Source organism: Populus trichocarpa, chromosome 14 (assembly GCF_000002775.5).
Source record: "Populus trichocarpa isolate Nisqually-1 chromosome 14, P.trichocarpa_v4.1, whole genome shotgun sequence".
NCBI classification, from domain to species: Eukaryota; Viridiplantae; Streptophyta; class Magnoliopsida; order Malpighiales; family Salicaceae; genus Populus; species Populus trichocarpa.
This window is the reverse complement of record NC_037298.2, coordinates 10427563-10485741: the sequence shown is the minus strand read 5'-3', so window position 1 is coordinate 10485741 and position 58179 is coordinate 10427563. Positions and strand designations below refer to the sequence as shown.

At 31.3% G+C, this 58179-nt stretch overlaps 3 protein-coding genes across 5 annotated transcripts; all 3 read left to right on the top strand.

Annotated features, from left to right (window-relative positions):
• The first annotated feature begins 12663 nt into the window (after nucleotides 1-12663).
• Nucleotides 12664-15545, top strand: LOC7462045 (vesicle transport protein GOT1). Its single transcript, XM_002321082.4, has 7 exons — nucleotides 12664-12824; nucleotides 12941-12995; nucleotides 13087-13178; nucleotides 13278-13358; nucleotides 14233-14330; nucleotides 14419-14494; nucleotides 15141-15545. Exons 2-7 carry the CDS (start codon nucleotides 12968-12970, stop codon nucleotides 15171-15173), a joined length of 408 nt encoding a protein of 135 aa, XP_002321118.1. The 5' UTR covers nucleotides 12664-12824; nucleotides 12941-12967; the 3' UTR covers nucleotides 15174-15545.
• Nucleotides 15546-23817: 8272 nt separating this feature from the next.
• On the top strand, nucleotides 23818-25675 carry LOC7462044 (protein CURLY FLAG LEAF 1). Of its 2 annotated transcripts, XR_002977750.2 has the most exons (3): nucleotides 23818-24348; nucleotides 24551-25031; nucleotides 25118-25675. XR_002977750.2 is itself a non-coding variant. In XM_002321081.4 (2 exons), exons 1-2 carry the CDS (start codon nucleotides 24127-24129, stop codon nucleotides 24899-24901), a joined length of 573 nt encoding a protein of 190 aa, XP_002321117.2. In that variant the 5' UTR covers nucleotides 23818-24126; the 3' UTR covers nucleotides 24902-25071. The 2 variants fall into 2 exon arrangements, 1 of the variants encoding a protein (XP_002321117.2); XM_002321081.4 differs by lacking the exon at nucleotides 25118-25675 and having other exon boundaries at nucleotides 24551-25071.
• Nucleotides 25676-34006: 8331 nt separating this feature from the next.
• On the top strand, nucleotides 34007-49043 carry LOC7462041 (uncharacterized). 2 transcript variants are annotated; one of them, XM_052447008.1, is made up of 14 exons: nucleotides 34007-34600; nucleotides 35715-35853; nucleotides 36898-37111; nucleotides 37198-37298; nucleotides 39648-39769; nucleotides 39884-39975; nucleotides 40759-40864; nucleotides 44275-44429; nucleotides 45539-45666; nucleotides 46942-47066; nucleotides 47477-47574; nucleotides 47674-47915; nucleotides 48015-48414; nucleotides 48500-49043. In XM_052447008.1, the coding sequence occupies exons 1-14, from the start codon at nucleotides 34310-34312 to the stop codon at nucleotides 48573-48575; spliced, it is 2289 nt and encodes a 762-aa protein (XP_052302968.1). In that variant the 5' UTR covers nucleotides 34007-34309; the 3' UTR covers nucleotides 48576-49043. The 2 variants fall into 2 exon arrangements, with proteins under 2 accessions (XP_052302968.1, XP_024439984.1); XM_024584216.2 differs by having other exon boundaries at nucleotides 34009-34600; nucleotides 36892-37111.
• Nucleotides 49044-58179: the final 9136 nt, after the last annotated feature.

Here is a 58179-nt window from a genome sequence, read left to right as displayed (position 1 = left end):
CAATTTCAAACACACTTGCAAATTGAGGTTCAATCTCGTATGCGTGAATTGCAAGCAACAAATTCTAAAGTGAATTTGGTTACTGAAACTGGTTTAACAATGACTCAAAACAATCTGAAAGTGCAAAAGAAAGGAAACAAATTCAAGAAGAAACAAAATACTAATAAAAAGCATATATTTTGTTTCTATAGTGGAAATAAAGGACACTACATAAAAGAGTGCAGATTCAAGAATTTTAACAAGAAAGGTGGGTTCTTTCAAAGTGAATATGGTTGAAAAAGACAAAGTCAGGGAGTTGGTTGCCATGGTTTCAAACTTTCAAATTGGAATGATTACCGAATTAAATATGACAACTAATGTTGTGAAGACTTCGGATTGGTGGTTGGATTCTGGTGCAACAGTTCATGTTTGCAACAAAAAAGCATGGTTCAAGACTTATAAAGAATTGAAGAAACCTGAAGAGGTCTTGATGGGCAACCATAATTCTACCAAAGTTTTGAGAAAAGAACTATTGAGTTGAACTTTACTTCTGGATAAAAATTGTTTTTAATCAATATGTTTCATGTTCCTGAGATTAGGAAAAACCTTGTATTTGCTAGTCTCTTGAGCAAGAAAAGGTTCAAGATTGTTTTGGAGTCTGATAAGGTTTTTGTAACTAAGAGTGGGATGTTTGTGGAAAAAGGGTTATTCTTGTGATGACATGTTTAAGTTTAGTATTAATAAAATCAATGTTATTTCTGCTTATATGGTTGATTCTACTTCTCTTCTTTGGCATGCTAGATTAAGACATCTAAATTATAAATATTTAAAATACATGTGTAAGCATGGTTATATTTCATATCAGCATGATAATAATAACAAATGTGAAGTATGTATTGAATCAAAAATGACAAAGAAGCCTTTTTCTAGAGTAGAAAGGAATTCTCAATTACTTGAGTTGGTCCATTTTGATATATGTGAAATAAATGGTATGTTAACAAGGGGTAGGAAAAGATATTTCATAACTTTCATTAATGATTATTCTCGTTTTACATATGTTTACTTGTTAAGAACTAAAGATGAAGCCTTTGGAAAATTCAAAGAATTCAAGAAAATAGTAGAAAATCAAAAGGAAAGGCAAATTAAAATTCTCAGAAGTGGTAGAGGTGGAAAATACTTTTCTAAGGAGTTTTCTATATTTTATAAGGAAAATGGAATAATTCATCAAATGACAATACCCTATACACCACAACATAATGGATTTGCTGAAAGGAAAAATATGACCTTGGTGGATATGGTCAATGCCATGCTTTTGAATGCTAATTTACCAAATAATTTATGGGGTGAAGCCTTACGTACTGCATGTCACAGTCTTATATAGAATACTATCTAAAAAATTAAATGTTTCTCCCTATGAAGCATGGAACGATAGAAAGCCAAATATGAATTATTTTAAAGTATGGGGGTGTGTAACTTTTTATAAAGTTTCTGATCCTCAAAGAACAAAATTAGGACCTAGAGGTCTTAAGAGTGTCTTCGTTGGCTATACATAAAATTCAATGGCTTATAGACTTTTGGATTTAGAAACTAATGTGATTATTGAATTTATACATGTTGAATTTATCAAAAATAAATTCATAAGTGATTCAAATGTGCAAGAACCAAATCTAAAAGTAATGACTCCTAGCTCAACGTTAAGTGAAAAACATAAAAAACTAGAAGTAATAGGTTCAAGTGAACCTAGAAGAAGTCAAAGAGTTAGAAAGGAAAAACATATAGACACAAATTTTATTTTTACTGATTCAATTGTATTTTTAGTGGAATGTGATAGAAATACAGTATTGAAAAGGACACCTATGATCCTAAATATGGAAGATGATCCAAAGACATTTAGTCAAGCTATGTCTTCTCGGGATGTTGCTTTTTGGAAATAAGTGGTAAATGATGAAATGGATTCAATATTATCTAACAATACTTGGGTTCTAGTAGATTTACCTCCAGGTTCTAAGCTAATAGGATGTAAGTGGGTATTTAGAAGAAAATACAATACCATGGATTCCTTACTCAAATACCTATCAACCTACAAATTTCAATAGACAAGAGCTCATATAAGAGAGACATGATGTTCTTAAGACAACCCATAAATTCTGTCAGCAGACAGGTTTTGTGAAGAAACAAGTTCAATTTATTTCTAAAGCATCCAAACCGACATGTAAATTGTTTATTTGTATGGAAAAAGTCTTTAATTGGACAAGTTAACTTCTCTAAGTCCAAAGTCAAAGCTTAAAGATTTTATGCAAGACTGTTTTTTTCTTTTTTTTAGAAAAACAGTTATTGTACTACTTAAATGTAGATTATTTACTTTGAAAAGCACTATTTTTTTTTAAGGATACAAACGGATTGGAGGGATGTGGGGATTAAGGTTTCCCATCAAATAAAAAGAAAGAAAAGGTGGCGACTAGAAAGAAAAAGAAAACTCCACCCTTTTCTCCTTGACCTGAAATTATATTCTCATTTGTTCTCTTCATTAGTTTTTCAATAGACATGCAAAGCTAAGTTATTTTTCTTGGTTGAAAGATACAAAAACTTTTAAATTTTAAAAATTGTGAAATCTATTCTATCTTTTCCTTTCAGTTTATATGTTGAATATGAATGTTTTCCTATGCTTATTTTCTATGATTGTTAGAGTAGACTCTAAATTATTTTTCTAAACCAATCTACTGCTAAGTTTGCTATCAAAACCAGAGTTGTGATATTTTAACTTGTGAAACGACTATGTTTAATAATTATAGCATATCTATGTTGTTAATCTTAGGGAAAATATTCAATTAAATCAAGTATAGACTGCAGACAATTTGTTATCTTGATTTATCAACTTATCTAGTTCTTAAGGCTACCATTGAATTAAATTACTAGTATGGACATTGTGGTTGTTTAATGGTTAGGGTTAGTTACACTGCGGATTGGTTAACTGACTAATGTTAAGAAAAAATAGATGTTCAGAATATAAATTAACGTATTGTTTCAATGATCAATTTTGATTTTCATAGGTTGTTTACTTGAGACCAATGTTTTTATATTGATAAGGTTCAAATTTATTTAATTTAGCTTGATTGTTTTATTCTGTTTACCATAGCATAGCCTAAATAACTTCAAAACCCTCCAACATTGAATTATCTAGCATAAAGACCTGAACTAGATCTTCCTCGTAGGATCGACTCCTTGCTTGCTCTATACTATCTTGTTTGTCTAAGCTAGGATAATTAATTTGTATGATCGTGACATCATAACATAATCTCTGTTCAGGCGACCATCCCATGGTTCGTAATCGGGTAACTTGCCAAACTCATGTTGACTTGGGCTCAGCGCATGGCTAAACCTAAGTATATTGGGTCTAGCAAGTAGTCAGACCCATGTTGGCTTAGGTTCATCACATGGTGAATCTAAATATAATGGGTTTGACAGCTTGTCAGACCTACGGCACCTTGAGCTCAGGATATAGCCTAACTCAAGTATATTGCATCTAGTGATTCCCAGATCTATGTTAACTTTGGATCAACATATAGATGAGTCCAAATATATTAAGTTTTAGATTCTTTCAAAGCATCAAAATATTGATTCGAAAAGACTGACTCATCAATTACTTCTTAAAACTTTATGCATTTGATGCTAAAAGACATGAAAAGCTTCTTGGGAGATAAACAATCAGATTTGTCTTGTCTCTTTAAGTAAGACAGGTGTCTCCCCACATTGATTTTAAATATTGTCTTGGGTAGGCAAAACAATAATATTTTTTAGAAGACCATTTAGTTATGTATAATCAATACAATAAGCGTTTAACCTTTTAGGGTTATAATATGATGCCACATGTCCTTCATGGGAACAAGAGGCAATGACCTATATAAACCTTCATATTTTTCAATCCCATATTTTACTTTTGCCAAAATTTCTTTTTGTACTCCCTACAATCAAAGCCTTAAATGAGAAGAATTCTTTTCTCTATTTTTGCAAAAGAGTCGTTTTCTAGGTGAACACATAACACACTCCATCATTTCTTTGTTTTTTGTTTTAAACCTTCTAGAAAATGGATTCTAGAAAAAGCAAGAAAATCATTTCTTGTAAAGAGTATTTCGATTTTAGGCTTGAAATTGGAGTTACTCGTAAGGGATCTACAGCCATTAGAATAGATCATAGATTTGACGGTGGCTATTCAACCCTCTTTTACAGGAAGAGGGAGTGAGACATGTTAAAACCCAATTTTTTGCCCCTATTTTTGTATATAATTAGAAAACAAATCCAAAAAATGTCTTTTAGTAATTTTGATTAATCTTAATCATTTTGTTATTTTCTTCGTTCTTTAATTTTTGTGTCTCAAAACAAAATCTTAAAAATCTTAAAAAAATACAAAAACAAATATATAAAAAAATAAAAAACTAAAAATACAAAAATAAAAAATAGTTGGGGTCGAAATTGGGCCAATAATTGAGTATCATGAGAAAAAATGAAGCTTGGAGATTTTTGGGCCATAATTGAAGGCTTAATGGAAGAAGAATTTGAAGAAAATGGCTTAAATTGATTTAATTTGGCTTAAATTGAAATAAATTAAAGTTCAAGTATGAGTTTGGAGCAAATAGCCAAGTAGAAAAATCAATTAAGGGTCTAATTGAAAAATAAAAATTGAAATTAGGCACTAAATTAACTTAAAAATGGAAAATTGAAAGATTGAGGGCCAAAATGAAGACAATAGAGAAATTAGATGGGTTTTCTTTATTTTGTCAAAGGATAATTAAAACGTTTGTTTGACGGTTCCAAACTTTCTTGTGTTTGTTTGTCATTAGAAAAGTTGGTCAACAAAAAACACTTTCTAGTCAAAGGAAAATTTAGCTTGGTTTTCAGGAAAATGTTTTTCTTTTATTTGGGCGGAAAATATTTTCTGGAAGTTGTGAAAAATTTAGAAATGTCATATTATTTGTTGATTTTATCAAATTTGGTCCTTAAACTTTTGATTGCTATATATATATATATATTTTATTTTGAATATTTGTTTTTCAATTTCATCCCTTACAATTTGATTTTTATGTTAACTTTAGTTCTTATTTTTATGATTGTTATTTACTTTTCTCTTATCATTTTTTTAATTAAAATTTTTTATCTATCAAATTTTCTCATTGTTTTAATTGTTACTTATTTTATTTGAAATAATTTATGAAATTGTAATTATTATTATTTTAATTTCTTCATCTTTCATTTTTTTCATCTGTTAGATTTGAACTCTATTATTTTGATTATTATTTATTTTATTTGAGATAATTTATGAAATTATATTTTTTTCAATTTCATTCTCATTTAATTTTTTAATTTGTAAAATTTGTTCCTCATTATTTTAATAAACTTGAAAAAATAAAACATTAATAAGTTATTTTCTAGCTCATTTTCCATGACATAACCAAACACTGGAAGATGTTTTCCAACTTACACTACCAAACATCGGAAAATAATTCACTTTCCCAGAATTCACTGCTTTCCAGCAAACAAATGGGGCCAAGAAAAAGAGGTGAAATTGACCGAATTACGAAAGTTCAAATAACAAGGACTGAAATGCAAAAGGTACTGAAATGAGAGGATGAATTTGAAGTTTGGCATAATTCTAGTTGAAAACGACCTAAAATAAAACAAAGTCGTTTCATGTTAAGTGAAATTGTGTGTTTTTTTAGAAAGAGAAGAAGCTTTAAGCATTCAAAGAAAAACGACGACTATTTGTCCTTAAAAATGCAAAAGTTCTAGGTTCCTAAATGTGCATTAAAAGCTGACCTTTTGCCCCAAATCTAGCCTTTAATTAATTCTCTTGGCCGGTAAAAAACACATGCTAATGATCTATAACACGTGGTCTTTCATCTTGAGGCAAAAAAACTAGATTTCTTGCCATGATCCTCTCCTAACAGTCTAAGTGAAGAAGGGTAGGTGGCTAGTACTTGAACAAACTTCATGTCCAGGTTGAATTAGTTACATGATGGGTTGTTTTTATATGGGTTGTATTCTTGGTAGTTGGGTTGTGTTTACATGTGGTTAGTATTTTTAGGCTTCAATATACATTAGGTTGGTCTTAGATCTTCCTTGATAAAAACTAATGGGTTTTGGGCTATGTCTTTGTTCACTTGGGTTGAATTAGTTGGGTTTATATTCATGGATTTAATGGGTTTGAGTTAAGCATACTCATATTCCTAAAAACTAATAAATTAAAAATAAAAAAAATGACAAATTTATGCGAATGATATTTTGTGTGCATTACAACCAAGTCTTTCTAAAAAAATCATTTCTGCATATTCTATCATTGTACAAAAAAAAATACATTTGTCTTTCTAGTTTGCTTTTTTATTACAAAAAAAGAAAAGGAAAAGCCAAAAGTATTTTTCAAGTTTTAGCATTTGACAAAAATATTTGTTTTAGCATTTTTTTAAAAAAAAACAAAAAACAAAAAAAATGTTTGTGCATACAAATTCAGACTTAATAACAAATCTATTAAGTCCATTAAGACTTGGCCCATTGGCCCTACATACCAAAAAAAATTAAAAACCCATGTTTCTTTTTTAAAAAAACAGTGATAAAAATTCTCAATTTACAAGATTTGTTTTAACAAGATAGCCAAAACTCATTTATGTTACTCTTGTGAATTCAACATTCAATTCTTATTATCCACATAGGTCAAACACTTATTCTTTTATCAACCTAAAGAAAACCTTCATTTTTAAGGATAGATGAAATTTTTTATACGTCACCTTTTTAAAAAAAATCGTTGTCTAGATTTTAAAATCAAATACATGTTACGTTTATTTTTAGCAATTTTGATGAACATTCTCTTTTTTAAGACTTAACATCAATATCTTTGATGATTTTTCTATTTTTAGGGACTTATGTCATTTTCTGACGTGTCTAAAGACTGACGTCACACTTTTCACGTAATAATTAGAAAATAAAAAAAAATTAAAAACAATGAGGATATTTGATGGTAATCAAAAAGATAATTTTAAAAGAAAACATATAGTAAATGTAATAATTAAAAAAAAATGCTTTAAAGGTGACGTCGTTCGTCCCTTAAGCATAATTAAGCTCTTACTTGAGTGTCTGGAATCAATGCTTATCTTTAAGATCACTAATTTCCTCTAATTACTAGGTGGATACTTTGATTTTCCACGATATATATTTGGCCCTCGTCGCGACGTCTATCGAGATGCGACAAGATTGTTCCTTAAGAGGCTTTAAATCTCAGGGGACAACTAAGGTTGCTCAGGACATCTCAGGAAGAGGCATAATGTATGGTGTCATATGAGCAAGTGACCTTAGTGAATTTAAAACAACCAAAGACTTTATGGTCTTATTGCCTAAGGCTGGTGATCAAGTTATTCATGTCACTAGCAAACCTGTTATTGACAATTTTATCATAATTCCCCTTATATTCATATATGAGTTTGGGTACTCGTTTCCCTTGCCGGGGTTTGTAAGGGGTGTATTTTGTTATTTCAATATAAGTTTGGCTTAACTCCACCCCAACGGGTGGACTACCCTGTCAGCCTTTGACAAGCTAATGAAGATTCTTTAGGAGAAACCCACAATTAGGGTGTTTAGACATTATTATTCTTTAATTAGCAGTGCCAATGCGCCCAGGGGGGGCTTCCATACTTTGGTTCTTTACCATTTCAACTAGTCTTGAGGGCCTATGAAATGTACCTTTTAAGTTAAATCTACTTGGTTTAAGAAGTGGAGGGAAAGATGGGCGATAGTGAGATTTGAAGGTATGGCTAGACCTTAGGGGGGATAATACTATTTAGGGTTGCTCTCACTTTTAGAAGCACCTTTTATTGGTGTGAACTATAAGTTTTTTCTCAATGAGAAGGATAAGTGGGTATGTAGTAGGTTATGTGTACTTTAGACCGAGTAAGAAATAAACCGCATAGCACAAGGGTTCTATGGTGCTTCTGGTAGTTTTAGCTTAGTATGTTATTTTAGCTTCATGTGTTATTCATCATTTAACTTTTCCCTTGTGTAGGATCCTTACCAAGAGTAGCTTAATCAGACTTCAGTGGATCTACACATCAAATAGTTGATGTCTTATCCCAAGTGTAGGAGTGTCGAAGTAATAAATAACCTGGCAAGACTGGGGTTGATCCACAAGGAGGTTAACTATATAAAATCACAAATAATAAAAGAAAAGGGAGTTGAAGATAAATTTGAGATGTGATAATGATGTAAGGATTTAAACAAAGATAAAACAGTTGCCAAGGTTAAAGGGTCCACTACTAGTATTTCAAATAGGTATAGTATAAACTCTTTTTATTACTCAACTGGAAACCACACACAAATGAGGTTTCAATCGGATGATTTATTATTAATGACTTACTATAAATTATTGACATAATCATATTAATTATTATTTGAGTAAAGCCAATACTTGTAAATGTTGTCAGGTATTCATGGTGCTAACTTATGCCAACAACAAATCAAGTTCTTTTCATAGCACAAGTGTCGGTTATCAATACAGTAGGCTATGAAAGGATCAGGTATTTGTTGTACTAAGGGTTGTACAATACAAATCTAGATTAACCATTTAACAGGCAAGATATTCGGAATGAGTAAGATAATAATTATAAAACATGTTAATAACAAACTTGAGTTTATACTAATTTTAACACCATTAGTGTAACCTTTTCACATTGACTAAAAAAAACGTAACTAAACATAATAAAGAGGGAAGACATAAATAAATAAGATAAGAACATAATTATAATATAAGTTAACTAAGTATAGTAAAGGAAATGAAAGGTACAAACAAGAGATTAATGAAAATATAACATGAAATAAAACTTGAACATTACAAAAATACAAAGAAAGAAAGCAAGAACATGATCTTGATCTGAAAACCAAGATGCCTAAATTTATGGCAAATGCATCCTTTTATAGGCTAAAATTCAAAACTATTGATTTGATAGTTAATTATTGAGTTGGTGGCCAACTCTTGACTTGGTGGCTAGCTATTGACTTCTTAGCTGGACAAAACATTATTGCTAACATTAGAATTTGAACAGATAGTCTTCATGAAAGTTGTGGGTATTTGTCTCAGCTTTCTAAGAAAAAGGAATGAGCTCATTTGGACTTCTAAAACTCAAGATATGGGTTGAACACCAAATCATGTTTGGGCTACAGAACAGATTCAAACTTCTTTTTTGTTGCTAAGATTTCAACTTGAAAAAGGTAACTTTGAATCTTGGAATTTTCATAAATGTTTTAAGCGTATGTCTCAGCTTTCCATCAAGATAAACTAGACCTAAATCCAAGGTCTGCAGCTCCAATTATGATCTCATAACCGAATGGTGTTTCAGTTTGAAGTGAACCAACATCTCTTCTCTAAGCTTAGCCCTATCTTTATCTTTTCAACTTCAATAGTTAAACACATCAATCAATCATTTAAATTATGAGATATGCCTGCATTTAAAATGAGCATTCACCATAAATTAAAGATATCTTATATTATCAGACTTGTTGTTATAAAACATTCTTAAGTTAGGGAATTTAATGATACTTTAAGTGCACTATGATGATGTAAAATCTTAATGAAAATGCACTTTTAAGTACTGATCAGATAGTATTTCTTGGATGAGCAAGTACTAGGCGGCAATCTTGTGAGTGAGAGTATTGAATGAATTCCTTACCTTGGATGACTATGAAGACTTTAGTGAGGGTAGCGTTTAATAGAGTGATACGTATTTTAGGGTGGATGAGGTTTTCTCTAATCGATCTCTTCTGACTTTTCCTTGGGTTTTATCCCTCCTAGAAAAGCTATCCCGATTGAGAGACCTCTTGGGAAAGTTTTCTTTAAAGAAACGAGGAGGACCATGACGCAGCAGACTGGCCTCCTCTACTTGATTACAGTTATTCATGGCTTGTTTCACTTTCAACAAGCTTTTTCTTAGTTGGGCATACAACTATTTCCATAGAGTTCTTCCCTTTAGTCCACTTGTGAGGGCTTTAGAAGCCACATGCTCTATTAATTATTCAACCTTAAGCATTTTCTTATTAAACCTTTTTAAATATACTCTCATTGACTTGTCATCCACTTGAGTCCTAGAAATTTTTGTGGAACTCTTTTTTACTAGGATGCTTGGACTGAATCTTGGCACTAGCTAGGTATAAAGGTCATCAAAGCTTATGATAGAGCTTGACTCCAAATTGTTGCACCACGCACGCACCGACCCCCTGAAGGTTATGGGGAGGATATTGTACATGACATAGTTATCCTAGATGACAAGTTCCATATTGTTATGGATATTCTGCACATGTTCCCTCGGGTCTGCAAGACCATCATAGTTATTCAAGGTCGTTTTAATTGAAATGTATTCCTTAGGGATACGAGTATGCAACACTTGTTTGGACAAAAGAGAATCTCAAATCTAATGAGAAGGGTGTAAACATCCTCATTCATATATTCCCCTATAAGTTGCTTTTCAGTCCTATGTCTGTAAGGTTCTAGAGAGCTCAAGGTTTCTACCATAAAACAACAAGATCAGTGGATAACCTCTTTCTCATAATGACCAGATGAACTCAAGTATGTTGGGTTTGCCAGCTTGCTAGGCCTATGTTAACTTGGGCTAAGTACATGGTTGAACTCAAGTATGTCGGGTTTGGTAGCTTACTAGTCCCTTGTTGACTTGGGCTCAGCACATGACTGAACCCAAGTATGTTAGGTCTTGCAGCTTGCCAGACCCGTGTTGACTTGGGCTCAACACATGGCTAAACCCAAGTGTGTTGAGCCTGGCAACTTGCCACACCCGGATTGATTTGGGCTCAGCATATGGTCGATCCCAAGTATATTAGGCCTGATAACTTATCACACCTATGTTGATTTGAGCTCAGCATGTAGTTGAACCCACATTTATTGAGTCCGGCAAGGTTCCAGACCCACGGTGCCTTGACCTCAGCTCTTGGTTGAGCTCAAGTATATTAGGTCTAGCAACTTGCTAGACCCACGACACATTGGGCTAAGCATATGGTTGAACCCAAGTATATTGGGTCCGGCAGCTTGCTGAAACCATGATGTTTTGGGCTCAGCGTTTGGCTGAACCCATGTATATTGGGTCTGATAACTTATCAAATTCATATTGTCTTGGGCTCAACACATGGTTGAACGTAAGTATAATAAATCTAGCAATTTGGTAGACCTATTACACCCTAGGCTCGCATCGGGTTAAGCCCAAATATATTGGATCTGACTTGGGCTCACCACATGGACGAACCTAAACATATTGGGTTTTAAACTCTTTCAGAGCATCAAAATATGGAGTCAAAAACACTGACTCATCAATTTGTAAGGATAATTGTCAGAAATACAAAAGTACATGTTATAAACAAGATAGTGTTATTAAACCTCACAATGAGGGGGAAAAAAAGGGGTTATCCATGATCAATCGATAAAAAAAATTAACAAATTAACCTAGTTAGCTAAAGCACTAACAGAGGATAAATGCTTAACCTTATAATTTCTAAACATTTTCATGTTTATTTACCATTAAAAAAAATTAATCAATTGAAAACATTTTCCAATCATAGGAAAATTTAGCTTGATTTTCAAAAAAATATTTTCCTTTTATTTTGGGTGGAATGCACTTTCTAGAAGTTGTAAAAAATAAAAATATATTGTTATTTATTGATTATATCAAATTTATTTCTCTATCTTTTAATTGCTATATATTTTGTATTGAATCTTTTTTTATTTATTTCTTTTCAATTTTATCCCTTATAATTTGATTTTTAAATTAACTTTGATCTTTATTTTTTATTGTTATTTTTTTTTCGCTCATTTTTTTAATTGAAATTTTTTTTACCTATCATATTTGGTCTTCATTCTTTTGATTGATATTTTGTTTTGAAATAGTTTATGAAATTGGATTTTTTTTTTTCAATTTCATCATCTTTCAATTTTTTTTTATGTGTTAGATTTGATCCCAATTCTTTTAATAAACTTGAGAAAAAAATTAAAAAGTTATTTTTCAACTTATTTTTCATGGAATAGTCAAATATTGAAAATTATTTTTTAATTTATTTTCCTTAACACTGTTAAACATCAACAATAATCTATCTTCTAAAATTTACTTTCCATTGAAACTATTTTCCAAAAAGAAATTACTTTTTAGAAAACAAGTGAAGCCTAAAAGTCTTATGCTCAGATAGTTTGTGAGATTTTGTTTTTAATTTTTGAAGTTCATATATGAAAATTTATTTTTGTTAAAGAAATTGTTAAAGTAAAAGACTGATTGTGATGACTCAACCCATAAATACTCTAATACTTACTAGGTCATAAAAAAAAAATGTTAGGTCATATTCATTGAGCCCAAATCATATAGTCAATGGTTGAATCATATTTAATTGGTATTTAGCATTGTAGTCCAACTGTATTTAAAAAAAATTGAATTTTTTTTAGTTTTAATTTTTTTTTGTGTGTTTTTAAATTGTTTCGAAGTGTTGATATTATAAATAAATTTTAAAAAATAAAAAAAATATTATTTTATTATATTTTAAAAAAACTTTAAAATATAATGTCTTCATGCTAAATATAAACTATTAAAAAAAAAACACCACACTCATCACACATGAAAAAAAAAATCTCCAACGAAAATCTAATTAGTGGGCTTTGGTGTTTAAATATTTTGGGCTCAGGGCTGACCTCTTTTCTTTTTCCGCAAATATTCCCCTCGGCTCTGGGAATTGAGTCGGGCTGACGGTACTCGAATACATAGACGGTCGTCTCCGGCTAAAAGAGATAACGAATTGAAAGTGGTGAATTGCTAACCGGAGAGGTAAGTCCTCTCTGGATTTGATTTATTTGATTTTATTTTCAATTCCCAAATGACCGAAAACCTTCTTCTTGTTTTGTTTATTTTCAAAAAATTGCTTTGATTTATCTGCTGTGAAGACTCAAGAGAGTGGGATTGAGGTCAAGATGGCCTATGAAATAAATGAGCTAAAGAGTGAGTACTCCTTTTCTACTTAATAAGAATTTTCTCTCGCAGTTCACAAAGTTTTGTTCTCGAGAAATAAAATTCAGCTACTGTTTTGCAGAAATTGGATTGGGTCTCATTGGCTTTGGCATCTTTTTTACCTTTCTTGGTGCGCTTCTCTTCTTTGATAGAGGTTTGCTTGCCCTTGGGAATGTAAGGCTGTTTTTTTTCTCTTCTTTTTTAAAGATTTTACTTGTGACAGAGATTTTCTAAATTTCTTGCTTTATTTCTTTTCTGTCTGTCTGTCATCAGATATTTTGGTTATCTGGGGTAGCCATTTTGCTTGGTTGGCGTTCTACCTGGAAGCTCTTTACTAACAGAGAAAATTATAAGGTATCGATCAAATAGGAACATCTTTTTTATTGTTTTTCTTGCTTACTGCAAACATATGATATCTTATAACTTTATGTTTTACGGACTCCCCTTTCTGAAAGTATGTGGAAAACTTTATGCGTCTTTGCAATCTGGCAAATATCTAAAATGCTTGCTTGATTCTCATGGCTAAGGAAAATCCTTAAAGCTGCATTACGACCCGCTGTTAATTAACATGCTCTACAGGATTGATGCGAGTTAACCTTTTGTTTTGTCTATCTTGCATTCACTTTCATGGCCAAGGAACATTCTTAAAGCTGCGTTGCTGCCCACGTTTAATGTCCTCTACTAGATTAATGCGAAAAGGCCTTTTGTTTTCTCTATCTTGCATTCATGGGCAAGAGATTGATGTTTTCCTTTCAAGTGCTATGAAACCTAGCATCCCTCTTCTGTATGTACTCTCTCTCTATATATATATATATAGTTTACTCTAGGGGGTTTTAACATTCATTGAGAAAGGGAATGTTGGAGTTTGAAGTGATTCATCCTGAAAACTGAAACTTTACTGTTTGATATCTAAAAGATTTTCATCATCTTTACTTGGTGTAGTACTCTGTTGAAATTCATTTCCTTTTTTTTTTTATTCATCTGCCAATCATGTTTCTGCCAAAATGTTATCAAGTGCTCCTGAGTCTCGATTACCCCCCATTCTTCCAATAACGACATGGAAATTTGCATCATATAAAACTTGGTAGTGAATTCTAGATTGGTACTGATTATTCTAAATTTGAGAAGAGATATATCCGTGCGTGAGAAATCAGAATTATACCATGTAAGGATAGACGGAATTTGAAATGCATATAGATGTTATTTTAAAGTGTTCTTTCTTCTGCAGGGTTCTGTTTGTTTTCTCCTGGGGCTCTTTTTCATATTTGTTCGGTGGCCAGTAGTTGGAATTATCTTTGAAATATATAGTTGCATTGCTCTATTTGGGTTAGTTTCTTATCTTTATCATAAGCTATGAACTTAACTATTTCTGTTTTCTGTGGCTGAACTATTGCATTGCTGTTTTTTCTTCCAGTGGCTTTTGGCCTTCTGTCAAGGTGTTCCTCTATCAGATTCCTGTTGTTGGATGGATTATACAGTATCCTATAACGGTGAGTTCTTTTGATGCCTTTTCAACCTTCAGGTTGCCTTTGCAGCCTTTTACTTTTGCAATGGATGACTTTTCCCAGTGCGATTTTTGCTTGCATGAAATGCGTGCTTCTTGTTACCTGATCAAATTTATTTTTGGATGTATGTGACATCAACTATAGGTTATTTTACCAGTCCTTTTTCTTGGAGGTTTAAATTACACAGTTTACTGAAGTTTTATACATAATGCGATTCCTGCTTTTGTATTATAGAGCTCTTATTTTCCTGAAGTATTTGGCAATGTATATACACCTCGTCAATAGTTTGTTATGTGACTACGGTGACTTCTATTGCTTATTGATGGCAACCTAGTACATTCTTAGCTGTGAAAAGATGTTCCATGATCTTCTTTTCAGAGGGTTGAGAGTGCTGACTGAAAACCATTTCAGAGTTAAGTTTCCCAAGTATTTGCACTCTAGTCCTTATGTTTTGGGAGAAAATATGAAAATAATCTTTTCAATCAAACTTTTTGCCTTGTGGTATTTGAACTTCGTTTCACCCTGATATATCTTTATTAGACTTGAAAGAAAATTACTTATCATCCTTTATCATGAGACCAGGGCATTCTTCTACAACTGACCAATATATACATTAATGCAATTGCTGCAGCTTCTTGATTACTTGAGAAGGGGCTCTGCTTGAAACGCTTGTTGAGATCTGACTCTGTTATCCAAGCATGCAGCGACTATGTTTCCCTTTCGTTGTTATTTCAAGAGGTAACTAGAGAGAGTAGTTTCAAAAGTTTAGCAAATAGCAATTCATCACTGCATGAAAGAGAGAACCATTTGGACAGGTGCCATAAGTAAGTTTTCCAAAGACTTAATTTGTCATACGGGTTTGGTTTCTGGTTAGTTGACCCTTTGTTTCGGGACGGTGTAGTGGTGTTCTGCAAATAAAATGATTTTCTAACAAGTATAGTTGTACAGTTGCCGTCAAGTAATACAACACACCAAAAACAACAAATATCATTGTTATTTTCTTATTTTGTATTGGATGCATTTTGGTTTGGTGATGTACATTTGCTTAATGTCTTTAAGCCACGGCTAGTCTCCGATATTCTATGTGCCTTTGAAGATAACCCCAGCTGTGGTTTTGCACGCTATTGAAGCGGGGAGAGGAAGTGACAGCTCCCTTCCATGGCTGCATGCCAATATGCCCTTAATTTACCCAACTTTTCACAGCCGACTTCTTTCTGGCAACACCACTATGGCCAGGCAGCTGGTATTGGAGTCAAACATAAAAACTTGAGAATCAAACTCATTCATAACTTCCCACACTCAACTTCATTGTGCTTAGATTTAACTAGCAAAGTCTCTAGCAGGTCATGCACGAAAAGAGTGGGACTTGAAAGTTTTTGTTTGTTTCTTTTTTTAATTTTCATCCTCATTTTTTTTTATGTTCAAATTAATGATTAGTTTATTAAAAGTTAGTTTATTAAAAGTTGTTGAGAAAAGAACAAAAAATCAAGAACAGGGGATCAAAGAGTAAAACAAGAAGAAATTTCATGGTCAATTTCAAATTCACTAGAAAAAATTATGTTTAATCAACCTTTTTTACTCTGTAGTTCCTTTAGTTTTTGTAATTTTAATTTTGATCTAAAAGTTTATTTTTTAAATATTTTAGTTGATGAGTTTGAGAAATGAGAGAGAAGAAAATCGCTTAAAAACAATGAAGAAGAAAGAAAGTTGATAAATTATCATTTTTCAGCAACAAAACTCATCGTTCTTGGTATTAATGAGTTTCTTAAGAGTTTGATGGTGATGGTTTGGGACTTGAAAATTTTTGTTGTTTTTTTTTTTTTAATTTTCATCTTTATTTTTTTATGTTCAAATTAATGATTAGTTTATTAAAAGTTGTCGAGAAATGAAAAACAAATTCAAGAACAGGGGATCAAAGAGTAAAATAAGAAGAAATTTCATGGTCAATTTCAAATTCACAAGAAAAAATTATGTTTAATCAACCTTTTTTACTCTGTAATTCCTTTAGTTTTTGTAATTTTAATTTTAATCTAAAAATTTATTTTCTAAATATTTCAGTTGATGAGTTTGAGAAATGAGAGAGAAGAAAATCGCTTAAAAACAATGAAGAAAAAAAGAAGTTGATAAATGATTATTTTTCAGCAACAAAACTCATCGTTCTTGGTATTAATGAGTTTCTTAAGAGTTGGATGGTGATAGTTTTTTTTTTTTTCAATAAACATGCTTTAAAAAATAGGTCTAGTTCCATTTATATTTCTTTTGAATGACTTTGAGGTGTTTTGAGGTTAGTAAATGATTTTTGAATTTTTAAGATGTTTTTATGTGAAAATAAGTTGAAAAATATTTTTTTTTAATAAAAAAACCTCTTCTTATTTTCTTGCTACCACAATGGTGGTAGAATTCTAGGCAGTAGCCTAGAACGTGACAAGTTACGTGTGTTATTGTAAGAGATCTATTATTGACTAAATAATAATAAATAAATAAAATAAAAGTGAATGATACATTATCTGCTCTTGAGGAAAAAAAGTAAACATGAGGTGGGGTTTTTTTTTTATGAAAGCCATTTTGTTCCATTAATTGTATTGCTTGCCATTCAAAGAGAGTTGACAAAATAATAATAAAAAAAAAGAAAAAAATAAACATGAGGTGGGGTTTTTTTTTATGAAAGCCATTTTGTTCCATTAATTGTTTTTATCAAATTAGTTTTTATTCTTTAAATAGTGATTGTTTATTTTTTATATTTCTTTAGTTTGATGATTTTTCCAAGAGATTAGTTTGATTTGTCTTATAAAATAATTTAAAATAAAAATAATAGCAAGTGTAAAACATTTGCATGTACTTCTATTTTTTATTTCTAGTATAAAGATTATTTCTCATTTTAATATTTAATTAATGTTAACGACTCCTTTTGATTTATCAGTTCATGTATTTATTAATTTATTTTATAAAACATAAATATCATTTTTTTTCATTTCTCAATTAAAAATATTAAGAATTGAGTTTCATAATTTATTTTAATTTTTTTATAAGCTTATCGTGATCTCAAATAAATATCTTGATAAATAGGCTATTAATTAATTCGTTTTCGTTTCACAAAACAAATGGACTAATTTATGTTTTACTCTTATGTTGTTTATCTCACTGGTGTCATATGATCCTGATGCTAATCTTAGGATGGTGTTTAGGAGTGTGGAAGAGATTGCTTTTCAAAGTGTTTTTTGCTTGAAAATATATTAAAATAATATTTTTTTTATTGAAAAAAATTATTTTTGACATCAACATATCAAAACAATCTGAAAATATCAAAAAATATTAATTTAAATTAAATAATTTAAAAAAAAAAACATTTCTAAAACATAAAAATAAATAGGATCTAAATTTCCAATGAGGTTTATAATTAGGTTTGATGTAGCCTATTCGAGAACTCTGCTCCTATTTTCGAGGTAAAAACTATTTTGTGTACCAGACAAAATATTAGAGTGAAATTGAGATTTCCTGATCGAAATCAAATTAAGATTATTAAGATATTTCTTTCGAGTTCGGGGGATGAAATGGCTCACAACTATGCGTCTGCGTGATAAGTTAATGAATTTGAGGCATTAATGAGAGGTTAGTTGAGTTATAATTAAGCAAGCTAAACCATAACACATCATATTGTTTTTAATTTTTATCCTTATTTTTTTATGTTCAAATTAATTATCACTTTATTAAAACTTGTTGAGAAAAGAAAAATAAATTCAAGAATAAGGAATCAAAGTGTAAAACAAGAAGAAATTTCATGGTCAATTTCAATTTCACTAGAAAAAATTATGTTTAATCAACTTATTTTTCTTTTTTTACTTTGCAATTCCTTTAGTTCTTGTAATTTTAATTTTGATCTAGAAATTCATTTTCTAAACATTTCAGTTTATGAGTTTAAGATAGAAGAGAGAAAATCATTTAAAAACAACGAAGAAAAGAGAAAGTTGATAAATGATTACTTTTCAGCAACAAAACTCATTGTTTTTTGTGTCAACAAGTTTCATTGGAGTTTGATGGTAATTGTTTTTTTTTCCCCTATAAACATGCTTGAATAAATAGGTCGGGTTCCATCTATATTTTTTTATTTGGTTGATTTTTGTTTTCTTGAATGATTTTGTGTTTTAGGGTTGGGAGGTGGTTTATGGTTGGTAGATAGTTTATGAAGATTTTTAGGTGTTTTTTTGATGAAAAATAAATTGAAAAATAGAATTTTAGCAAAAACAATTCTTTTTATTTTTTTTCCATCACAATAGTGGTTAGGTTCTAGACAGCAACCTAGTATGCGACAAGTCACTTGCCATTGTAGGAGATCTATTATTGAATAAATAATAAAAATAAAAAATAGAAGCGGATGACATATTATCCACTCATGAGAAAAAAACAGATGTAAGTTTGAGCTTATTTATTAAAGCTTTTTTGTTTTTTTATTCATTTCCATTAATTGTTTTTATCAAATTAGTTTTGATTTTTTAAATAGTGATTGTTTTTTTATATTTCTTTAGTTAGATGATTTTTTAAAGAGATTAGTTTGATTTGTCCTATAAAATAATTTAAAATAAAAATAATAGCAAGTGTAAAACATTTGCATGTACTTTCTATCTCTTATTTCTAGTATAAAGATTATCTCTCCATTTTAATATTTAATTAGTGTTAACAACTCCTTTTGATTTTGTGTTTATTAATTTATTTTATAAAATATAAATAGTATTTTTTTCATTTCTCAATTAAAAAATATTAAGAATTGAGTTTCATAATTTATTTTAATTTTTTTATAAGTTTATTGTGATCTCAAACAAATAGACTATTAATTAATTCGTTTCACAAAATAGATGGACTAATTTATTTTACTCTTATTTTGTTGATCTCACTAGTGTCATATGATTATCATGCTAAGGAGGTGTTTGGAAGTGTAGTAGATGTTTTTTAAAGTATTTTTTATTCAAAAATACATTAAAATAATATATTTTTTATTTTTTAAAAATTATTTTTGACACCACCACATCAAAATAATATGAAAACACCAAAAAATATTAACTTAAAATAAACAAAAAAATTTTAAAAAAAATTTAAAACCATTTTTGAAACATAAAAACAAATGGAATTTAAATCTCCAATGAGATTTATAGCCTATCCGAGAACTCTGCTCCTAATTTCAAGGTAAAAGCTATTTTGCATAGTAGACAAAATATTAGAGTGAAAAATGAGATTTCCTAATCGAAATCAAATTAATTCATATATTTCTTTCAAGTTCAGGGGATGAAATGGCTCACAAGTATGCAGTTAATGGATTTGAGGCATTAATGAGAGGTTGGCTGAGTTATAATTAAGCAGGCTAAACCATAACACACCGTTTAGGTAGGTTGTTGAACATTAATATGGATTACTCCTAAGTATACCTTATTAAATATGAAGTTAGTCTTAATTAGAGCCAACCATATTTTAGTTAGCTGATGAGATCAAACTTCTGCGTTCATTACTTGAATGCGTATCTCTGCTGCCCAATAAAAATACTTTAGAAAGCTAGAGTTTATCTTCATGCGAGAGCAATCAATTCTCAATTCCCACGTACGTGCTATGTTCACAGGATCAGTGTGTGTGTGTATATATATATATATATATATATATATAGGAGGGCAAGTGTTTTTTTTTTTTTTTTCAATTTAATTTCGGATACTCGGAGAAATTTTGCAGAATTAGTTAAAAAGTCCAATCAAAAGAAAAAGGTTAGCTAAATAAGAAGAACGAAAAAAAAATTGTTTGCTTCCTTCTCTTTTTTATATAAAGTTTTAACAAAATTTGTAAGCATAGATTCAGCTTCTTTTTTTATTTTCTTTTTTTAATGTTTTTGCTTGCCGGGATATTCTCCATGATGGAGATTTTGCGTATATCATGGCTGAATTATCAAGTTAAAAAAAGGTTATTTTTCGAAGGGAAAAAAAAGTTATTTGTTTTGATTTTCTTAAAAGTAGAAAAAGTAATCTATTTTTTATGTAATTGGAAAAAAAGAACAGATAAATTTAATTTTTAAGAACAGTAATTAGAAATTAAAAATTGAATCAAAGGACGAACCCCACGTTTTGGTTCTCTGTAGAAGAAGTTTCTAAATCATAATTTTTGATGCACTAGAAAACTAAAAAGAGTGGTAGCATTCAGATGCATTTAATCACAAATATATTGCATCACACGGCGGTAGGTGGAGAAGGCATTACATGCTTATGGGTACGTTAGATAGACATGTGTAGCTGGAGAAATTAAATTCTGTATTTGGTTTTGCATTTTAAAAGTGTTTTTTTTAATAAATAAAAAAATTATATTTTTTTATTTTAAATTAATTTTTTATATGTTTTTATATCATTTTCACGTACCAATATCAAAAATAATTTTTTTAAAATAAAATAATATATTATTTTAATAAAAAAACATTCAAAATAACCCAGCTGCAATGAATCCATTGCTGCTGCTGGCGTATTCAATTCAATACTTTGAAGGGGAAAGGTTGTCGGTACAGATCAGTAAGGAAACATTTAAAACACCATTAAATAGGGTTCACGCCCCCCAACAACCAAGGGAGAGGGGCTCTTTTATTTATTATTGTTCGTTGGAACAGCTCAAGATCGCTCAAAACATCACGCTTGTTAATTCCCAGCTCTTAATCACTCCACTAATTATCATCACTCCTAGCTAATAGTGTGGTGATTATTCGTATTATTAGGGTTAGGGCAAAAGGTAATGCCATGAGAAGAAAAGTAAGATTACGCTGCAATAATTTTTGGGAAATTAGTGATGGATCGATGTAAAGTATAAATTAACCATTAATTCTAAGTTTATGTGAATGCGAGGTCGTTTCGACCACGTGAATGCATGGATGGGAGGTATATATTCCTTTAAAATAAAGGATAAACATATATGTAAATTATCAAGTGATTTGCGATTTTGGTTAAGAAGTACATGTTTCTTTCTTTTTCAGTAAATCTTGTATCTTTTGTCATCTACAAGTTTAGTAGTTATTAGGGTATTTAGATAATTTTAATTTAAAAGATTTGTAGCTAGAAATAAATATATCTCAAGTTCAAGCCCTGTGGTTGTTAATATAATGGTCACTAGAGACTTACATGGTCGTTAACTTCAGGACTAGCTCGTAGGATTAGTCAAGGTGCACGTAAGCTGATCCGAACACCCACGTTAATAATAATAAAAAAAATATAACGGACATTATACATAATATTTACATCAAGAAAAAACTCCATGCGTGCACATGTATTTTTATTTTGTATGTATTTTGCAAAAAAATGTTGGATCTGCCATGGACTTGTATATATAGTGATAAATTCTCCAGGAATATTTTAGGTGTGTTTAAAAGTATATATATGATAACTTTTGTTTTTTGATGTTTTTTAAAAATATATTTTATTTGAAAAAAATATCAAATTTTTATTTTTATTTTATTTTTTTTTATGATTTTGATTGGCTAATATCAAAAAAACTTTTTAATATATTTTTAAATAAAAAATATTTTTAAAAAACATCATATTATACACTATAATACTGTAACATAGAATTATGTACATTCAAATTATTCTATATAGAAACAAACCTCGTGGTTGAGGCTCAGCAATGTCTTCCAAAATAATTTTTCCTTTTCCGAAATGATTTTCATTTTCTCGATATAGATGTTATATTTTCTGTTTAATCGAGAAGTAAAAATATATATTAAGAGGAAGTGATTAAATTAAAACTTATTAAACTATATATGATAGAGTCATCGGCACAGTTGATGTGAACAATAATATTTTTCGATTTCACATCAAATATATGGCATTTGTCAAGAGATTTTGGATTTAAATTTATGCACCTTAATTGGTAATGGGACTAGCTAGTTAAAGTCTGGTAGCTTGCAACCTTGCGTCCTTAAATAGATATTCAATATATTAATTACTTGTTAATGTGATGAAAAATGTTTTTTAAAAATATTTTTTAATTAAAAATATATTAAAATAATATTTCTTATTTCGAAAATAATATATCAAAATTATTTAAAAAATACCTAAAAATATTAATTTAATTCTTTTTCAGTCGAAAAGCATTCTGCAAGCATTTTAAAAACGTTGTGTAAAACAAACACTAACCATACACTAAAAAAGCTAAACAATCTCCTATTTATTCTATTGTGCATCCACTCACAATTGAATTGTGGATTTACAGTCAATTAGTTTTTTTTTTTCAATTATTTTTTTATATTGATTTTATTTGAGATTGGTCTCTTGATAGTTTGTTTCAATAAGCTGGATGCAGGTTTTCATGGAGTTAAAAAAAATCCTATCATTGAGTTGGCACTCGATTCTATAAAAAAAATTGCTCAGATTTTTGTGTTTTCAAAAGACTAAAAATAAGGGATTAAAATTAAAAATTATATATATAAAAAAATGAAGCCCTTTTTTTTTCCCTTAAGGGAAGAAGAGAAAAACTTAGACATGAAAATTGAGGAAAGAAGAGAGAAAAATGTGTAGCTAGAGTTACATCACCACCACGTAGCGCTTTAAAAGAAAGCTCTAGTAGAGATAATTTAACAGCACTAAAAAAGGTCATCATTGATTCACGTCAGGAATTTGACCCGGATCAATCCAATATGTTGTCATTTCAATATTAAAAAAAAAATTCTCAAAATATTTTTTAGTTAAACCATATTTTTATTGATCGTTGAGGTTATTTTTGGACCTGTCAAAGTTAACTTGGTTATGTTATAGCAACTTTCACATAATTTAATTTGAAGCTTGAGTTAAATAATAAGTTGGATTAAGAATTTTCAAGATTGACTATTTTAACTAGGTTTAATAACATTATCAAAGAATTCTACTTGCATCGAACATTTTCTTTTTATGTTAAAAAAACATGGTTTAAGTTTTTTAAAAAATATCAGTTTCCACCTATCCACTCGGTATATTATGAATTTATATTTGTTGTTTAAAAAACCAAAAAGTATGCTCACAAAAACATTACTGGCATCTCAAATCCTACCATAACTACTTTTAAACTACACAATATACAAGCCTAACTCTCCTCCATCTCTCGAACTTTGAACCTGTTAATTAAGTTGTCGATATGAAATTTAACGTAGGACTTTGAATACAATGGTTAGTTGTGGACTTAAAATTGAGAAATTAACTCGGCCATGAAATTGGATTTCAGGTATCGATCATGTGTAGGTTCGTTTTAAATGTTTAGAAAGGGAGAGTTGGATTTTGGGGCATTAAAGTTGGCATCTACTAGCCACCTTTAATGCTTCGCCTGCCCTCCTCTTAATAATGGGTATGACGGAAGCAATTTAAGGACCCTCTTTAGTAGACACGCCTCTCCTGCATGAATCCTGTTCTTGCAAACCCATAGGAGAGAAGAGTACTGGGGATGTTCTCTGCCTGCACTATCTGTTTCTTTGCAAAGTTTCCTCAATCGGCTCTTGTCTTACCTCTCATCTCACTCTTTATCTCTTCCCTCGACTTCGAGAATTGATTTAAAGGATGCAGAGACAAGTTACAGGGCAGAAATAGAAGGAAAGTACTGAAAAGGGAGCAAAAAGTTTCGGTGGATATATACATAAAATGGAACTCACAGAGCTGTCGTTAGCTCCAGCACAGTTTGTTCTTGAAAAAAGTAGGAATAGCTCATCATCATCAGAATCTGAAAACACCCCTTCCAGGAAGAGGAAGTTCTTCTCTGATCAGTATCAGCTGCTCAAAAATGGACCACCAATCCAAGCAAGTGTCGACCTTCATGTTAAAGACCCGCTACCATTGGATTGGGAGCAATGCCTTGATCTTGAAGTATTTATCTTTCTTTCTTTCTGTATATTGTTTGCTTGACACGCACACAGATCACTCTCTAAATTCTGCTTTAGTGTACAATTTTCTAGCTATAAAAATGCTGATATGTCATAATTTAATGCCTGCACACTTCGATAATGAAGTGCATATGCTTTCTTGTCAATTCAAAGTCTGATATTTCCTAAAATTGTGGTTTTTGCAGTCAGGGAGAATGTATTATCTGAACAGAAAAACATTGAGAAAGAGTTGGAACTGGCCCAAGAAGCAAAAGCTAGACCTTGAGCTCAATATGTCATCAACAATTCCAAACTGTCCTGATGAATGCAGCAGCTCCAATAGCTCACTTGAAGATTCTAATAACAAGAACCATGCCTCAAGCAACAGCAACATGGTAGCTTTGGCATGTTTGAATTGCCATCTTCTTGTCATATTCTCCAAATCCTCTCCTTATTGCCCCAACTGCAAGTATGTCCACTCTTTTCCAACCCTTCAATCCCCACAGCGAAAAGTCTCTCCCACCAGGTCCTTGAGTACTTTAAGCCTCTTGAATTAATGGGCCTCAACACGAGATCGATACAAATTATGTAGTACTAGTGGCAGAAGTCATAAAATGACTCTGTGATCGATGAAGCTATATATGTTTTCAGATGTTGTACGTTTTCATGAAAGAAAAGAAAAATTAGGTAAATAGAATCTAGCTATGAAAGCGTGATTTTCCTGTAACTCTTTCCTGCATAGTATCCTTTTAACTCTTCTCCGCACTTGCCAGGACATTTTGCTACTTCGGCCCTTGCCATGTCCATCAGGCATCAACAGCACAGTTGTTAACTAATTATGACAAATTAAGATCATATCTACAAATTCTGGATTTGGGGTCACCTTTCCAAGGAAAAATCAATATTGAGAATCTGACAGTTTCCAAGGAAAAATCAGTAGAGCTCATTCAGTTTTCAAAGCTCATTTCTTGCTAGTTGTAGGGTGTTATTGACATTTAAAGGAAGCCAGGTTAATCTCCTGAAGTGTCTCCTGCTGAAAATATCTAGGGATTTGCGTGGCTTCTGGGCTCTGTGCATGCTGCTATTTAATCCTGTGCTGCCAACTAGTATTGGATTTTAATGGTTCTTGATGTCACATTTTAATTACTTCAACGGTTTGATTTATCGGAAGAGAAACAAAAAAATTCAATGCTTAGATAACGTGTTCGTATGCATGGTATGCAATTCATGCACTTAAGAAATGTTTTTTTTTTCTTTTTTTTATTCTACAATAAGAGCATCTGAACTAATTTGTGTAACAAAAATTAATAAATTTTCTTGAATGTTTTTTTATATATTTGAATTCAAAAAATTTATAAAAAAAACTTTCTTAATGACAGGAGCCCTCGATCTGGCACCAACCATTTATGTTGTGTACAATATATATATATATATATATATATATATATATATATATATATATAAAATGAATTATTCTAATTTTATAGCTTATTATTTCCTCTCTATTATTTTCTATAATAATTAATATGACCATATTTAACACATGCCTTAATTTACATTCTAAAATAACTCCTTTTCATGTTCGCTTAAAAATAATGATGAGAAAATTTAAAAAATTCTATAAAAAAGACAATATAACATTTAAAATATTTTTATTTTATCTACCATTTGAATTTTGTACTTTAATATACACACACACTAAAGTAAAGGATCTATCTTTCTAACAAGAGATTGACTACACCATTAGCCGCGCTAAGCTATATATCGGATTAAAATTTTTTGAATAAAAAAAATTAATATTTAGACAACATTGCTAATATTTGTTTTCTAGTAGTAAAAACAATATGGTTATAAACTCAAAATCTAATGCATGCATTTAATAAAATAGATTCAAGATTATATATACCAATAAATACTAAAAGGATATTTTAACACTAATCAAATATTAAATCATGAAATTAAATTAAAAAAATAAGAACTAATAAAGAACCTGTTAATTTTTCTCACTTAATTATATTGCTCTAAATTTGTTTATAAGAATATTAATAATTTAAACTTAACCATTTTTGTAAGTTGCTAGTAAAAGTCTTCTGTTTTTTATTAATATCTTTGATTTCAACCTGAAAAAATCTAAAATTTTGCCCCATGTTATTTATTTAATAAAAATAAAAGAACAAAAAATTCTTGATAAAAAAATATCATTCTAGCTAAACCTTCTTATCTCATTAACGTGCTATTTTTTTGGAAATGTTTTATGAGAATATTTGTTTCTTAGAAAACATTTTATCATTATTCTAAACGCAAGTCTCATTTTTTTTTAAAAAAAATAATATTATAATAATTTTAATACGAGCGTATTAAAAAACATAAAAATAATAAAATGATTGCATGTTGTCGTGGAGAACTCTTTAGCAGTGTCAACAGCTCTATATATCTTGAAACCTCATAAACCAACTCTTTGTCTTGCCTGAGTTTTAAATTAAATCAAGCAGAGGTTGATCTTATGTAACCCGGTCAACTATACAAATCCAAAGGCAACCTGGACAATTAGTAAAAACATATATTGACAAAAAGTAATTCAAGATGATATTTTTAAAAAAATATTGAGATAGCGACATATTAAATCAACTCGGATAAACCCGAGTTAACTCACTAAACCCATGATCTGGGTCATGGATCTAACTAGGTTTGATAACTTTATTTTCTTAAAACTATTTTTTATCTAGTTATATAATAATAAAAATAGAAACTTGCAGTAAAGCAAACAAATAAAATTAAAAAAAAATTATTAATGATGGGTTGTACAAAACAAATACTTGCTAATAATATAATTTTATTTCTATAATTTTATTTGAAAACAAAGTAAAATTGAATGGTATTAAATAATATAATATCTAAATATATTCTTAATTAATTTAAGAATTTAATAAAATAATATACCTACTATATTTAGAATTAATTAATTTTTAAAATTACATCTAAAATGTTGTAAGAATATTAAAAAAGGTCAACCGTGCTGGTCTGGGAAACCCAACATACCCAAACCTTTAAACATTTAGTCCAAGCCCACGCTCCTCAATCTTTTTTTATTTTATTTTTTCTGATTTGGACAAATAATATGTCATCCATTTATATATATAAAAAAGAAGCAAACGATACATCTTTTACATGCCTATTGTCCATTCACCAGAGTGTCGATCACTAGAGAGGTGACTGGAAAATTAGGCTAGGGATTTTTGGACATAAAATATAATTTCTAGCCTATTTTCACATATAAACACCTAGAAAACACTCTTATAGCCTCAATAAACTAATTTTCAACTAAAAAAAACTCCAAATCAATTCAAAAACACAAAATCAAATAGAAACAAATCTCTCAGCCATAATATATTTTTGTATGTCAACATGAGAGCCCGAAAACACCTCAATGATATTCTCTTGTCAAAAAGGAACACCTAGACATCAAATTTAACCTTTTTTATCACCAAAATCCGACCAACTAATTCCTTTCTCTCTTCTCCATCATTTCTTGATGACTCTTTTTTCTCTTTCAAACTTAAGGATTGAAATTTGAAAGAGAAACATGTAATTACAAACTAAAATGATGAAAAATAAAAATTGAAAAAAAATCTGTAGCAAAATTTATCAAAAAAACACAAACACCACAGTTTTTTGAAAAAACAAGGCTACCATTTTTCTTCACCTTCAATTCATTTTCAATCTAATAAAATCAATTTGATTTTACAAAATCAAGCACTAACTCAATGTCTGAATGTTTTTTTTATACCACGATAACCTATAGACAACAAATCAAAACAAATTATAAAACTCAATTCTCAATCTACCTAATATTAAATAATGGAATAAAAAAAATACAATGATAAAAACTAAAGAATAAAAAAAATACAAAACATTGTTCTAATAAATAGTGTCATATAAGGTTGTGAACAATGAATTCACCACCTCTTTTAATTATTATTACTAGTCATGGTGCTCGGGCTCTATTGTCGACCGAATTAAAAGTTATTTTTAATTTTAAAAAAAGTATAATATATGAACATTGTTGAGGTTTTTTTTTTTTAACTAACAAAAATTTTAAATAAAAATTGAAAATTTGACTTAATAAAGTTAATCGATAATCTTAGGTGCCAAATAAAAAAAAGATCAACTTTTCACTATACACTAAGACACATATTACTGTAGAGTGGAACAGTGAAATGACCATTTTTCTCTTCCCAAACAAAATTATTTAACTAGCATTTGGGGACACAATGATTTTTTTATAGAGTTTATTTATCATTATCATATTGATCGGGGATAAATAAATCTTTTTGTATTTTAGATGCGTAGTAAAATGACTTAAATACCTTTAAAAGTAAAAAAAATAAAATTAGAGTCTAGGGGATTTTCAGTCGTTTAACACTTTATTTGGACAATAAATTGACTATATTTCCCTTAAAAATAAAAAAATAATATTGACGTCCATGAGTTTTTTTGTATTTTCATCATAACATTTTAGTTTTTATCGATTTGAATGACGAGCAATTTAGTCTTTAAAAAATATAAATAAAATTAAATAAATAAAAGTTACAAGCATATGTTACACACACACCAATGAGTAGGAGGTGTATGCATTCTTTAGGTACGGTGTATAATGTCTCCTAGTGGTCAAACACTGCCTTCGACAATGGTGTTGGAAGTGTCACGCCATCCTTTTCCCGGTGGTCAAACGTGTCTGCGTGATGGAGCAGCAGCTGAGCTCCGATGAACTTGTTTTTCTTTTTGTCCCTCTTTCCTCTCTCCTTACCTTGGATTTCGCCTCAGACCTTTCAAAAATCAAGTGTGTCTTGTCAGTCTATATTTGTATCTATTTTGGTCCTCATTCTTTTTATTACTATTTATTTTGTCTTTAATGCTCTTTGAAGTTTTTTTTTAATTTTATCTCTCTATATTTTATTTTATTTTATTTTATAATTCAATTTGGTTCTTATTCTTTTGATTTTTTATTTTTAAATCCTTCCTTGATTTAATTTTATTTTCTAATGTAGTCTCTCATTATTATTTTTTCATTTAATTTTTATATCATATTTGGTTCTCATTGTTTTGATTTTTGAATTTGTATTATTAGAAATTTTGCTTTGTGATTTTATCATGTTTTCCTTATATAAGGTAATTTTGGTTTCATAACCCGAGTCATAGGTTTAACTTATTTTCTTGGAAATTAGCTCAGTTTAACTTTGGTGTTTTTTAATTCCTTTTTTTAAAATTATTTTCTTAATTTTATCATTCGAGATTAGGTTATTTATCCTTGAGCTTTGTGGTTTTTTTGTTGTTCTTTTTGTAATGTTGTCCCGATCTCATATCCTAAATTGTGAGTTAGTCAAGTTGACTCGAGCTTTTTTTATGTTTTTTTATATTGATATATTTTATTTAATTTTGTCTTTCCTCATTTAGTTTGCTTAAGAGTTGACCTCAATTGTTTTATTCATTTGTTTCCGAGTGGAGTTATCCCGGTCTCACTACTGGGCTGCAAATTTGTCATGCTGGCTTGAGTCAGGTTTTTTTATTTTTTATTTAAATTGATATTTGTTTTCAGTTCATTTCTTAATGTTTGTCATGCTGGTAATTGAGCTTTGGATTTCTTTCATTCTTGTCTTTACAAGGTTATCTCATTCTCATTTAATTTTTGTTCTGTTATCAAATAAGATCATTGAGATCTTTTAAGAATATTTAGAGGATATCTTTTTAAAATATTGGTAAGTGTTAATTTTTTTCAATTAGTCATTGATTTTTTTTTGTTTTTTTAATCATCATTGGCTTTTTTTAATCATATTATTAAATTAACCAAAATTATTGAACCAATTTAAATCAATGACTCGAGTACCAAAATTTTCTTACTTTTTTAAATACGCTATCATCATCTAGGCATCATTTTTTTACATTAAAAAAAAAATTAATCTAGCTCGTAGTGTAGTACATGCCATCTATCTAGTAAATGCTAAAAAGAGTCATCAATGATAACCAAACATGAAACCGCATAGCTAAAAGATAGATATATATATATATAAAGAAACATGATCTCATATCATGTCATGCTTTTAAATTTTTTTATTTAATTATATGTCAATAGTTTTAAGAAAAAATAAAAATAAAAATTTAAACAAAACAAAATAATTTGCTAACATAGTTCCTATTAATATTATTAATTGACATGGCCCTATGACGTGGCCTTTTATATGGCCTGAAGTTCAAATAAAACCATGTTAGAGTTTGCCTAATATGATTTGTTTAATCTAGTGGATCCAAACACAACTTTGTCATTCCATTCAAAATTGTATTTGACTCAAAAGAATTTTTCAAACTGCCATCATTTTGATTTTTGTAAAAATCTTTTTAGACGACAATGTTAATTATTAACACGGGTTAACTAGCCATATGGATCATGGACTTGATTGTGATAGTAAAAAATTGCACACAAAACAAAAAAAACAATATTTAAGAAATAAAAACAAGTAAATCACGAAGGGTTGGAGAAAATAAGGGCTTAATAATTTTATAAGAAAAACCATTATAATTTTATTGAAAAACTAAATCTAAATTGAATAATATTTAATAAAATGATATTTAAATATAAGTTTAAGTTCTTTTAACAAAACTTAATAGGAAAAAGATGAAAACAAAACCCATAATAAGCTTAAAAAACAGATCAAGCGTTTATGTCTAGTTGGCTTGGCGCACCTAGCCCATTTAAAGAAAATGCCTCACACATGAGCCTACAAGTCCAAGCTCATATGTTTAGCCATTTCTCTTCTATTTTTTAAGAAAAAATAGCGGATAACATGTTGTCTGTTTGCACAATTATTATTTTTTATCATTAACAAGGTGGTTGAAAAATTAGCAGAGGTTTTTTTAATCAAAAAATTATTTTCAACATATTTTAACCTAAAAAACCTAATACATATCCTTATAATGTCAACAAACCAATATCTCAACTAAAAATATCTTTAAATTGGTCTATAAAAACAAAATCAAACTGATAAAAACTCTATCTCAACTTTGTTTTACCTTTTTTTTAGTAAGATGAGGGGGGAAACACCTTAATATAGCTCATCTCATTAAATAGAACCCATTGATGACAAGAATGACCTTTTTTATCATCGGAATATGGAGAATTGCTCACTTTCTCTCTTATCTTTCATTTTTCAATTACTCTTTCTCTCATCTCCCAAATCTAGGGAATGAAACATGATTAAAATGAAGTTTTGAATAAAAACGCTAAAACCTAAAAAATCAAACATGTAAAATTAGAAACTTCAAAGACCAAAATTTAAAAAGATCGCTCACCTTATGTACAATAAAAAAAAAGGTTGTGTTTTTTTAATTGTCAATTTTGGTTCCTAAAGCTTCAAGTTTTTAAATAAATAAAATTGCATTCTCTTTGCAGTAATATTTTCTCAACACCTTAAGAACCCTAGGAAGCTAAATAAAATAAATCATGAGACTAAAATCCCATTTGACACAAATTTTAAGGGTGAATTTGAAAGAAAAACATATTTGATGACTAAATAAAAAAAGCTAAAAAACCGAAAACATTTACGCAACACTATTCTAGTGAAGAGGGAGTTCACAGTGTTTTTCCTAAGAGAATTAGTTTTTATATGTATATAATTTGTAATTTTTAATTGTGATTGTAATATCTATAACCAGGCAAAGAAGGGGTGCTTTATGGGAAAGTGTTTTCCTTAGAATAAGGAAAGGAAAACACTTTCCTCTCATAAAGCTTCTTTTTTCCCTTTGACCAGAATTGAGTTTTCTTTGACTCATTTTCTTTATGTTCACCAAACATGGAAAAGTGGGGAAAATGATTTCCAGAAATTCATTTTCATGGAAACAAACAAGGCATTTATATGTATATAATTTTTAATTTTTAATTGTAATTGTAATATCTATAACTACCGTACTTTTTAGTTTCTAACTATATGGGTTCCCGCCACGCTATGCTGCAGGCTTAGTCAATTTTTTCCTAACATAAAAAAAACATGTTTAGGCGATACCAATGTCTTTAAAGAAGCAAGAAAGATATGATACATGAGTCATTAACTTGACTACATTAGATAAGGCTGGTTAATTCAATAACATGATTAAAAAAAAAAAGCATTGACACTAAATAAAGCAAAACTTTTTTTTTTCAATAACTAATTATTAAAAATGAGTTGGCAATATCATATTTAGGAAGGGAAAGAAGAAAAGTCTGTTGGAGACTCACTGCTGCTTCATTGTGGACACCGCCCCATCACTAGAAAAAATTCATTGAGATGATTTTAACGCCATTATGAAGGGTGCATGACAACATAGAAAGAAGTCACACACACCATTAGTAACGAGTTGGAAAGCAAACCAAGCAAAATATCATGAAGTTAACTTCTCATGCTTATATTTAATTAATTTAATTAAAAAAATATTTTTAAAAAGATAAATTTAACAAAGAACGATAATAAAAAAGACCCGAGATAACCCAAGTCATTTTCAAAATTAGTTAAAAAATCCTATAGAAAGAAAAAAAAAATAATGGAGCCCAAACCCAATTAAATAAACTCAGAAAGATGAAAATGAAAAAAAAAAAAGCTTAAAAAGAGAAATAAAAAAGCAATGTTGGGTGAATCTTTCAAACATAAGTTAATCTTCAAAACTCGTAACTCGTGAAATTCTAGACTTGGATTCAACCGTGAAGCTTATTTCTCAATTAATTCAAAGTTGAAGGATGAAACTGAAAATAATATTGTACTCATGCTTTCATTAATATTAATTAATAAAATACTATTTTTCATTCTATCATGATTTTTCAATTGACTAATTCATAAAAAAAATATTTATTAGCTCCTTTTTTATTTGTAAGAAAATAATCTTGTATTGACCTTTATTTTTAAAAAATAAATTCATAATTATGGTAATCTTGTGTGTGTAGGGTTATTTTAAAGTCCCTCCGTTTTAAGATTTACTTATAACACATACTTTCAATAAACTTATTCTTTTTTAATAAATAATAGAGTGAGAATAACAAGTGGTGGAATTGGAATAATACTACTCGTGAATATTACTAGCTATATATCTTATGTAATTCTTTGTGTAATTAACTTCTAGAAAATAAGATTCAATCTATTATTATTTTAATATTTTTAAAAAAATTATCATTTTAAATTTTTTTTAAAAGCTAACTCATATTTTTTACGAATCATCAAAATTATATTTAGACTTATAAAATTAATCGATTTAAATCAAGTTATTTCTCATATATTTTAATTAAAAATTTAAATTAGATAAATAGTTAAATAAAAAAGTTTTAAAATTGATAAACTTAATTAAATTTAATAACATTATAAAAAAACACTATACACTTTTAATATTTCTTTTTTACGTTTAAAAAATAAATTTCGCAACAAAACATATGTCAATATACTAATAATATCTTATCCTTTATTTTTTATTTATTTTTATTAAAATTCATAAATGAACCCGAGCTAAGCGAGCATGAGTGATCTTGTTAAAATTACATAAATTCAGGTTTTGATGACATTAAAAGTTAAAACCAACTCCCAGTTAATTTTAGTCTATGTAAAAACCGAAGGCAATACCAGAACGCCAAACCCGAGAAATGTTTTTTTTTCTTAAAAGTTTTTTTTTTCGTAGAATTATTATTAGCTTATTAATTAATAATTAGTTGACGAATCAATTTTCACTTTTTGGTTAATCAATTCAACAGACAACAATGAACAAACAGGTCAGCTTTTCAAAGAGAAAAATCAGAGCAGACTTTTATTGCATTATCGGCGAACAAACATGTGTCATTGCAAACCCAAATTCTCTTTTTCTCATGTTTGGTACCGTTTGATTTGACGATCTTCACAGCAATTCAGAGAAACCCACCTTGTTCTTTCCAAAGAATAAAGCCTGAAACTTGAGAGGCAATGGCAATGTGGGTTTCTTCAACGGTGAACAGTTTGCGAATAAGTACGATAATGTTGGGTTTTTCAAATCTAGCTGTGGTGATTGTTGGTGGGGTTCTTTTGTTTCTTGTGTTTCCTGGTTGTGAACTTAACAGAATAACTATTCCTGTTGCAATGGTGTCTTTGGCTGCTGCTTTCAAAATATTTGCCATGTTTAAGTCTGGGATTGCACAAAAGGCTACTGCCTTTTCCATTCTTGATTCTCCTCTTGATTCTTCTGCTATCGACTCCATTAATCGTCTTCGAAGACGGGTATATGCCCAGCTCTCTCCTTTTAAGGGGAAAAAAATTTCTTTTACAGGGTTTAACTATTTTTTTGGTAATTAGAATTCTTGTTTGTCGAGCTTATTTCAGCCGAGTCTTTTGCATTAGTTTTGACTGGGTTTCAGAACGTGTTATGTTCAGTTGGTTGCAGAATTTTGATGGTTGGTTTAGTGAATTTGGATGGTTTTAGTAATGGCTTGTCTTTCTCACCTTTTTGACTAAATTTGTATATAGCGGATTGCATGTTTAAGAGCTGGATGGCAAGGATGCATGTTAAGTTACATTTTATATTTTACTTTTGGTTCCTTAGGTAGATAGCATCTGGATGGGTGGAAAGATGCTTCTTTGGGTTTGTATTTGAAATGTGCATTCAATCTTTACGGTTATTTTTGTTAGAACTTTTAGGTCAGATTAGGTGAACAATATAAGAATTGGAATGGAACAACATGGATTTTCAGTGCAAAGCTGAAACTGGCTGAAAAAATGTGAAATATGTTTCTCCTCTTTGCAAAGAGGTAAGAGGTTAAAGAAAAATAAACCAGAGAAGACTAGTTTGCTTGAGTTAATCTGGTTACATGAGTTACTGTCCACGATTGGATCAGTGACAATTTCCCTTTTAAAATCATGGCATGTCATGTGTTCTAACAGTGGTGAGAACAACGATTTTGTTTTCTGGAACTGTTTTGTTACTTGGAGCGCATGTGATAGGGTTTTTAGTATTTGTGGTGTCTTGATCATCCCTTTCTTTTTGAATAACAGGTTTTCCATGAAACGAGAATTTGTTGTTAAATTTCCTTGTGTGATTTAGGGAGGAAAAGGATAGCAAGCTTTTCCGTTTAATAAACAGAAAAATGAAATGATTTAAGTCTTAAGGATTGACTGTTGGAAAAATGGGAATTAGTAATTTTTGGTTTCTTTGTAAATTGTTCAAAGCATATTTCTTCAGCTAGGTTCAAGTATTGGTAACACTGTTATGATGAAAAATTAAAGTGGGAAATGTGCTTGAACATTTTATTTTGACCTTACAAACACACGTTAATATATTTTGCTAGTTTTCTTTGCTTTTTACCTCAATTTAACAATTCTTTTTATCGCTGAACAGCTGAGGTACAAAACATGGCTTTGGTGGAGTCGTTTTGCATTGGTAATGACTCTGCTGCAAATTTTAACTGCAATTTACCTTGTGTTTAATGTGGTTAAATATATCTCTCATGATGGGACATCAAGTGAATGTCAACCAGGTAAATTGACTTAGTTTGTTTTTAGTCTTTTATAGTATTTATTATCTTTTGTGAATAATCGATTTGCATCTGTAGCAATGCTTGTTTCTGCTTTATCTCATTATTACTGTCACTGTACTTCCACCTGTTAAGTATCGGCTCAATCATTTCCAAAATCTACAATTTGAAATCTACATTTTCTGGTTCATGTATCTGCAGTAGGAGGTGTTGAAAACTCTGATTTTATTCATACTCAAGATGGGAAATGCAATCTAGAGTGAAACAGAGATTAATGGATCAGGCCTTCCAAAATGAGATTGGCTGATAAAGAGAGAAGCTATCTAGATAATTTTTAACTTGAACTACAAGGCCTAAAGTCAAAATATAAAAAAAAAACAAACCAAGGCAATTGTTTATAGGCCATTTTAGTATGGCTAACAATTGGGGAATAATTCATTAAATGCAGCAAGAAATTTTGAAGACCCCCGTGCACTGTTCTCTCCAAACTTGGAGGTAGTTCTTTTATCTGCACTTTTGCATAAGTAATGCATAAGCTAGTTATAGTGTGTTGACGGCTACCTTGGCAATGGAGTTATACAGTTGATAATTGCAGCATTTTGAGCCTGTGTTGGAATTGTTGATGGACAACAGGTGGCACATTATAGGATTTGATGTTGTGAAGAGGCATTGATTTAGTCGAGCATATAGATATTTAGTCCCACCATCATTAACCATTTAGCTTTACTAATTTTGGAGTTGTATTGTTATGCTAAAAATTTCTTGTTTAGATCATTTCATGTTTATTATTGTTGATAGTTTCTATTTCATTGGGATTTTGTTTCCATTTAGTCAGGGCTTCTTGGCTATAATTGCACCTATGACTTTGTTTTTCATTAGCCTTTTCGATGAGCAAAATTTGGCTTTTGGAGCTCTCTTGCAGATTCAAGGGTTTAGCCTAGTAGATACTAGAGTGCATTTCTCATAAACAAGTTTAATGACTCTTTGTTTCTGTTCTCCTGCAAAAACTTGAGTTCTTTTTGAAAAATGTTTCTCATGCAGGGACAGCTTCAAATGGTAACAAGTGGAAGACAAAACTACTCATTTCATTTGTTATCGCAGTCTGTACTATTCCACTAATCCATATTTTTGTGGGACCTGCGGTCCTAAGATGGAGGTCTTTTTATCAAACCCAAGATGATGTATGGAAGGCACACTATCAAGAGGTGTTTGACCATGGAATTCGTGAGGCTTTGTGCTGTCTGGGGCGTGTCAAATACATGTATCTTTATCTGCACTGGTTTAACCTCTGAGATTTGAATTTTTATCAACTATCTGATATTCAACTTCTTTCTCTAATTCCTCTAGGCGGGTGTCCAAGGAAGATGAAGTTTACTCAGTAGCACGATTATTGGGTGATCTTGTTGCCTATCGGGCATCAGGCACTGGACATTTAGAACTTCTGGCAGGTTTGTTTTCATCTCATGCAGTTGCATGTTGCATAATGAGTTGTTGGTGTTCTATAATCTCTGTCTTAATATGAACTGCCGTTAGGCATACTTCCTCTTCTAAAAGGGTCAGCAATTTGAGAGCTACAGATCATTAATTAAGATGGAATCCTAAAGACTAACCAAATCAATCTTTAGTTCATCAGTGGGACATGGTGGTGTAGCACCTTGACTTGGTTTGCACTTGCTTCTTCTCTTATTTTGTCTTTCTTTTGTTGGTTTTGTATGTAGTATTGTTCAAATCTATACTTTGAACAAGTCAAAGTGCTTCGCCATGGGACTTGTGTGGTACATGACCGTGTAGCACTTTGACTTGGTTTGCAGAAACTTCTTCTCTTATCTTGTCCTTCTTCTCTTGGTTTTGTATGCAGTATTGTTCAAATCTATACTTTCCCGTGATGTCTTCAAGTTTACTCTAGGAGCACCCACCCTGGTACTATATTCTGAAAGAAATTGAGTCATACATATGAAATTAAATCTTAACTTAAAAGATTTAGGAAAATAAAAAATGGATACAAGAAAGATGTCAGTAAATTGGTAATTTGTCCATATGGCTAAATGTCAGTGGAAGTTGTACCAAGTGGTTGGTCCTCTTGGAGTGCTGAATTTTTTTCTTGCCACTTGTGTTAAAGCTCAAGATGTTCTCTATCAGATCTAAAGCTTTGATTCATTTGTTTGTTCCTAAAATTCATTTTATTGCCAACCTTTGACTTTGTTAGTCATAAACTAGAAAAATCCACTCTTTAATTGGGCTATTAGAAATGGTACTGGACTGCAGCCTTCTCCCATCACACTGGCTTTTTACTTTGCATTTAGTTGAATTAAGTTTTGGAAGAGAAACTGTATTGAAATTATAAAAAGCATCTAATCAACAGAAAGGAAAAGAAATAGCATCTCTTTAAAATATTAATGGGCCAGTTGTTCTAAAAACTCAAATCATTGGACATCTAAATAGGGATACTGCAGAGTTACTGTTGCAGAGATTCTATAACCAGATTGTTTTTTTATTTGAAGATGCATGTTCTTAACATGCAGGCGCACACCACTCACATTCCCATATGCATGTTCTTCAAACTCTGTTCTTTCATGTCTTACCTTTTCTGTTTTTCACTAACTACTTGAATTTACTTATTTTATGGGCATTAGAAATGCTTATATCAATGACCTGTGACGTCGTCGCAGTCTAATCAATCATGACAACAAGATCCTATTTGTTTGTGTAAAGGGCCTGCACATGAGAGGGGGTGTTGAATGGGTATTCCCACATCAGTTTTATAAGGGATTTGATATTGGTTTACATATTGAATGGAAAATGCTTTGCACACTAAATTTTTTTACAAACAAACATGGTGTCCACTGAGGCTTCCAGACATACACCTTGTCATTGCCATGTTATGGAACCTATGACATTTCTGCGTTTATAATAACCAAACATGGTGTCCACTGAGGCTTCCAGACATACACCTTGTCATTGCCATGTTATGGAACCTATGACATTTCTGCGTTTATAATAACCTATGTATTTGATGCGTGAGCTAACTTCTTAAATAATTTTTTCCATGTGTGTTTATGGTTTGTTTTGTAAGATTGGCATTACTCATACTGACAGGTGACCTTGATGGATTAAGTTTTGTTGTACTCTTCGTTAGTTGATTTGGTTTGTCCCCTGAAGTCCAAGCTGGTTTTGGGCCTGTCAGTGAACCATTTGTTTTTTTGGGAAAGTAGAGCTTGCTTGTTTCTCTAGGACTTGTGTCTGCTTGGCCTGATTAGTGAGTGAATCCCACATGAGTCAAGTTGCCATTTTAATATTTATGTGCCACGAATGAGCCCTTAAGCTATTTAAATTCTCCATTTGTTGCTACTGCTATCTGTTAACTCGTTCATTTGCAATTCGTTATAAGAAAAGGACAGCTTAGTTCTTTGGTGTAGATTGTTGCCTACACTTTGAAGTCTCAATCTATTGTTTTTTTTGTTCGAATAATATAAATCATATCTTGAGACCTCACCTAACAGCTTAAGTTATTGGGTTGAGATGGTTCCTTAATATGGTATCAGAGCCTTGATGACCAAGTGGTCACGAGTTCGAATCTCACCATCCCTATTTATTTGATAAAAATTAAGCACAAGGTAATGTAGGCATGTGCAAGTTTCAAGCCCAAAGGGCTTTCACTTAAGGGGGTGTGTTAGAGAATAATATAAATCATATCCTGGAACCCCACCTAACAGCTTAAGCTATTGGATTGAGATGGTTCCTTGACATCTATTATCCTTTTGTTAATCTACCTTAAATGTGGTACGCTCTCTCTGTAGGTCTAGCTTTGTTGCAGAGGCATAGCGAATCCCCTAAATCTCACGATGGATTGGTAGAAGCACCTAGAGAAATGATTCAGGAGGCCTTTGCTTTTCATGAATTTGCTGAAGCTGCATACACTGTACTGTGATTCAACTTTCTAATTAATTTTAATTCATGCTTTCTTTTTCTGTCCTTGTTTTCAATTTTGTGAAGACTACTCTGGCATATTTTGTAAAGCTGCTATGTTTTTCAGGGTCCATTGCTTGATTTTGGAAGACATACTGTATTTTTTCCTTGTGCATGGCTCTACAGGCAAAGGATTTTGACTCCATGGACTCGTAACAGGTCATTTATTCACAGGGTATCTTGCTTAATGCATGTATATTAATATGACATACATCTACATTATATTAATGGAAATTGCTGGATCTTGTTTCCTTTTTCCTTTTCTTTTGTTGGATTTTGTTTTACGGATCAAAACAATAATATTCATGCAAGGAATTTTGTCTGTGAGAGAGGTTACATGACTTTTCACACCTCAGGATTTTTTCTTGTTGTTTCCCTTAAAGAAACCTAGGCTTGAACGAACGGAATAGTCCTCCTCGTTGTTTCCCTTAAAGAAACCCAGACTTGAATGAAAGGGATATTACTCCTTTCCATGTTCCCAATCGTACGTGAGAGATTGTGGACTGAACCTGCTGTAGGAAAAGCAACTCATACCCTAGACAATCCTTGGAATTTTAGCCTTGCATGTCATGAATTCTGGTTTTCCAGTTGATTGTTATTTTTCTCAATGTCCTTACATTTCCTTATTATACATAAATGAAGTAGAATGTTGATATTGCCCACCATTTTAGATCGGGGCCAATAAGAGAAATCACATGTATAGCTTTGCAAATGTAAACTGTTGACGTGGACGTGAATGTAAGAATTTATTCCAAAGAAGTCACATTGAAGAAGAACAGGATGAAACTTTTAGGCGGAGGGCAAGTAATACATACATACATACAAACATGCAAATAGTCATGTGCATTTATGCAAATTACACTGTATGCCATCTTATGTGCAAGGGCAAGAGATCATTCCATTCTCAGATTGGTCATACATGAATGCCTTTTCTTCTCTCAGGCGGCCTTCTCTCTCTGGAGATAACTGGTGGCGGGGTCATGCAGCAGCCTTTTTAAAATATACTAATTTACCCCCAGAAGCACTTCGACGTGGTCGTGTTTGTCAGGTGAAATTCATATTCTTATCCTAACTTTGATAGAAAATTTGTTTGGACATGGTTTGTTATGTTAGGTGGCTGTTATTTCTCAAAATTAGATAGGAAAGTGAGATTCCAAGCATTAATGTGTTCGGTTTGTCCTTGGAATCCAACTTTCTCAAAAATTTCATATTCCAAATCCTCTTACACCCCCCTTTTTTGGGGGGCAAGTGCTTGGGAAATGAATTTTAGTATTGTGACAGATATATATCCTTATTGTTCAGTGTTAGAATAATAATATACTTAGTTTTTTTTTATTTCCCACACCTCAATATGAATGTAGTGAGTATGATCTTAAAAGAAAAATAAGGATAACTTTTGGTAAAAACTAATACTAAATCTCTAGGTTTTTTTAACATCTTTTAAAAAATTATTTATAATTATCTACTGCTCCTGTTGCCATAATAATGGAATCTAGTACGGTTTGAACTGTTGCTTATTCATTTTGAAATGCTTAATATGGTCATAAATATAGGTTGTTCTTCACACTCAATTTCTTTTTTATTTCTAATTTATTTTTCTTTATAATTTACATACCATTTCACATATATTGATTAACTAATTTGAGTTTTTATATTCTTATATGATAGTTCAATTTCATGAAAAAGTTAATTGCATGTTCATGTATACTTTGCCCCCTTTAAAAACACTTTTGGCTTCACCATTGCACTTAATAATTCAATAAACCATAATGATAACAAGGGTATGATTGTAATTTATGCTAAGTATCTTTAGGGTTTCCAATGAAAAAACAAATGCAAAAAACTATCTTTTCCTTGAAGTTCTCAAATTCCCAACCAAATGCAGAAACTTCATATCCCAAGGATCTGTCTTGTGTCACATTCCTGGGAGGGATTCCAGAGGAAAAAGTCAGATTTTGTGAACCAAATGCCACCTTAAAGTCATTTTGGGCTCCAAATTCAATGTAAACAGTGCTGTATTTAGTGTTGCACCCAAATCAAGTATTTCAATGGTTCAACGTTTTCCATCTTTGAACTCTTAACCAATTTAACCCACAAATATGGAGTAGTTTATTACGGCTTACATGGAAGATTGTTCAAAATGGTTTATGTATAACAGCATGAGATCTATTTAAGTACCTGATGTAGGGCAACTTTGGATGAGTGCCCCATAAAGGATATGGTAGAGCTAGGTTTTGAGAATTAGTGATTTAGGAAATTAGGATTTTTACTGTAGGAGTGAATAGAAATCGAGGTTACTGTTGCTAGAAAGAAATAGAAGAAAGTAAGAGGAAAATATTGCTTAAAGAAAAGGGAAGAGAGCAAACAGTTAAGGCCACAACCTTAAACTAGACCAAAATTCATTCTTCCAGTATCAAAATCCTTCCTATCACATAAAATAAGTGCTCCTTTTATAGGTACCAAAAGCTAAGCAAGACAAATTCCTAAATGGACCAAGTTTACAAGATAAACTAGAATATAGAGAATTGAAAATCAAAATGAGGTAATTCAAAAACTTCTTTCTTTTTGGTGGCTACATCATTCAACCAGTGGTTAGAGAAAACTCGATCTTGAGTTTTGAAGTGTTGTGATATTAAGCTTCTCACACTTGGAACATGCAAAATGTGGAACCTTGGAGATTTCTTGAATTGATCTCACCTTTACTAAATAATTACAAGACCTTGAAACGAATTGACTTTCGATGGTTCTTAGGTATTATAAAATCGACAAGAGCCAAAAATTATATTGTGCTCTCACTATCAATAATTTACTTATCTTTTAGCTTTTCTACTTCTATTGTATTGAATAGTGTCTCCATCAACTTTATTAACTTCACCTCATGGTGCTTGTACATGTTACTCTAGTTGTGGCTTTTTTGGATTTGATGTAGCTGCAACTTTCCTCTCTTCACATTCTTCATGACATACTGATTACATTGATCCCTCTTGGTAGTAACCTAGTTTCCCTAAAGTCTTGTCAATAATTGCAATTGCTTCAGCAGTTGATTGCGATTGTTGTTTGAAGGGGCTTCCCTTTCTTGACTAAAGTTTCATATTCTTCGTTGTTATAAAAAAAAAGTCCTATTCAGAACATCTATTGTAGATATTTTCCCTTTAAAGCAAAGCATAGCAATACTATCACCAATATCTAATATCTAGATTCGTCTAAGATTACTCCCGCTTACCAAAAGACTTAACACTGGATCTGATATTCATCGAATAGAATGAGAAAAAGCTCTCTCCGGACCAGTTGCCTACGGATTCTCCTTCATCCTCTATCGCAGCAGAGCCATCTCCATCTCTGCGCTTGTATGCCCAGCCAGTTCACCCAAAATGCGAATTTCTTCATTGCAAGGTTTTTTTGTCCAAAAAGATGCCCTTTGGTTGAAGTTACATCCTCCAGCTCGTCAGGAAAAAGGCACTCTATTCATGTTGATAGAATAAAGAAAAACTGTTCAAACATGACTATATTTTCCAACAAACCATAAAGACAAAAAGTTGACAGAGCATATCCATTGTGATAGGATACAGTACTTGATTCACTAGACTAATAAAATAGCATTTGATTGAATGAGCAGTTTGTCACAAGATATCTTAGCATGATTATCGCCTAGATAGTTGGTCACAAGATTTCTTAAGATTTCCACCCATAGCATTCATTGACTCGAGAGTACATATTGTCATATGAAAAACTTAGTTTTGAAAAAAGCAAATTATGTATGCTTTATAGGGGAAAGAAATAAAAAGAGGGGGATCGCTTTAGGTCTAATACCAATTGATGTAAGACAACAGGAGACTCACTAAGTATTTATGGTGAGTTAGGTTTGGAGAATTAGGGATTAGGATTAGGGTTTTTACTCTAACAGGAGAGAAATAGAGGAGAATAGTGCTAAGAGAAAGAAGTACATCACCTTCTCCCATCTTTCTCGACTTTATAATGCTCCAATTTCAAGTTTTTGCATTTTGCAAAGTTGTAATGTTCTTGGGATTTTATATGAGGTAGATACTAAGGATCTTCTTTTGTTAGTTTTTTTACTCTTTGAAGACACAAGGATGAAGGGCATGGCCATTTTTCATTTTACTATTTTTATTTGAAAGCCAAGGTTCCATCTAATGTTAAGGCTTTTGTGCTGTCAGTATTTATTATATAAAAAATGTTAATGAATTACTGTAGGTGTAAAATAATCAATAAATTTTAGAAAACCCTCTTCACTGAAGGATTGCTATCCTGCATACAAATAATGCAAAGACTTTCAGCATGAAATTACTAAAAGAGGCAAGAGAGATTGCTTCTTCCTAATGATTTACAAAAGTCTCATTGTTGATATATGAATAGATGACAATCTCCACAATTTTGCACTGTAAGGAATGCTAAATATCGATTTCCTGCAGTTAATTTAACGTCTTCTTTTTTATTCAGGAAAAATGTGAAGCTGCATACTTCGTTGTGGTTCTACGCCATCTAAGATCTGTAGTGATCTCTGTACGAGGAACTGAGACCCCTGAAGACCTCATAACAGATGGTTTGGGAAGAGAATGCCTCCTTTCTAGAGAAGACTTGGATGGGTTGATAAAGCATGTTCCCTCTCTCTCTCTCTCTCTCTCTCTCTCTCTCTCACTCTCTATCCACACACACACACATGAATTTATGCCTCTATGTGATAATTGTCAATAAAGCATGAATTTCACCATACTAATGCCAATCAATTGTATTGTGCAAAAACTAGCGTTTAGTTATTTATGCCATTTCTGCTAAAATAATTTGTAAATTTATTGAATTGAAGGTTCAGTAAAATATATTCTGGAGTTCAAAACCATTATTATTCATGAAAGAAACAGAACAAAGACTGCATTATGATTATTTTTTCAAACTAATGACAACACTGAGGACAACTTACCAATATTGATTACTACCACTTTATTGCGGTAAGTAACAGGGGTTGGGATTTTGTTTGTTTGACTTTTCTCTGAATTCCCAATTGCATTTGATTAGAAGTTGTTTGATACAATTGAGTCAAGAATCATCCCATCCCCTTCTGGAGCTTAACTAAGGTCTGGTCTCCCACTGGGGGGGATGCTTTTCTGTCTTCTCCCCCAAACCTTTCTTTGGAGGGTGTAGGGGGAGTAAAGGGTGGGGCAGTCTTTCCAGACTTCTCTATGTCTATATAATGCTATAAAACCCAATTGATAAGTGAAACACTCATTCTTTTGCTTGCTTCTACATTTCTTTTGCAGAGAACTGTAGTAACATGTGACTAATTATCAAAATAAATTGTTCTACTGGATTATCAATTCTATATGCTCTATTCTTTGTCAGTTATTTGATACATAATAAGAAAGGTGATTACTTCTCATTTGAGCTCTTATCATAAAGAGTATGGGAACATTATAAACAGTAATCTGATTCTGAATTCTAAGCTTCTATTTATTGTGAGTGCACGGCTGGAACTTAAAGTTTTTGCATCATTGTGGTACCTTACCTATCGGTATCTTTGCTTCTTAGGGTAAATTCCCAGAAGCTCTTTGTCTAACGCAAGAAGAATCTTTGTCCTGCTAATAGTACTTTCTTAATTGTTTGGTTGAAAATTGTTAATTGAATTGATGCCTTCATTTTTATTATGGCTTTTGGGCCCAACTGAACAAATTGTTTCTGGTCTGAAACTTTCTTTTCTGCTTCTTTACAGTAGCAGCCATATTTGCCCTGATGTGAAGCGAAGTGTGGAATCATCTTTTCCACACTATGGACACTCAGGCATAGTTGAGGCTGCACGTGATCTTTACATGCAACTTGAAGGAAATCTTGCAAATAATGGTAATCATGATTTCTTTTTGCTTCACTACCCCGCTTTTCTTTTCATAAATTTTAAATCAGTCCTTTTGACCAAATTGTCTTAAAAACAAATCCCATAACACGCTCATGCATCTATTGTTCTCTGTTGTCTAAGCCAGGCCCTTCAGTTTTGTAGAAGTACCTAGTTGGTCACAGTTCAAGTAATGGAAAATTTCCTAAACTTGAATTTTCATAGGGTTGATGTGTCATAAGCACTCAATATTTCATAGAGTTATGTTAGGAATGTTAATTAATTTCTATGATATGCAAACCTGTGTGGCTTTGGTTCATTTTATTTTTTTCCTTTTTTTTACTCATGTGCCTTGATTATCAAGAAAATAGCAGTGGAATGACCAAAATTTAATCTCACATTCTCACTAGAGAATTTGTAACATAAAGCTTCATGAAGTTTCTGTCCGTTCATTTACACGTTGTAAAGCTTATAGTGGAAAAATAATAATCATTGGTAAACATTAAGCTTCACCTATTGTTATGTTTTCAGATAGCTTTTGAAATTATTGAAACTAAATTTTCTTGGTATCTCTACTGGTTGACTTCCTCTCTTATCTTTCCTCTCCTCACCTCTCATCTTTTCTCTTTCTCTATCTTTTACTCAATTAACATCAAAATGCTTTTTTTTCTCCAAAATTTTGGTGAGGTCAAATGATCTTACCTGTCCATACATATATAGTGATTTATTTTTGTTCTAATTTATTTATTTGGTGCGGAAGGTGGGCTGTTTTTCTGGTCGTGGACCTTTGCTATCCCCAGTTACCTTAAATGGGTACAAACTGCCTTTGTCATAAAATTGTATGTACAATTATGAAAGATTTGTGAATTTCATGTTCATGTTTGTTTGTTCATCTCAGTAAGGATAAAAAATTGAAAGAATGGTTTTGTGTCATATATGCAGTCACAATGTGGAATGTTTAAGGACTGGTGCATTTCGAGACAATTGTTATGGATAGGTTTCCTTTCTTTCTTGAGCTTTCATGCTTCTCGTGCTTTTATGGGGTTTCCATAACTGATATTCAGCAGGAGTGGGCTGGTTTATTATGATGATGACTCTTTTCTTTTCATTTTTGGAGGATCTCTTATTCTCTATTTAGCTTTTGTAATTCTTTTCTGCGCTTAGTATATTTTTCATTCACCTAAAACAGAATATTGCAAATTGCCAATTGAAGTTATGTACCGCACTTCTTTATCCTGGCAATATATGCCTGTTTTAATCTATTTGCAACTTGTATGGAGATACAGAATCAGAAAGCAGCTCTGGCTTCCTTTCCTCATTGCTGGGAGCTGGATGTGAGTGTGATGGATATAGTCTGCGCATAGTTGGCCATTCCCTAGGAGGTGCCATTGCTGCTTTGCTAGGACTGAGGGTATGTTTTCTTACATGAAGCAATTTTATCATCTTCTGTACTTTAAGATGTGGGTGTATACTTAAAAGCAATTTGATTTTCTATATGTTAAAATATGTGCGTGATCCTCTGCTAAAATGTGGTATTTTTCTTTATTTGGTGTGCAATGATCACTATTTGCTATTACCTGGTTTTTAGCTAAACCATCTCTACCACGGATCTAAAACAATATTAGCACCCACCTTTTTTGTTGAATTGGAACCTCACATTCCATTGGGTTAGGGACTAAAACATGCGAGGACACATGGTTGTTCTTCCACACTCTCTCCCAATACCAAGTTGTTTTTTTATCACATTGAAAAATTGTTTATTTATTTATTTTTATGAAATACTATTTTATTTGTTCACTTTATCTTTTTTCTGTGTACCAGCTATATCGCCAGTACCCAGCTTTACATGTCTATGCATATGGACCCCTTCCATGTGTGGATTTGGTCATAGCAGAGGCATGTTCAGAGTTTGTTACAAGGTAATTAATTGCCCTCCATGCCATCAGAAGCTCCAAAGCAAGTTTTCATCATTGGTCTTTCATCAAATGTTTCTGTTGTATGTTTTGAGCTTTCTGCAGCATTGTACACAACAATGAATTTTCTGCACGGCTTTCAGTTGGATCAGTCCTACGGCTTCGTGCTGCTGCAATTGAGGCACTCGCTCAGGATTCCAAGACTGATACAGCCTTGATTTTTAGGCTAGCTCGTCAATTTCTCTGTGTGAGCAAGAATCAAAGGGGGAAGATTGAGGCAGCTGATCCATCAGAGCTACATTCTGCAGCCTCCACAGTAGATGAACTGGATCAAAAAGTCTATGTGGGTTAGTATTGATTATCCAGCTCACTATAATGAAGGATGTGCACACTTTTTTATGTAAGCATTCAAGAGTTTGTTCTACTAAAAGATTTTCTTGCTGCAGGAAGCAACAAGGTGGATCGAAGTTATTCTCTCTGGAAAGAATCAGACAGGACCAATAGTGGAGACAGGACCAATAGTGGCGGTGATACAGAGGATGACAATATTGAAAATCCATTTTATGATAACACTTCTGTCATAAATTCATTGGACGATCCTGTATCACAATTTTTGGAAACTGTCCCTAGATCTGAAAATGGATCAGCAGGGGATCGTGCAGAGATGTTTCTACCAGGCCTTGTGATTCATATGGTACCCCAACAAAGGCACATCAGTATGCCATTATGGAAGGGCTGGAGATTTCAAGAGCGTGTACGGAATTATAAAGCTTATTTAGCAAACAGAGATGTCTTTAAAGATATTGTTGTGTCACCAAATATGTTCTTTGATCATCTACCTTGGAGGTACGCCCACTGTATCTTTGTTTTTAAAATATTTGTGCCTGGAAAGATTGAAGTATATCTTCTTGACCAATTCAATACTTTTCAGATGTCACAATGCCATGAAAAGGGTGCTGGAATCTCAAAATGACAAAGGCATGCTTGACGTATCTCAAATCATTTGAGTTACATACATTCATTGTAGTGATATGAAACTGCAATTCTCTTTTATGATCTCGACTGCATTCATTTGTTCTTCTGCCATCCTGGGCCGGAGCTGCATGTCTGATATCTAGTTGAGTAAGCTAACCGAAAGATGCAACCAGTATCGACAAGTGGGTCTGCATGAACTAGATCCTGGACTTAGAAAGATATAACCAAGATCTACTAGCATGGTTAATTTGTACAGCAGAGGTTTCTATAGCATTGCTCCTGTTCCTTGCTACTGTTAAATTGTATAGCAGATGCTGTTTAGCATTCTAAGTTCCAATTCAAACTTTTAATAATGTAACCATTCTACAAATGATTAAACCAAAATATGATTTATACAGAAACTAAGCTTAAAAGTTGTTATATACGGATGGACAAATGGTAAGTGTTGTCTTAATACATTGATGGATTGTTCTGGCAATGAAAAAGTATTCCCTCATCAATATGTTTGATTCTTATTTTATTCTTTGTAAAATCCGGTTATTCATATAGCATTGCTCGGAAAAGTGTTTTACAATACAGATCGTCACTAGATAACAATGCCAACTGCACTCTTGACACATCTCTCTCTGTTTCCTTACTCTTTTGCAGTTTCCATCTGCAATAGAAATAAGTTGCGTCATGTATGTATTTTTTTTGGGACAGACCTCAAATAAAAGGGCCCAGTCCATGCATTTCCACTAAGGAAAGATGATGGCTCAGGTCAGAAAGATCGAAGATCATGATGAGACGCAGAGCCTATTGGATGTTTGTTATTGTTATGCTTTTAAAGCATATCTTTTAGCTATTTTGTCTGAAAACAATTGTCTAGTTACGGTTTGAGAACGTGAATTTTTAAAAGAAAATCGTTTTGCTTTCGATATCCCCTGCTTTCAAGCAAAAGCAATGCAGTATATTATCACTCTTTTCCCAGGTAAAATTTTATTTTTAATCAAAAGATTATAGGAACGCTATACATAATGTTGAAAAAACATACAGATTGGCATTATGAACTCCCTTTTAAGAAACCTATGAACCAACTACTATATATACGTATTTGTTGTCTACAAAGGAAAGGTCAAGACCTATCAGGGGAGGGGATGTCGATGTCAAAGCACAGCAGAAGACAAGAAAACCAAACATGCCCAAGAATTTATAAGCATCTGTTAGCAGTAGGCAACTCCGGCCAAATCAATGCTTGTTATCCTACAACACATGGCAAAGCAAACTGTTTTGTTTTGTCTACTTCGTTATCTGTATTGTCTTGTGGGGTTGGTTGGGGCTTTTGCTGGTCTGAGCTATATGGGGCCAAGGTCTTTAATTCTTTAGGTTTTAGATTTAGTTGACAATGCAAGGTGGTAGTCCTTTTCACTCTGTGATTGTTCTTTATTCATGAAAATCACCTTTCTATCAAAATGAAACAAGAACTCAGTAAAAAAAAGAAAGAAAACTGTCTAAATTCTTTACAATTTCTTTTCTGAAAAATGTCAAGTTCCCTACAAAAATGCTGTCATTTTTATTGCATAGGCATCTTTTCTTTGCCCATTAACCAATATGGAAGGGGAGATTCCGTTGACTACTCGATGGGAATCTACAACATAATTGGAATACTAATTTAAAATGTCTCCTGAATTTTATGATTTCATCCCCCATATTCAGCGTAAACAATCTCTTGATTTTCTTGTCGGAGCTTCAGCTAAGAAAAAAGAAAAAAAAAACGTTTAAGGTGTTTTCCCACCCCATGAGTGGCTCGTCAACCATGGAGTCAGAAAATGGACAAACCGTGAGTGGAGCAGGGATGTTTCCTCAGTGGCTGAGATATGGGGCATAGGTGTTCATTTGCTTTTACATGTTTCAAGTCACATCTTTGTTCTCTTCGATGGACGGCATAGAGTCTTTTTTTTTTTCACTAAAATCATTCGTAGGGAAGAAAACTTGTTCAGAAACATCCAAATCCAGAGCATTCAAAATCTAATGAGATCTATCCTCCATGGTTGAGAGCTGAACACCTTAATTAAATGTAGTGTTTCACTTGCAATGTGATCAGACTTTCCTTACAAATTTGAATCGAAGTCTTTATCTGGTTGCAAGATTATTTTCTCACAGATATAAACGACTTTAGAACAAAAGGAAGAAGAAAAAAACAAGGTAAAAAGAAGGGGAGGTCGGGATTTCTATTTTATATATATATATGCTTACCAACACTAGAAATCAAAATATTTTTAATTGAATATTTATCATCGTGAAAGTCAGGGATCTATGCTTAGTATGAAAGAAATGGTTTTTTTATGGCATTGTTCACGCTAGGTGTTTATATGGAAATTTTAATTGTTGATTGGTTCATAGCAAGGTTGTCAATTCCGTTCCGTTTCGTCTGGAATAGCCGAAACGTTCCATACCAATTCAAAAAACGGAACAAAACGGAACAAATTTCATCTCATTTTAAATCTCGGTCCGTTCCGGATTTTTCGGCTAAATTCCACCCGGAACGTTCCTGTTTCATTCCACATGTTCCGTTCCGCTCTTGAAAAGCCATTGAATCAAATTGAACCTTGTTCAATTTAATTAATTAAACCACCCAATTATAAAAAGTTCTTTTTCATTACAATTTTCAATAACAATAATATTAATAATAATATTGAAAATTATTATTACTATTTTCATTAACAATGATATTAATTTTTTAAAATTAGATTTATCACTAATATAAATGGTTTATATTCATGTTGTTTTTTTCATGTTTATACTTTGTAGGAATTTGAGCAAAACAAAGGATGCTTTAGATTCCATTAGCCTTGATAACATTAACATAACTTTATATTTAAAATATTTGTGTTAAAACATTTTACTTTCATAATATTTTGATATTTTGTTTAAGTTGAATTACTTTAAGTTAAAGATTTATTTAATCTTGACTATTTAGAAATATTTTAAATTTTAAAATTATATTTGTTTGGCATTGTGTTTGTATTGCATAATTTATAATTAATTTATCTTGAATTTGAATTATATTTGTTGAATATAATTTTAAAATTTATATATATATATATATATATATATATATATATATATATATATATATATATGAAGCCGAAACACTCCGAAACTGAAACATTTCATTCCAATTGAAAAAACAAAATACCTACCAAAACAAAATTGATAACCTTGGTTTGTAGAGCTATCAGTTTGGGAGGTTTTGATGTGGTTCAAGTTTTGGTTGGTGACTAAGAAGTGTATGAAGGATGAATGGTTAGGTTGTGTCTAGGATTTTTCAAACTGAAAGGTAGTCGTCTGAAAAAAAAACCCTTGAAACTCAAGGTCTCTCCTTTTTTTTTTTTTCTATACTCTTTTTCTATGGTTTTATAGGCCAAAATAGAAAAAGTATCCCTGGAAACCCCCATTAAATCTGATTTTCCACTATTTTCAAAAGGAATGAAGCCTTTTATAATGCAAAGTCAAAACAGTAATCTTGCTTAGAAATTGACATAAATAGGTACTGACAGTCCTTATCTTTTTGGATTGTGGGGGCATCAAGGTTGTCAAAAATATTTTTTTTGACACGACATGAAATATACAATATAAACTCGGATCGTAAACTCGAATTGTAAAATCATAAAATTGCAAGAAAAATATTTTAACTAATTATATTTTGACAATTTCAGTCAAGTAGTAAATAATAGTATAACACAATTAAAATAAAAGTGAAATAAACAATACAAATGTCCAAATACCTTAAAATACATAATTCAAATAAAAATTCATACATGGTTTAAATAACTTAAAAATACAAAAAGAAAAAAAATAAGATTGAAAAACTATGTTTTATTGATAGAGTTTCAGAACATTTTCTAGAGGACAGATCTTGAAATACACTGCAAGCAACTAGTGAGATGATACAACATTCTAAGGTATGTCATCAACTTCAAAAAAAAATTAATAAAGACCAATACAGTAAACCCGTGACAATGAGAACAAAAACGTACAAAATGACATCAATTTAATCTCATGTCACCTCACCTTCCACCTTTTTTATGTTAGTAACAAGTCCTAAAAATAATGTCCAAATATCTCACCAAGCAAGACATGTATTTCAAGTTCTCTCTAACTCTTTATCGTCTCTCTTTTTAGTTAACAAATGGTTAGTCTAAAACACAGTATTTCTCTCTATATAAGTATTCCTATCTCTTATTTTACTCCTTTGATTCCTCACCATCTACCTCTGTCTTCCCATGGTTTCGATCCTCCGATCATGTCTTCTCGGCCTAAAATACAGTATAAGGCTTCCTCATATCCAAAATCCTCTAATGCTGGTGTTAGTCTGCTAAGATTGAAAATTTGAGATTTGGGCAACGGGGAAAGGGGAGACTGGGGAGTGGGGACTATGTAGTGGAGTGTTAGGGGACTCAGACAGGGAGGCAGTAAATTTTTTAACTTTTGCGGGTTAAAACTCGAAATCGGTCAAACTCGGTCAAAATCGGTCCGATTTTAACCGAGTTTGACCGATTTCGAGTTTTAACCTGATTTGACACGTTATATACATGTTGACTCGTAAAATCGTAAGATTTTAAGAGTCAACTCGTGATTTTGACAACAATAGAGGACATTATGCCATGAGAGCATTTTAGGGGCGAAGGAAACTAAACAAAGCAATGAGACTTAAAGGAGGTAATATGGGTTATGATATAGGGAATATTTGGTGTGTTTTGGTGGGAAAGTCAGGCTGAAACAAGGTTGTGTAAGCAGCTTCTTTCACAACTTAAAACAGACAACTAGACATCTACTAAAAGGGAATTAGGTTAAATTAAAGTCATTTCTCAATTTGTCTCCTGAACTTCTGAAACATTTCAATTTAGCTCAAACTTGTCCTAATCTTTGGTAATCTTTTCAATCTCACCCTTGGATTTTTGCAATTAGATTCTTGGATTTCCGCATGCCTTACAAAATCATCATTGGTTTTAGATCCCCTCAATTCAGTCTTCAATGGACTCTTCAAACTTTTAACTTTTTTTTTTCAATTTCACCCTTAATTAAGCCAATCAAGCCCTTTCAAAGTTCAATTGAGTCTTTGGCTTCTTCTATTTTGTAATTCTACCCCTCTTCTTCTATTTTCTTTTTAGTTAAGCCCTTATATCTCAAAATTGGACTACCAAAATTTTTAACCTTGTCCATGTTGATCCTTAAACTTCTAAAAAATATAATTTTGACCAAGTTTTCATCCTAATTTCTAAGATCTCTTCAACAAAGCCCCAAATTATCCATCCACCTACCGTTCTGATCAACTATGAATTAAATTTCTGCATGATCATGATCCAAAGTGCTATTTTATTTTATTATTACTTTTTCCTTTCTTTTTTTTAAAGAAAAATATTTTTTCATGAGAAACGAGAAATTTTTAGGGGATCTAAAATTAGGTTATGACAATTGCCCTTTCTTTACAATTCTTACAGTGCAAAGGCATTGGAGAATTTATTTTCTTTTGGTTTTGTGTACTAAGTTTGTGAGGAAAAATAAAAAATAAAATCAATTTTATTTTAACCTTGCAAAACTTCAAAATGATCATTTGAGAGGCGACCTTCCTCCATAAATATTGAAATTTAAAGTTGGTCATTTGAAAGGCGACCTACCTTGTCAATGAAAAAGAATAAAATTTTTCAAAAATGATCTAGTTGTTCCCGACGACCTGTTCATTGGTATGAAAAATTTAAAGTTTTTTCAAAGGTGGTTTAATTATTTCAAGTGACCTACCTGTTGTTGTGAAAAACTCATACATTTTACAAAACTATAAAATAATTAAATTAATATAAATCAACACTCTATAATACTCAAAACGCTTGGAAAAAAGAAGAAGAAAATCATATGAAAAAAAAATCCTACAACAATATTCATGCAATTATTAAGAACAAAAACAATTAAAAATAAAATAAATAACAAATATAAGGAAAAAAACACGAAAAAAGAAGAAAAAAAAATCTTATCTTAATGTGGTTGCAAGTGAAGCTAAGAAGAGAGAAAGAAAAAAAACTAATTCATAAAGTATATTAATTAAAAAAAAACTAAGAAGAAAAAAGAAGAATACATACCTAAGCATGGATGAGAAGAGAAGGAGTTGATGAGAGAAGAGAAGAGAAGAGAAAGAAATGGATATTGATGTTTTTTACATATGGGAAAGAAGAAGAAGAAAGGAGCCCCGTCTGTTGTGAAATTATAGATTATAGGCTTTTTATTAGAGCGTTTTACCGATGGATAATTAAATATTAATATTTTTAATCATTCAGTCGGTGATTCCGTCTATAATATTTAATTTAAATTTTCAATTTAATCAAATTTTTTTCAGAAAACCGCCAAATAACACCGATTACTTTTCAATTCATCGATGATTTTGTCTGTAAAGAACAGTAATTAACAGTGCAATTAGAAAGTGAACAGTTTCAAAGCTCTCTGGAAAATACTGACGGAATTTTTCGTTGGTGATTCTTTTTATAATTGACATGATGAACAATGTTCACAGTTTACCAACGAATTTACCGACGGATTTTACCAACATAATTTATTCCGTCAATAATTCCGTTGGTAAAAATGGCACGTCATCATTTTTTTTGCTTTATTTTAATTATTTTTTTTCCACTGTAATTCACTCAGTAAATACCGAGAGAATATTTCCGTCGGTAAAATCCGTCCAAGTAGTGTTTGATCAAATACATTTTTATTTTTCCTATATTTATATCTGATGTCATAGAATATTACCTATAAAATGATAGATAACGATGTCCATAAGTCCCATTTTTACGAGAGAGACAGGAGTACACATGGTGGATAGTACATATACTAGTTTAATAAGTGTATAATTCTCTTTTTCTGGGAGGGATACCTGAAGGCATAGGCGGAGGTATGGCAAAGGCTGGGGTGGAAAAGTCACAATTTGACCAGTTTTACGTTATTGGATGTAATTTTCATTCCAACCATCAGATCGAGCTGAAATTTTACGAGGGATCTTAAAATATGTTGAATAAAATCTGGTTAAAATTTTAGAATGAACGGAGCTTGGTAGTGCTAACAAAAAAAAAGGACCGTCAAATAAAAGCAAAATGACTCATTAAGAGTAAAATGGTTATTTGCCATTAAAAAATAAAACAAATCAGCTCCTCCTTTCTTTTATATGTTTCCGACTAGGCAGAAGCAGAATAAAAAAATAAAAAAAATAAAAGGCGTGAGAGAAATAGAAAAAAGTAAGGGAAAAACATAAAAAAAAATCTAAGGAAAAAAATAAAAAAAGTGAAAGAATAACCTCGTAAACTTACAAAGTTCAACTTATAAAACACTAATCTAGGGAAGAATCAAGTGAAGGAAGGAGGAAATGAAAGAGGGAAAAAATTTAATTACTTTGTTTTTCAGTTGACATGAGATTGTTATTTTATCCCGGTTGAGGGGTTGTTACAATATCGATTCAGATTCGATTATAGATGAATTATATTCCACAAAACATCAAAGGATGTAACTTTAATAGTGAGTTTATTTTTACTTTCGCTTTAATTTTATGTACTTTTAAATTTATTTTTTAATATTTTGGTTAGTGTATTTGAATTAAAACTTTATTGTTAACTTTAAAAATTCATGTACATGAATTAATAATCAATCTTAAAAAATATTTATATATTTATTTAATAGCCCAGGATAAAAAAAATTCCTGGCTCCGCCCTTACCTGAAGGTCTATTAATCCTCAGATATGAAAAGTCGGTATCCATATATAAGAAGTTATGACTTGCGAACAAGTATATATGGAACGACAAAGATGTTTCATTGAATTCAATCGATGCCGAGGAAAAGGGAGGACCAGAATTAAAGTTGAAATCTCTGTGGGCGTGACCAGTATGTATTCCAACTTAATTTCCTGTTCAAAATCTGCCAGCATGAGTAACCCTATGGGGCCATTTTGGCGGCCATCCTCCATGACGGCCACTTTGAAGTTTAAATGATATTGAGAAGAGGAGGAGAAGACAACGTTGAAGTTTGGAAAAATCTGAGACTCTTAGCTAACCGAAAGTGGCCTTGAGATTGCTATGGATTGACACACCTGAGCTGCCAAGTGGGCCATGGCAACTTCCAAGAAAACGCAGAGGGACCTCTGCGCATAATTTTATGCTTTCTTAACCGAAGGTGGCGATGAGAAAGGCTAGATGCAATGGAGAAGGAGACCATTTCCACTGCCAAGAATTTCTGCCAAGCGTGCTCGTACTTGTAGTTAGAATCCGAGGAGTTTGGTGATTTGAAGACCGAAGACATCAGGAATTCAAAAAAGTTATCCAAGAAATGGATGCAAATTTTGTTATGTGGTCTTCAAGTACTTTAGCCTTCTCCTTTCCTAGAAGAAGAAAATATTTTAGCCCTAGAGAAGAGTATTTTCAAACTACTTCCCAACATCGTACGACAAGTGTGGCATTATAATACATCTAGTCCAGTCATTAGAAAACAATTAGGATATATTAGTTTGGGAGCATGTGCTATACTGTGGTTCATCTTTTAAAACATCATAAAAATATAAAAATAAAAATATTATAAAAATATTGAATTTGATTACAACGTCAGATTCAAGAACATTGAGTATGACTACAACGTCAAACCCAACAATAATAATATTTCACTTGTTTGCTAAAATTTTAGCCTTAGATAAAATTATAGTCATATTATTAATATTTATAATATTAATAATAATAATATAATAATATTTATAATAAGAAGAAAATATTTTAGCCTTAGAGAAGAGTATTTCAGGCTGTATCCATTAGAAAGTAATGAATTATTTAATTTTGTTAATTCAGTCATTCTCTTCTGATAAGTATTCGGTCAAAATTCACCGAGTCCAGTCTATGAAGCTAGCTGACAACTGGGGATTTTAGGAATGGACCTTACCATAACTTCTTGAATCTTTAGCTAACCTGAATGGAAAAGGAAAAATAAGTGCATTAATTTAGATATCTAGTCATAGATAAATATTACAAGCATTAAAGTGTTTTCATGCATGATATACCCTTACATTTTTATAAAGAGGAATTACTTTTTATATATATATATAGTTTAAAGATTAAAGGACCTGATATACCCTTACATTTTGATGATGATGTACCTAGTTATTAAATTTGCTATTATTTATTTATATATAAAAAATGCTATTATCATTAATATTTAAAAAATATGACACGACGGTCAAATATTGTCAAATATACTACGATTACCATCTTAAAAATAAGTCATGTTTGTACAATTGACATGTGCTACATTGTAAGTTAGATTAATTGTTTTTACATAAAAAAATTTTCGGTGTTGCTAATAGTTATTCTAGTGAAAAAAAATTAAACCACATGAAGAATAACTCGATGTGAATCGGTCGACTTAATAGGTCCAAAAATAGTCCAGATAGTTGGAAAAAACATAGTTTGACTCAATATAAAATTTTAAGAAGAGATTTTTTATATATAAGTATTGAGACAACAACATATTGAATTGATTCTGGTAAACTCAGGTTAACTTATCAATCCGTATGTTGAGTCATGAGATCATAATAACTCATGGAAAGTAAATCAAGATAAATTGTAAAGCCTAAT

Coding starts and splice junctions, on each gene's coding strand:
- LOC7462041 (XM_024584216.2), top strand. CDS start 34,310: ATGGCAATGTGGGTTTCTTCAACGGTGAACAGTTTGCGAATAAGTACG. Junction 39,976..40,758: donor ACTCCATGGACTCGTAACAG/GTCATTTATTCA, acceptor TTCTTCTCTCAG/GCGGCCTTCTCTCTCTGGAG. Junction 40,865..44,274: donor GACGTGGTCGTGTTTGTCAG/GTGAAATTCATA, acceptor TTTTTTATTCAG/GAAAAATGTGAAGCTGCATA.
- LOC7462045 (XM_002321082.4), top strand. CDS start 12,968: ATGGCCTATGAAATAAATGAGCTAAAGA. Junction 12,996..13,086: donor TGAAATAAATGAGCTAAAGA/GTGAGTACTCCT, acceptor ACTGTTTTGCAG/AAATTGGATTGGGTCTCATT. Junction 14,495..15,140: donor TTATACAGTATCCTATAACG/GTGAGTTCTTTT, acceptor CAATTGCTGCAG/CTTCTTGATTACTTGAGAAG.
- LOC7462044 (XM_002321081.4), top strand. CDS start 24,127: ATGGAACTCACAGAGCTGTCGTTAGCTCCAGCACAGTTTGTTCTTGAA. Junction 24,349..24,550: donor AGCAATGCCTTGATCTTGAA/GTATTTATCTTT, acceptor TGGTTTTTGCAG/TCAGGGAGAATGTATTATCT.